Source organism: Tasmannia lanceolata, unplaced genomic scaffold (genome assembly GCF_043159265.1).
Source record: "Tasmannia lanceolata isolate RefF3 unplaced genomic scaffold, GAP_Taslan_0.1 ptg000005l, whole genome shotgun sequence".
In the NCBI taxonomy this organism is placed as follows: domain Eukaryota; kingdom Viridiplantae; phylum Streptophyta; class Magnoliopsida; order Canellales; family Winteraceae; genus Tasmannia; species Tasmannia lanceolata.
Window position 1 is genome coordinate 13,222,188 of NW_027518682.1, and position 70,737 is coordinate 13,292,924.

Here is a 70,737-nt window from a genome sequence, read left to right on the forward strand (position 1 = left end):
TCGATCGGATAGAGAGAGGAGGTTTACAATGGGAAACCAAAGGGCATCTAGTAGAATATCCTGTAGGGAAAGGACAAGCCGAAGTATTATGGTACGAGACATTTTCAAAGATATAATGTGTGGACCCACCCACCTCTGTTGTTGGTGAGTGGCAGAAGTACATGTGGGGCCCACTTTTTTTATTGATCCGAACCATTCATCCGTTGGGCCTTGCAATGGACCAATGGGGGTAGATTTTGGTGGATGGCGATCTGTAGATGAAGTGGGCCCATCCACACGAAAGCATAACGGTTTAACTTTGAAATCCACACGCAAACATAAGAGGAGCCTAGCGTTTAGACGCCTCCTTTGCCTCCTACTCAAGGACAGTAGAGAGTTCACTCTCTCTCTCTCACTCTCTCACCCACTTGAGAATAGCGTGTAGGTTACTGTGCTTTATCCATATCATCCATGTTACATACACGCTTCCTATGTGCATGCAAAGTCTCTTTGAAAATAGCAAGGAACCAAAACTACCAAACCTTCTTGTTAGACATTTTTGTATGACCCATAAAAAAAAAAAGACATCTTTGTGTGGGATGTGATATATTCGTTCCTTTTTCACCTGGGAAAGTCCCGTCTGGTGCAGTTATGACACTATTTTACACCAGATGGGGCTGTCCCAAGTTAAGAAAAGGGTGAATATTTCCCTTTTTTTTATGTTGGTTGCACCTCCATTTGTGGGCCTACTCTTATGATGTCAGCGTGAGATGAACCATTTATTAGACAATTCCTACCACATCATAGATGTCCATTGCCTAAAATTACAACCCTCTCGTTTGAATGGACTCTAAATGTCGGCATGAGGTGGTTGGATGGAGATTTTATGAGTTTTCTGACGAGAGAAATTATATGATGCCCGACTGTCAAGTCACGTGAAGGTGGTACTTCAAAAGCATGGTTTTAAATTTCGGCCGAAACCGAAATTTTGGATTTCGGTGGGCCCCACCGAAACTGAAACTTGGCGAAATTTCAAATTTCAGCCTTTACCGAATTTAGGCCGGAATTTCGGAATTTCAAGAATTTCGGTCCAAATTTTCGAAAAAATGCAATTTAAAAAAAAAAGAAGAAGTAATGTTACAAAATTTAGGCCTAAATTTTGAAATGAATTAAATAAGCTTTTTTAATTATTTTCAAAATTTAGAGGTCCAAAACTGATACCGAAACCGAAATTTTAAACCATATTCAAAAGTACCACCCTTAATATTTGATCCAGCAGCCTTTTAAAAAGTAGGCAGCTGTTGGATCAAATATCAAGGGGGTACCGTTTTGACAGTACTTGAAGGTCGGCCACCATATAAAAACTCCTTTGACGAAATCATGAACGGACTAGAGAGCCACTTAGTTCATTATCATCATATTAGGAGGTCGGCGAATGGAGACGCAGAGTCAAGAGGTCAGCAAATGGAGTTGGAATAGCGGAGTTAGAGATCTTCAACTATCTCCCAGACTATCTTGGCCGCTCATATTAATAAATTTTCACCCTTTCAAAGAAAAAGGACTCTCAGTTTTATTCTACCAAGCCAATCAGAACTCTTTTAACTTAGTTAGGTAAAAATAGCCCGAATCAAACTATTAGTAGTCCTAGTACTCCTTTTTTTTTTTACAGTGCCCAATTTTCGTCCAAGTGGTAGTTTGAAACACCAGTGAAACCAATGTAGGCGTTTAAAACATGAAAGCAAACACATCACAGGGATAAAAAAGTCTAGCTATTAGTTCAGGTTGCATGGTTAGAAACGGTCTTTGGAGGGTTTCACACTTTCACGTCTTTCCTTAACGTGTTTCATCATGGAGTTTAGACCAGGGACAATATTGCGTTGGAAAGTGATGCTTTAAAAGGGGGCATTTCTACCTTTTTTTATTTGTTCTGTTGGAGATAGTTGTCCATTTTCTATTTAAGACAAATTGATATGATGACATAATTTTAAGAAATTTAATTTGAAAATATGTATATCTTTTTTCTGGCCGACCTGATTTTTTTACGAGTCGATCAGATCCCTTTGTGATTTAACCCGATCACTTGGATTTTTTACCAAGTTCACCCGATCTTTTGCAAATGTGTAGTTTTTTTATTTTTTTACCAAGTTTACCTGATTTTTTTTACCAAGGTCATGCTTCATTTGTTTTCCTTTTAAGTACCCCAATTCATTTCCGAAGTAGAACACCATTTTTATTTGATCAGACAAATTACATGGAAGAAAAGATTTCGTTACCTATGCTTGCCTATTCATTTCCAAACATTGGAGGTGGTATATCGGCCCCTCTTCATTCCCAGGGCCACCTCTTTTACCTCCTCTAAGCATTTTTTTACCTGCTTATATGCTAACCAGTAATCCTAATCTAAAGTCATGAAATTACCAAAATAACCACATCCCATATTTGATCCCTTGCATATTCTATAGCCTTTAAAATGCGTTTGATTCCCCATGACGGATTTTGTGGCATTTTCATGAATCAGATATTCCTTCCTTTGTTCTGATTGTTGTGAGCCCATTGAGTCCAAGGAGTGTCTCTTCCATTGATAAGGTGCCAGAAGTGTTTTATTAGGGAGATTCTATTTAGATCAGCTAGTCTTCTAATTCCTAGACCTCCTTCCGTCATTGGCTGGCGTACATCTTCCCATGAAACTGGATGGTGCTTCCTCTTTACGTCACACCCTGACTATATAGAATCCTTAAAAAAAAAAAAATTCAATCTTTGACAGTACTCCTATTGGTAAGCTTAATGCTGTAAGGACAATTTTTACAGTTCCACTCGACCTGCCCTTGATAAGTAGTGGTTATTCCATATAGCTATTTAATCGCATTGAGTAGGACTTTAATTGTCATCGTGAAGCATAGGCCGACCTTAGGTTGGGCGGAATTAGTGCATAACCCCTTCTAATTCTGTAACCACAGAGCTTATCATATCTCAGGTGATGTATGTCAAAACTAGAGAGTCATAATGAGTTCCTAAATTTAGGTGACGAGTTAAATTGTTTACAACTCCAACTAGAATAGGGATTTTGGTGACTTTAGGAAGGCTTGACTACCTTCCAACAAGCTTTGTTACAAGTAATTCCTCTAAAATTTGCAATATAAGATCTTAGATTGCTTTCAGATCCTTATCATAATTGTATTTTGCAAGTAGAAACTTCATAAATTGCAAGGGAACATCACATAAGGCATTTCGTAGAACGGCTGTTGCATGAGAGTGCAGCCACATAGGCTCACTTTTCAATAGATTTTATCCTTATTCATGGGGTGGCCGTGCTCTCATGCAACAGCTGGTACGAGAAATGCCCTGTGAGATGGTCCCTAGCAAATCCCAAATTTGAATGTAAACTTTTATATAAGAACACATAAGACAGTGTGGGTAATCATTTGTCTCTAATGACGCATTATTCTTATAGTTCACACTTCACAACCGGTCACTATGGCGAAAGTTCTAATTTTCTTCGAGAAATGATTTCAACACAAACATGTTTTGATACAAGACGCTCATTTTTATTGTCTTTTATATTTAAAGAGACAAAAAGCACTTACCTGACAATAAATGATAAAAGACAAGAAACATGAATGTCTTATATCAAAACAAGTTTGTGCTGAAATCATTTCCCTTTTCTCCTTTGTTTTTGTTAAGTGCTAAGATAAGTCTAGGAGTGTCATTTTAATAAGGGAAATGATATCAGTAGAATCATGCTTTAATAATTGAATGGTCGTGGCTTATCTTTTCTTTTTTAAATGGCTTGTAAGAGCTTTTTGGGAACTGTAATAAACTTTTGTCAACCCTTTAAACACTAAGGGGCCGTTTGGATACGCAGATCTTAGAAACTAGGTTTTTAGTTTGAAACCAGTGTAAAAGAAGGTTCATGATCAGGCTGCTGTGTGCTGTCCTGGCAACATTTTTAGGCAAGAAAATCAAGTTTTAAAAATCTCTCCTGCAACCTGAGATTTCTAAAACCAGGAAAATGGGGGGATCTTCTACTCTCTTGCTGATGGAAAGAAGAGAAGTAAAAAATGACGGCTGGTCCTCTTCTTCTCTTGTATCTAACCCTCTTTTCTAACCCACTTTTACACTGTTTTCAAACTAAAAACCTGGTTTCTAAAATCCGCGTATCCAAACGGCCCTTAAAAGACAAAATGCATCAGCACAAATAACAAAATATGGTTGTGCTGATATCATTTCCCTTATAATAATAGGGAGGGAATATAGCACGGGGAATGCACAACCCCCTCCCTCGTGCACTCTCTCACACACAAACACAATGGCGTGCAAAATCCCTTTTACAGTAGTGATCCCTTGGCCTAAAAATTAGTGGCATAGCTAGTTTAGTGGCGATGGCCCCCGTTGACCAATGCAGTAAATCAGTCCCCCCCCCCCCCCCCCAAGTGTCAATTTCTGCCTCCGCCCCTGTTGATGATGAAAGTTAATTCTAGGAACTTTTGAGATTTTAAGAGCTAGGAGGAAAAATATATAGTTTTGGGCCCATTAGAGGTAGTGCTACCAAGACGCTGAAGGATGTCTACTCCAATTCTCTGTGCGCCATGTGTGTACAATATAAATTCACTGATTGGACGGTTTTGATCAATTGATACAAAGATATCAGTGACAATAGCTGATGTGTGATGAAACTCTTCAAAAGCCATTAAAAAAGGTCGATGATATTTTCAGCCCCGCTGCAGTACGCATTCGCCCCCCCTTTTAGTGTGATTTAAGTCATTTGACGTCGAGAAGCGTTAAAGTTGCCCACTGTTCACCCTATAAGGGGGACGATGATATATTTGTTTTATGCGCATGTGACGTAGCCCACTACTACATGGTGGGTCCCAACTTTAGCTAGATTAATAACGTCGAGTGTTTAGCGAACGGTGTGGATTGGCCAACGTAGAAAGGGAGGGGAAGGGCCAAAGGGCATTACTAAATTTTAAATACTGACAGTTACTCTCAATTAAATCTTGCCTCCACAGCGACAACAAAGTCTCCTCCTCTCCACCTTTTCTTGGGGAAGTAACGTGATACTTGCCCTCAGCTACCAATGTGGTGGCACCTCTCTCCATCTCACTAAAAGAGGAAATTCTCACTTCTACCCTCGAGATTTGAAAATTTGAAAATAATACCCTTTCTATCAGTGGCTGTTTGGATGTAGGAAAAAGGTTTGTGGAAATACTTTTTACCTGGGAAATGGATTTTATAGCATTTCGTAACCTCACTCCGCACAATTTTGGGTGATCTAAACTATTCCTTTGTTAGTCCTCAATGCAGATAGGCGCCGCCCTAACATATTTTCTATAAGATTATCCTAACTCTCAGTTTTAATATGGATGGCACAATATAGAAAAGGCAAATGATAAATGCCCCCCTTTTCATCACTTGGGACACCCAACTGCATTGTACGTGGCAATCAAGTCCATTCACTCCCTCTAATGTGAAGTACATCAGAGGAGTGAACGGTAGCTGGATGTCCCAAGTAATGAAAATCCTAAATTGACAGCTAATAATTATACTGTGGTGATGATTTATGAGGTATGACCTATGTAGGTTGGGCCCAACAAATGAATGGCGTGGATCACCTAATAATATAAGCAACACTGTTTTTTAACTGTATTTTAGGAGTGGTAAATCGACCCCATATTGGCCATATGAGGGTCGATGTATCCTTTGCCTGGGAAGGAACTGATAAGGGCACGACCATAATTTGATAATGAGAAGGTCCTTTATGTTTTACTATGTTTTTCAACCAGCTGTAAAATTCACTCTCTCTGAAAGGGCAGTGAAAGATACTGAGGGTAAAAGGGTAGCTGAGAGATTTCTCATGTTTTTAAAATCTCTCCCTCCTCTGTTCTCCCGGCTACCCATTCAGTATTCAATTAGAGGAGAACGGTGGATGAAAGTCAAAATCCAAAACAACAAATCCTGGTACGGGCTTCTCCTTATATTTCTCTCGGCCTAAAGAACTTCTCTGCTTCATTTTTTTACTTCTTTTTAATGGACAGAGGCAAGATATTGGATCTTCTTTTTCTCCTGTTTTTAGGTCAGATTATCTCACTCTTCCTTGCAGTCACGAGCTTCACCTCCTCTCTCCTCTCAAATCTCGGTAACATCCAAATCCCTTTCTTTTTCTTAGGGGTTTATGTTGCATTTTTATAGAATTTGGCAATTTAAAGATCTCTATAGTCGATCTGTGAGTCTGGAGGTGTTGAAATTCTTTCGAATTTAGAATTTTTGTATCATTTTTCCTTCTTCATCCATCGATTTCTTTGAATTTGGTGATTTTAGGGTTTTCAGTTTTTGATCTATCTTTTTACAGGCTATAGATACACTGAATTCGTCACAAGCTTGTGTTTTTTGTTCATTTTCCCATTCTCTATCCCTCTCTCTCTCTCTCTCTCTCTCTCTCTCTCAGTTTGGTGATTTGAGGGTTTCTTTGATTGAATTCTGTTTATATGAGACAAGGTGTTGAAATCCTTTCAAATTTAGACTTTATGTTTTCTTTTCGTTGAATTAGGGTTTCTTTGATCAAGATCGTGTTTGTCTTTTAGAGATAATTAAATATGATATGTAGATATAAAATCAACTAGGTTAGTTGGAAAAAAGCATTGATCAGACTCTCTAATTGATGACTTGATTAAATTAGGGGAAATGATATATTCGCCGATCTTTAAGAGGTAATTAAATACATTATATAGATATAAAATCAACTAGGTTGGTTGGAAAAAACTTTGTTCAGATTCTCTAATTGATGACTTGATTAAATTAGGGGAAATGATATATTCACCTTTTTTTTACTTGGGACAGCCCCCTCTAGTGTAAGAGAGTAGTCATAAATGCACTAGAGGCTGCTGTCCCAAGTAAAAAGAAGGGGAGATTATATCACTCCCCTTAAATTAGTATATCCCCCTTTAATTGATGACCTGGTGTACTATAGGTGTTGAAATCCTTTCAAATTTAGACATTATGTTTTCTTTTAGTGGAATTAGTGTTTCTTTGATCGAATTCTCTGTTTATAGGTGTCGACACGCCACTGACTCAATCTTTGTTCACATACTTGTCTTTGGCTTTGGTTTTCGGCAGCATCCTTTTGTATCGACGCCAGAAGCTACGGGTATTTTTTTGGTGTTTCTCAACCATTGTTGTACTTTGAGCAATCTTGGTCCTTTAATTACCATTTTTATGATAATAAAGCTTTTTGGCCAATTGTTAAAAATAAAATGAAGTTTGTCAGTATTACTATTGTAAGTTATTTGAAAAAAGAGAAATTAAATATTTGATGATTCCATTGTGGCCGAGGTTCAAAAACTTCTGGATAGGTTTCTGTCTCCGTCCTCATATTAAATGGATCACTTTCTAGTTAAAGAATCTCTTCCTTGTTGCTTTGGAAAAATTACTTGTTAGCATTCATAGGATTCAATCAGATACATGATGGAATTGTTATTAATTTTATTCTAAGTGCGAATGGAAAACATGAATAAATAATTTATGAGAATTTTAAATGGATATTCTTAAGTAACTGAACCCAAATATGTAATGTTTAATCTCTATATGATGAATCTGGAAAAGAGAGATCTAAAATTCTAAATACTGTTTGTATGAAAATGAAAACACAAATTAGAAGAGTAATATTAAGTAAGGAAGATGAAGTATTCATCAGCTTAGTGAGGCATGAGTTTGAACTCGCCATCAGTAAGGCAAATACCACCTCTCTCTCTCTCTCTCTCTCTCTCTCTCTCTCTCTCTCTCTCTCTCATTCTCTCTCTCTCTCTCACACACACACACACACACGCGCGCGCGATCTCTGTTTTACGTATGGGTTTTTTGACGATTGCCTCTAGGATCCAACAAGTTTGGCCCACCAAGAGAATGGGGCAATGATCCACACACACACACACACACACACACACACACACACACACGATCTCTGTTTTACGTATGGGTTTTTTGACGATTGCCTCTAGGATCCAACAAGTTTGCCCCACCAAGAGAATGGGGCAATGATCATAGATAGGATTAGGCAACGCTATGTGGCAAGTATTAGGGAATCAATCCAACCAAGATTCGCCCAACAGGAAACGATCTATCCTGCTACTGCTATTATTTCTTGACCAAGTGTATTTTGTCCCTAACTCCCTATTAGCAGAAGATCCACCAACTCGTTCCTGTTGATAAAGTTCGAGAATGCAGACATGCTTGAGGATATCTTGTAGCATCCCATAAGGTCATCGATGAATCTGGTAACGTTGTCACCTCCAATGCACCAAGGGTGTTGCCACCTTCCTCTGCCCACAAAGTATTCTGGTCCATGGTCACGAAAGGAATATATACTCTTGAAAAAACCCACTGAGAACCATCCGATATCATCTTTAGCTGCGCCTATACCAAGAAGGATCCTTTGACCTCATCCTCTAGGGCTAGCTGAGAGCCATCTCAGGCTAGAAAAATACCACCAGTAGTCGCGATAAAATTCAGACTGGTAAAATAGAAGTTTCACCCCAACTCTCTGACCAACGTCATCTTGCAATCAGTATGTTTGGTTTTTTGGAGACAGAAAATGTTAGGTTTGGTAATTCTTAGCATTTTCTTGGCATGGGCTGCCTTTTCTGGGGATCCCAAGCCCCCAATATTCCAACAAAGGATCTTCATAGGCAAACAACTATCTGTGATCCACCCTCTGTCCGCTTGCTTCCTCTAGTTCGAGCAGCAGTTCTTTTGTGAACGGATCCATTCTCGTAGTGTATGCTTGACTCAAGTCTGATCATCTCCCAGTCTTCTAGATCTCTCATTCCTCACTGGGTCAAAAGGGTTTTCCATTTTTGTGCCCTGAATTTCAACCTTGTACAAAAGAGTCCTTGCCCCATCTCTCTTTCTCTCTCTCTTGAATGGTTCCTTGCTCCATTTCTAAATCTACGAAAGAGAGTCTCAGTGCCCTGCTCGTAACCATGGTGTGGTTATCCACCAAGTTCCAAATCAACTTCTCCTTAATCCTCTTGTGCCCCGGTTAGCTTATCGACTGCCTCCCAGTGTAAAGGTTTATCTATGCCTTCAACGATCGGAATGATGTCCATCAAGTCCTATCCTTGGGTTACCTTAACTTACTTGGCGATCAAGAGGAAAGCTCTAATAGTATCCCCGCGGTCGCCTTCATACTTAACTCTGAATGGCTTTGCTCATTTACAGAGGAGCTTTGTAGATCCAAGCCATCTAAGATATTCTTAGTCAATTTTTCTACTGGTGCCTTCTGCCCTGCAACTACATAGAAACACTGAAATCACTTGGGTGGGCAAGAGGCAATCCCCCGCATCTTTCAGGTCTCCGGCTTTGAGCCGGAGTTTGCCACCTCGAAATTCTGTGATTGAGATCTTAAAGGGGAAGGGAAGCCCTGCCACCCTCATCCTCAAAAGGGGGTTTAGACTTAAGCAGAGGCTGACCACTTGATTCGGACTAGGCAGCTTACAAGGATTTCTTTATGGACTTATGCTCACCTTCAAAAAAGCCCGATTTCTGCTACATTGTGGAGACTGTCCTATCGCTATCGGCCACCTTGATAGACCCTGAGACATCTGCCTTCTGATGTTGTCAAAGAGCCCCTTCCTTCAGACTCTGATCTCCTCTAGCTGGATTCCTTCTCACCGCTTGGCTCGCTTAGCCACTTTTTTTTTTTTTTTTTAAAACGATAACAGTTTATTTAATTCATGGAAGGAAATTACACGAAGAAGGGACCAGATGTCCCTGTGTAATACAGTGAATTACAAGAGATTCGCTCCCGGAGCATTAAATACAACATTCGGAATCGATAATCCCACTCCCTCCTTCGCTAAACGATCGGCCAGAGTGTTAGCCGTACGCCTTAGCCACTTTAGGACCTGTCATCGGCCACGCCACGCTCCATTTGAAATCCAATGCATACCTGATGCAGGGTCGGCCACCTGATCCACTGACGGAACAACCATATCTTTTGGGCATGACTTAGCTTTAGACAAAGCTCCACAATTTCCATCTCCGATCAAAAGTTCCATCCTAGGGTCACGTCTTTCGGCCAGAACCGTCAACCAGTAGGTTGTGCCATAGATAATCATATCGATGCACGGGGCAGGAGAACAAAATTCCGTCACCACCGCATGGAGTCGATTGACTCCTCTTCACGACTGCTCAAAAGACATGACTTCTCCAAGGCAATCACCTATTCTTTTGAATCTTTCGATGGACCACACGTGGGCAGGGACCCACGGATTTCCCACCACCACCAAGCTAAAGAATCTGAAGAGCAAATGTTCTAATCATTTTGTCATGCTTTTCTTATAACCTAGAGATTTGTTCTTGGCTGGGTAAAAGATCTCCAGTTCTCTTTCTTGGGGATGCTTGCACCTATATGAAAAACTCGTGCGAAACCCTCTGACTGTGCACATCCACATGATGTCAGTATGATCCAGACATCCTGCGGAGTATGGACCCAACTGTAGTAATGCCATAGTTTAAAAATGCACTCAGCAGACAATCTTAGCCACTTAATCAGAGGGCTTGAGTGGATTTTTTCTCAATTTTTTTAACCATCCATCTGCAGGAAACACAGATTGCACAGTTACGACTACCTGACGAAATCAAATTTTATCCTATGGCATCTCAATTGTGGGACCCACTGATGGTTCAGCTCATGCTGCTGCCTGGCATCATGTGGGGTGCCCAATCACACTAACATCTCGCAAAGATGCTTCTCATAGTACGATTCTCCCATGTTCTCGGTCAAATTATAGATGCTTCACAAAGATGCTTATCATAGTTTAGACAGTGGTATTATTAACTTTGATTCAATTTGTGAGCTCAACTTTTTCTATTTGAACTGAAGCTGCTCAACAATACTGACATTTGTTATGAGATGTCTAAGGGGTTTCATTTGCAGAAGTGAGAAAGTTATCTGTGTAGTAAGATCTCTGTTTGTGTGGGCTTGCAGATTTCTTGGTATTGGTATGCTGTTTTGGCCTTTGTTGATGTTCAAGCGAATTACCTAGGTGAGTGATATGAAGGTTTTATCATTCTGCTTACGAGGTTGAGTCTTCTCAGTATCCTGGCTTTGTTTTGATTGTAAGGAAAGGTGAACAAATAGATTTTAGGTACACCCAATTAATCATGTTTCTCTGTCTGTTCGTGCAATATACAGCGAACATGTTCTTCTAGTCTTTCTATGATGATTTCAAGTCCCGTTTAAGACTTTGCTTACATTAGACAGTTGTCAACAATACTGGTACCTTGAAATAGCAACAAGGACTCTCTCTAAAGCTTAAATCGGGTATAACCGTATAACTCTATAGGTTAGTAACTCTATAAGTGTATATCTTTGCCAATATAGTATTGCTGTGGGCATATCATAATTTGACCAGGTTTTCTTATTTTCCTCTTTATTCTCCCATAGTCCCATGTTTGTTTACGGACTTGCTTTTTGTCTTGCTTCAAGCTTCTAGTGACTATAGTTAAGCATATTTGCATTAATTTCAAGTATGCTGCTTGCTTTATTTGTCACTTCTCCCTTCTTTGGTCTGTGTTGACAGATTTATTACTTAGGCAGTGTACTTTAAGGTTCTGAAATTGTGAATGGATGGATGCTGAAATGCAGTCATTAAGGCGTACCAATTCTCATCAATTACTAGTGTGACCCTACTGGATTGCTGGACTGTACCATGGGCCATAATTCTCACATGGATATTCATAGGGACCCGATATTCGCTATGGCAGCTTTTAGGAGCAGCCACATGTGTGGTAGGCCTTGGTTTGGTGCTCCTCTCCGATGCAGGGGTGTCTGGCGGAGGTAACTTTGTTTTCTTGAAAATGATTTTCAGTGTAATTCCGAAAGGGTGGCCTAGTAATTTCCTTTACTGTTGCCCTCTTGATTTGGGGTGTTCTTGTAATTCTTGTCTATTGAATGATTGTTTATATTTCAGTCTTTCTCTCTTTCTAGATTAGGGGCATTCTTGTAGTTCTTATTTTTTGTCAGACTAGGATTGGAGAAATGGTAGAAGATAAGTTCCTATTTGCTTCTATCTTTACAGACTTTCTCTTTGATGGTTCTAACTCAGAGGAGAGAGATCTAGATGTCAAATAATAGCTTTTTATTTTATTGGTCTGAATAACTATCAATTATGTCTTCCAGGTGGGAATAAACCTCTCTTGGGCGATTCTCTTGTTATTGCGGGGACATTTTTCTATGCAATCAGCAATGTTGGAGAGGTTAGTGAACCATATTTTACCATTTTATGCTTCCTTTTCTTTTATCATTCGAGACAAGCCACGCTGCCTCCTAGGGTACAGTTAGTGACTAATTGTCTTCATTCTCCACTTATTTCAAGTATTTTCACCTTTTAGTCAAGGATTTATGGCTTGCGTTTTTTATTCAGACTGTTGTGTGACTTATGTTATCCAATCTAAACTTCGTGCTTATTGAATTGGAAACCGTCATATAATCACTACGCTACTTAATCTATGTACTATTTTAGTCCTTTTATAAAAATAATATTAACTATCTTGTAGACTCTTAAAACTCAACTTATTAGTTGGCTAGTTGCATCTGATAGAGCTATTCTAGGAAGACAGGACCGCATTAGCACCCATCGTAACATAGAACTTGGTAAAGCCACGTGTCGAGATTGCTACTTGTAACTGGATGACAAGCAAAACAAATAATTTCCTTTTTATTTTAAATTCCAATATAAATCACAAAAAATTAAAATATATCAGAAGTGTCTCCAACCACCAGCTTAACGGCTGTGTCTTCTCTATGCTGTGCCGACTTAACAGCTGTGTCTTCTCTACACTGTGTTCACCACTTCACCATCTTCCGCAGGGAACTAGACTTTCACACCAGTGGTTTGCTACAACAAGAAAGGCTCTTGCCATCAAACAGAGGACTACCATGCAACCCATGTTGCATGGATTCTTCTAAATAGGCAAAGAATCCGTGTCGTACATGTCTCGGATTCCAATACTTCAGGCTTCTTTGAGATACTTCTAGATCTATTTTTTCCGTTTTTTTCTGCATGCCACTACCACAACTTTATAATTACCTCATGTTTTGAGTTTTACCCATCATACTAGTAAGTTTTATATATAGAAATAAAATATTATATCTACTTAACTGATTAAATTTTTTAATATATTTCTTGTTATAATCATATTATTTTTCAGTTGCAAAATTGGCTTACCGACAATAGCAGCAGCGAGTTTCATAACTGTTTCTGGCAACTCCGTCATCTAGCTTTGAAGGTGCCAGTTGAAGATTGATTGGTCAGTCCAAATGATTTTCATTTGGTTGTAAGAAAACAAAATTTGAAAATCAATTAAAATATTTTGGCGAATCAAAGATCGTTCCTTTTGAGGTTTGCTGAATCCGACACTCGATACCTGTGTCGGATTCCAACACTCATATCTGTACTGATGCAACATAGCATACGGCAAATCCCCCTAAGGGTCAGTTTGGTTGCAGGTAGTTTACCTCATAGCGTAGTGGTGAATTAAAACTAATGTAGTCAATGGGGAGGAAACAAGCCAAGTAAGTAGTATCCTCTTAGTTACCTCATTAGGTAGTCGTAAGTATTGTTCGGTTATCGACCTCGTAGAGTAGTCGTAGGGGTGTCATTACCAATACAGAGGGAGGGGAGAGAGAAAGAGAGCAAAGGTATCGATCCCAAGACTCTATTTGCAAAAAAGACCTTTTGTTGGGTTTTTCTTGCATTTTGCTGGTATGCTACATGGGCAAACTTAACAGTCCAAAGATTCTTCAATTTCTAGCTTTTTTTCTTTTCTCGATCACTTAGCTGTCATGCCCCTCTTTCACTCTCGGTTGCCTTCATGATGTGGAGCATCATTCACGAAAACCATCAAGGGAGGTGAATATGATTATGGGGCCCATCCTTAATGCTTTAGAGTTTTAATTGAGTCTTTTAAGTTAGTAGCGGTATACGTGTCTTTTGGTATTTAAACTTGAATGTAATTGAGACGTTTTAGTGTATTAGTTATGGTTTACTATTCACATGTCACTAATCACGTGGCACTATTCAGTGATTTTATTCACATCATTGTTCACCTCCCTGTTCTAGTTTTTTTGGTTGGGTGCCCTCGAACTTCTATCCTTGTTGTCTTCTATCTAAAGGCATTCTTCATCTCTTCTCTACTTCTTGCAGGAAACTTGAAATTCTTTCTGTTTTTTAAGACTCAAAGTTTCCATGGAATATTGTTTCGACTTCAAACGTGCTGAATATTCAAGTGACCAAAATTGATGTTGAACCGTCTTGATCAATTTCAATCATTGAATTTATAGATTGACTTGATCATATATCCAACAGATGGATCTAAGTGATTTTTTTCTTGGACTCAAGTGCTTGATATTATCTTTGAGCTCAATGTTAGATCCGAGTCTATTTGTATAAATACATTCAGAATCTTGACCGGTAGAATATTGTTGGATCTTCAAGTAGTTAAAATATTGAATCTTAGTTTTTCTATTAGTTCTGCATCAATTTGGTATCAAAGCTAGAAGAACTTGTTTTCTTCCCTATTGGTCAGTCACTGTTGTTGTCTTCTCACTACCATTGCCTTCATACGGTCACACCATGAAATATTAGACCGGCCAGGTGAGCATAACATCCACAACCTTTGCATGAATAATTCAATTTTTGCATGGTTTATTTTGTTTTTCTTTCTTTCCTTGGTGGTGGGGTGTGATTGCTTGGAATCTTGGGTGTCTTTGTAGTCCTTGAAAAATATCCTCCCTTCAAAACTGTTGTTTCTGTTGTTTTTTCTGGTAAATATCCAAATTAGTCTATGGTTTTCTACGATATAAAATAACCTCATCAGAACTCAGACCAGCCACCGACCATTGGCTGGAATTCACTTTGGGACCATTTTCAGTCTGGCAATCAACTTCCAATAATGTACGCTAGGACAGATTTGGAAGTTGTCATAGTCTCTCAGTCTCTCTCTCCCCCCATCTATGTATATAATATATACTAAATGTGAGTTTTTCCTTTTGTCATCTATTTTTTTTCTATGAAAATGTTTATTGAAAATTTACAGAAATTGTTTTTCAAACTATTTTTTTCCTATTTTCAAAGGAAATTGTAAGCCTAATAGACCTTAGATTTTTTTCATATAATATTATTTTCTATGGAATTTTTTTATGCCTCATACATTACATGGGTGGTACCCACCATTTTACATCTTATGTTTTAATGGGTTCTCCACCCAAACATGCATAGGGTAGGGTCCACCATTTTACACCTCAAATTTATGGGGTGGATCCCCCCATCTCCAGACATACTCATGCTTTAGGGTTGGGGCCCACCATTTTGCACCTCGTTTTTTGAGGGGTGTGGCCCCCCATTTTAATCCCATGCCTAGCATGGGTGGGGCCCACCATTCCACACCTCATGTTTTGATGGGTGGGCCCCACCATCTCCAGCCAAACCCATGCATAGGGTGGGGCCCACCATTTTACACCCATGCATACCATGGGCCAGGAATTCTAGTGTATATATATATATATATATATATATATATATATATATATAGAGAGAGAGAGAGAGAGAGAGAGAGAGAGAGAGAGAGAAGTGTAGCTACACATACGTGTAGCTAACTTAGTTACACCAACGGCTTAAAATACAGTGGGCCCCACATTGTTTGGGTGATGCAAACCATTCATTTGATGGGCCCTCACATAGATAGGGTGTGCCCAAAAAATCAGCTCCATAGGATCATCCCAACCCTACGATTTGTGGAGGCAAAATTGGACGTGTAAAAACCTTCACAAATCTATCAATTTTTGCCTTCACAGTTTGAAGGGTTGGGATGATCCTATGGAGCTGTTTTTTTGGGTACACCCTATCAATGTATCAAATGAATGGTTTGGATCACCCAAATAATGTGGGCCCACTGTATTTTAAGCCGTCGGTGTAGTTAAGTTAGCTACACGTATGTGTAGCTTCACTTAACATATATATATATATATATATATATATATATATATATATATATATATGAGAAAACGGTTCCTACACATATGTGTAGACAGTTCTCTACACACTAGCTTAAAATATAGTGGGGGCCCACATTGTTTGGGTGATCCAAGCCATCCATTTTAAAGGCCCTCACATAGATAGGGTGTGTACAAAAAATCAGATCCATAGGATCATCCCAACCCTACGATTTGTGGAGGTAAAATGGATGTCTTTAAACCTTCACAAATTAGTCCATTTTTTGCTTCCACAGTTCGAATGGTTAGGATGATCCTATGGATCTGATTTTTATGGACACCCTATCTATGTGAGGGCCTTAAAAATGAATGGTTTGGATCACCCAAATAATGTGGCCCCCACTGTATTTTAAGCTAGTGTGTAGATAACTTATCTACACATATGTGTAGGAACCGTTCTCTCTCTCTCTCTTTATATATATATATATATATATATGAGAAAACGGTTCCTACACATATGTGTAGAGAGTTCTCTACACACTAGCTTAAAATACAGTGGGGGCCCACATTATTTGGGTGATCCAAGCCATTCATTTTTAAGGCCCTCACATAGATAGGGTGTCCACAAAAAATCAGATCCATAGGATCATCCTAACCATTCGAACTGTTGAGGCAAAAAATGGACTAATTTGTAAAGGTTTAAAGACATCCATTTTACCTCCACAAATCGTAGGGTTGGGATGATCCTATGGATCTGATTTTTTGTAGACACCCTATCTATGTGAGGGCCTTTAAAATGAATGGCTTGGATCACCCAAACAATGTGGGCCCCCACTGTATTTTAAGCTAGTGTGTAGAGAACTCCCTACACATATGTGTAGGAACCGTTCTCTCTCTCTCTCTCTCTCTCTATATATATATATATATATATATATATATATATGATTGGGCGCTTAAGCTCACCAACACTTTAAATTATTAGTTTTTGTTTTACAAGCATCTTATCAGGAGAGTTGGGCATCCGGTAGCCACAGCTAACAACCTGGACACCTAGCCTAACCTGAAGTGTGTTGCCTTTAAGGGAAACACTGGCATGTCTTCAAATCATATCTTCATCTGTTATGTTATCATGTATATGTTTCTAAATGCAGGAATATTGTGTTAAGAAGAAAGACCGAGTTGAAGTTGTTGCAATGCTTGGTATTTTCGGAGTGATAGTTAGTGTATGCCAGATGTATCCTTTCTATGCATACCGGAACTATAAATGGAATATATTTTCTTGTGTGTATTTGTTATTAAGATCGCTTATTTGCAATTTTCTCGTGCTGCTACAGCTTAATGAACCTGTTAATGGGAAGCCTTTAATAGAGAATTTGCAAGAATTCTGTCTATTATGAAGGTTTCCACAAACGATTTATGTAAAAGCTATAGGATGCTGATTTCTCATGTTTCACTGTGCTTAGATTCAAACTATTACTTAAATATTTTGAAAAACATGAAACTGTTAGTAGATTGAGGAAAAAAGCATTTGATTATTCATTCTCACACATTTGCCTCCATTATGTTATACAGTAATTTAGTTTGTCGTGTATAAATGAGGGTTTGGGATATCTCACCCCTCAAATACGAGGGTTTGGGATATGTCACCCCATTTGTATGGGTTGATTCCCTCAGATTAAGCAGCTTCTAGTTATGTTTGAGAAAACATACTGATGTAGGACCGTGAAGGGAAATTTGACGAAAGGGGATACAATTAGAAGAATATCAATAGGGGAAGAAGAGAAGAAAATAACCTGAAGAAGAGACGAATTTAGGGAGAAGTAGAAGAAGAAAAGAAGAATAGACGAATTTAGAGAGAGAAGAGAAGAAATCAGAAGAGGGAAGAAGAAAAACAGAATTAGAGGGAGAAGAATCTTTATTCAATATCAATCCAAGTTACAAAACAAATTGTAAATAGGCCTATATATAGGCAAATAAACAACCTAAAAGATAGAAACCTACTAAAATAAGAATTCATAAAAATAACATGGAAAATAAAATCATAGAAACTAATAACATGGAAATAAAAATACTAGAAACTAAATAATGCGAAAATAAATCCTAATATCTGCATCATTCTCCCCCGGTTGAAAAAGAACTAGTCCTCGAGTTCTAGTCCACCTGGGTCAAAGATGTAAACAATCCGCTGAAGTAATAGAACATGTAATCCGGCGGAAGCAATCATCATGTCCAACACTCGAGACAATCGAGAGAAGCATCTGTAAGGTTGGCGAAAGAAGAGGAAAGAAATGGGCCATGTAGACTCATGCGAACAAAATCTGCGCTGGAGAAGTAAACTAGCTGGGAAGATCGTAACGTACTCCTCCTGGATCGGTGGGATCGGCATAACAGCAATGGGCAGTACCAATCCATAACTAGCCTCAACAAGGTCATCATCTACGGGTATCATATCGGGCGCAATGGAATCAACAACAAAATCATCTGCTAGAATTGTATCCAGTATAGTGATGTCAGACGGGCAATCCTCCTGATCAATCTGCATAACAAGTACCTCTGTGTCAGCGCAAATCTCGACAATCTGCTCAACTGGCTCAAAGATAGTGCAATCCTCCGTAATATATTCTCGATCATCTGTCTCAAGTAATGGCTCGTCAAGCAAGGCACTCGCCTCTGACTCATGGTGGTGCTCGGTCGACTCTGTCAATGGATCAACCTCATGCGGCTCTGCCAAAATATTTGTCTCGACTGTAGAAGTGGCAAAATCTCTCTCCAGATGCTCGGCAATCGGTGCGGTAGAAATCTCAGAAGCATCATGTCCAACGATGTCGATATCAGCAATCAACTGAGTCCTTAACTCTGGATCGTCCATCTCAGAGCCTGAATCTGAAGCTGATGGAATCAAAGGCTCAACGTCGATGATCTCATCAATATTAGCATCATGCTCCGTAAGAATAGCAGCAACTTTAGGTGGGATGGATGAAGTAGTGAAGCGGCTCTGCAAATATGACTCGCGCATGCAACGCTAGAAATATCGGTTTTCAACTGCAATTTCAACGTCTCGTGCACGACGTGCTGCGGCTTGTCGTTCACGGCGAGCTGCTTCTTCTCGTCGAGCGGCTTTTTTCATGCATCAATCTTTGGTCATACGCTGCTCGCTCACGTTTCAATCTCTGTTGATTTTGATAGTGGTATGTAAACTCATAACGAACATCCTCCCATCGACGAAATGGAGGTTTACAAAACTCACTACGCTCGTTAACGAAGAAATTCCATCTCTACCTGGCTTTGTGGCACACTGTATCCGTAACTTTGCGAATTGTGATTTGATGATCATAACCACAGTACCTATGGTATGCATTAAGTGCCTGGATCCAATCTAGACACGTATTCTCAACATCTCCATAGGGATAGGTGCAATCATCATAACCATAGAAATATGGAACCTGTGGTGCAGAAGAATATCGAGGATCATGTCTATCAAAGTATGGAGCAGCTAGAGGAGCCATAGGGATCGGAGTAAAAAAACTGAAATCAACCGTTTGATTTGTGTGTTATGTCGAAAGGAACACAACGTCTATCACGAATCTGAAATCGGATGAGTGAAAGCTGATGATCGGAAGAAGGAGTGCGATCAACGGTTGAGATGGCTCCTGAAACTATGCTGAAGACTATTGTCCGCTGCTGAAAATAGGCGAGATACGCTGTAAAAGTTGTCACGAACAACTTTTGTGTTGAAATCGAGGGCCATTTTCCAGCGGAAATGGCTCGAATGAAGAGAGGGAAAAGTAGAGAGAGAAAGAATGGAAGAGGGGAGAGAAAAAGAAAATTCTATCTCTTTTTTTTTCTGATTTTTTTTGAGTGGGTGTCGAAAGGTAAAAAGAGTGGGGATAAATTAAACCTAAATAATATAAAAAAAGGGAGCCTAAGGGTAAAAGATTAGGGGGTTCATTAGTCTTTCCTAATGGCAGGAGGGTGTCCAAGGGAATAAAGGGGTGGATATAAAGTGAACTTATGGTATTTTTTTTCCCACTCAATGACACCTACAACACTTTGGTGGCATGAAAATAGGCAACATGCACTTAGCTTCCACAGGAAGGAATTGACTTCCTCTCTTTTATATGACACCGTACTATGCAAGTTACGTACTTTGATATGACAAGTTATTGTGGGCTACAGATAAGGCAAGTCATTGTGGGCAACAAGGTGTCAAACAAAAGTAAGTGTGGGTGCCACCTGTCACTTGCCTCCTTTTTTTTTTCTCTTTTTTTTTTGTTAACAACTTTATAGAAAGAAAGAGGGTCACGTGACTTACTTGAGATAACCCAGCCGTACTACTCAGTTGCCTTTTTTTGTATTTTTTTTTTCTTGTTACCTACAACTGTAGGTTTACCATACAGCTTAGTAGGTAACTTTCCTAGTTACCAAATCACTAGTAACTATGGTAAACGTGAAGTGCAAGTAGCCCAACTTGCCTCTCTCAGTTGCCTAACCGCAGAAAACTCCAGGACGGTTGAAGGTTGCCTTCTTCCTCACGAACATTGGCCGGAATAAAAGAATATGTGGCCGGTTATTTCAGGACGCTCGGCACTTCTAGCGGCTGCAACTCCTGTGTGAAGATAATACATGCATTGAATTGGTTTGAGGTTGAAGATGGAGTCAACCGGGTTTCCAAGACCGAGTTAACACGGGAATAATGGAAAAATCTGATTTGAGAGGACGGATTTCGGCTGAATTTTCTTGGGGTTTAGAGGATGAAACAAGGTGAAATAAAGGGCCAAGGGACTCTTTGCTGTTGGAATATAAAAGCGGGTTAGTGGACTAAGCAAGGTGGCTGGTTTTGGATGAAAGATGGATGCAAGTTACTGATTTTAGGGCAGACTGGCAGAGGACAGAAGCTTTTGTGTGAGAAAGATGGCTGCTAATCGTTGGTAAGGGAACTGTTTTGGGTGCAGGGAGATATGGGAATAGAGGCTGTTTTGGGTGTTGTTGCTTACAAGGGGTTTTGATGATATATTAGGATCGGTTGATGGGGTAAAATCAAAGGGAAGTTGGAAATTGGATTTGGGTTTTTGGGTTTTGGGGTGTTGATGGGTTGGGAATGGTGGGTTTGGGCTTAAAACAGGGACTGGTTTTGGGTTGATAATCGGTTGATTAACAGGGCAGCAAGATGGGTACTTGGGTGGCTCAAAATTTCGAAGTTTCTTGGCAGATCTGTAAGGTATAGGATCGGTTACAGGAGAAGGGTCACATAATTTTTTTTTTCCAGGTTTGGTTCACGGATTTCTAGCGCGAAATTTCCAACGATTAGCGGCTTGATCTTTCGGAGTTGAAAACCAGAGATTGTCGAAATTGTCTTTAACCGCGAAGAACGCTTGGATCTTTGGCTCTGATTTCGCTGAAATTCTTGGATCTTTCGCTTTGATACCAAATTGATGTAGGACCGTGAAGGGAAATTTGATGAAAGGGGAGAGAAATAGACGAAAGGGGATAGAATTAGAAGAATAGGGGAAGAAGAGACGAAAATAACCTGAAGAAGAGACGAATTTAGGGAGAAGTAGAAGAAGAAAAGAAGAATAGACGAATTTAGAGAGAGAAGAGAAGAAATCAGAAGAGGGAAGAAGAAAACCAGAATTAGAGGGAGAAGAATCTTTATTCAATATCAATCCAAGTTACAAAATAAATTGTAAATAAGCTTATATATAGGCAAATAAACAACCTAAAAGATAGAAACCTACTAAAATAAGAATTCATAAAAATAACATGGAAAATAAAATCCTAGAAACTAATAACATGAAAATAAAAATACTAGAAACTAAATAATGTGGAAATAAATCCTAATCTCTGCATCACATACTAGGTAAAATGTGTTATGTTTGAGAAGTCCATTGCTAATCTGTCATATGCCTGTTGCTGTATTTCTTATAGTAATTTTTTGGAGGGCTGTCCCCCTGAGTAACTGAGAAGAAAATGAGCTGCAGTGAAATGCATTACCATATGCTTGGCTTAAAATATTGGTTTTATTTCCTGTTTGTAGGGTTCTCGATCTGTTTAAAATTATTCTGTAGGAATAATGTCTGCTCTCATCAGTGCCTTCTATTTTTGCTGAAAATATATGCATGTCATAGGAGTGTTCCAACTTGTACTCTCTCAGGCCTTCATTAATGGCAATCGTGAAATTTTGAGATGCATTACTTTAACAATTCACAAGTTGATCAATTTATATTTAATAAAAACATGAGGGCATCAGCAAAGAAGTCCCTAAAATGCTAAACAAAGTGAAGGCCATTTTGGTTGCCTGGTTGTATCATCAATTGGAAGTGACATAGGTTATTAGTTATTACCATATATTTTCTTCGAATACTAAATAATTCCATTTTATCCTTGAGTTTCTCTGCATTTATTATAACATGAAATGAAGCAATGTTTGGATGTAGAAGGATGCTCTCAGTGGCTTTTTGATGCCTTTTTATGGCCCAAATTTTCTTTTCTTTATTGTATCCATCTCATTTCATAGCCCATTGTTTTAATTTAAGTCTATTTGTCCTTTCAGAAAGCGTAACAAAATTGATATTCTTCATTCCTTAATGCGCTCCTAGATTTATATTTGAGAAGAAGGATCTTGAAGCAGTCAAGTGGTCTGCAGAAATTGTAAGTAATCTGTTGCTGTGGTATAAATTTGCATTGATGCTTTGTACACTTTGGCACCTAACCTATTGCTTGTTCTTTCTTCCGTGGGGAATTTAAATTTTCAAGTTTCATACAACTTAATTTGCCAATTTTCTCTGGAAGCTTGACTTTGTTAATGCAAGTTGTATTTTTTTTTATTGTAAAAAATGAACCTTATGTCAATACAAGTTTAATCTTAAAACAGAAAGTACGATTGTATTTCCCTTCCCAAGTGATTTATATGCATAGGATAATGTATGTTTCCAACCTTTCAAAAAAAAAAAAAAATGTTTCCATAGTTGACACGATCAATATCTTACCTGCTCAAAGTTTGCTACTGGTATTGGTTTGTTAATCGTCTTTCAATTTATTATCTCTTCGGTCTTGAGTCTTGACATATCAAAGTTTGGCACTGGCATCTGTCTTGTGTGCATTCCTTTTGCCCTAACAATCACACTTGCATCTATTCAAGTGTTATGTAGGAGAGCACTTCACTTTATTATCAGAATTGTGCTTGTGATTTTTTATTGAACAGATCAAAGTACATGCAATTTTACTTGGTATTTGAGCCGCATGATTAGAAGGAATGAGACAATTGCAGGGCAAGTACTATGTTAAAGTATAAAAGATAAATAACGCCTTTCTCCAACAGCTTAAGCTTTTGGAGAGGTTGTTAAGTTAACATACTAAAAGACTGTTCAATGGAACTGAGGTTTTGGATTAGGATTTGGTGTAGCCAGAGCCTGGTTATTGTATTTTTATATTCTTAATACGTTAGACCAAGGAATTAAACTTTGGTTTTGGTTCCAGATTTCAGTCCTCACAGAAGTGGAAGTACTCTGGAAGTTTATGGAAACCCATAGAAATCTTATAGACATCATATAAGTTTATGGAAGTCTAGAAATGATGAACATTTAAAATGTAACTTCAAGAAATGCTAGAATAAGCATGAATACCATCACATAACCAAGAGTCCAAGACAACCATCTATAATAGTTTAACAAGATCAAACATCTAGTAACAAGCATTGCCGCTCATATATTGAATAGTAAATTTCATTGTAAATTTAGATACTGATGATCGTGCCATTTCTTTTATTTTTCAAATTACTCATCTTATTAATGTAATGGGCATTAATATTTTCTTGATCTTTGGCATCTTTTGATTAGGTGGGTTCATGCAAGGAATCCACTTCAGACTTCAATCCCTTACCAAAATCAACACGTCGGTTGAAATCGACACATGTCGGTGGAAGTTTAGAACTATGATTTAGACGCATGAATTGACATCAAGTATGTATATATATAATATAATATAAATTAAAATAATTGGCTTTCACAAGGCACACTAAAGAGTGGTTTTAAAACCCTGTTAGACTATCAATCAGGAAACTCGATCATTTAGCTATTGTACCTATTAGTTGGAGCCTTGAATTAGCAACTTCACAATTGCAATTATAACTTGGTGAAGAGAGGGTAGAAGGGCTTACTTGTAATCTAAATTGGCTAGAGAGGGGATCTACCATCTTATTAGATAAGACTAAAGGTTTTCTTACTAGAATTGTAGAGATAATTATATATAGTCTTGGAATATATAGAGACAATTATATATAGTCATAAAGGATGTATTGGTGGACAAGTCTTGGAATTGTGGATCTTTTAAGATTGAAGCTAGGAGAAAGGCTGAGCGGTGTAGGAAGCTTGCTGATCAAGCGTGTGACTGTTCTCCTTTTATGAAATCCGCCTCTTATTCCGTGCTTTCTCTTATTTGAAATTCACTAAGGCACACTGAAGAGTGTGGTTTTAAAACCCTGTTTGACTATCAATAAGGAAACTCGATCATTTAGCTATTGTACCTATCAGTTGGAGCCTTGAATTAGCAACTTCTCAATTGCAATTATAACTTGGTCAAGAGAGGGGAGAAGGGTTTACTTGTAATCTAAATTGGCTAGAGAGGGGATCTACCGTCTCTTTTTTCCTTTTTTTGAATGGTCACCATTTCATTGATAAGAAGACTGAGATGGTCAAGGTACACTAAGAAAAAAGACACCCAATGGGCTAAAAAACAAACAATAGAAAGGATTCAGGGAGGAAGAGAGTCAAACAAAGGAAGAGACTCTTTCTGCACTCCTTCCCTAGCAAGACGATCAGCCACCTCATTGGCCGTTTGACTAACATGCATGAATACTCGACCAATCTAACATCTCACAAAGAGCCTATCGAATCTCCACGGATGGCTTTGATTCCTTTTTAGCCACTTGATAACATTGAGAGAAGCCTCTATACTGCCGCCTTTTCAATTTTGTTCTCCACCATAAGTTTAAGTCCCTGATAAGCCGCACGAACCTCCGCTTCAGTGGCATCTGCGTCCCCAATGGGACCCGAAAATGCCCGTACTACATCCCCTCGAGCATTTCTTACCACACCTCCTATTCCTGCCGGGCCCGGATTCCCCAAACTCTATCCGTTAAAGTTTAACTTAAGGAAGCCGGGAGGAGGTTCCCATTTCTGAACTTCTTTTTGTTTACTCTCCATGCTCCAACATACTTCCCTTCATCCTTCCCAAAGATCATAAGCCGATACGAATCTAAAGGAAGAGATTTCACCCAATAGATCATGAGGGCTATCACTTTGATAAATAAGAAAGCGGGGCCCTTGAGTGCCCTTTGAACACCCTTGCATTTCTTTCCTTCCAAAGAACCCAGATAGATGCCAAGAAGGAGACATTCCACAAGATTCTTCCTCTCTTTTTCCATGGTGATGCCGACCAAGCTTGTAGGAGGTCCATGAGGTTTTCATTAAAAACCCAATGAATGCCGAATCAATAAAGAAGCTTACTCCACACCTCCCTAGCCATTTTGCAGTGGATGAGGAGGTGGCTAGCTGTTTCTCCCGCTTCGATGAGACTAAAGGTTTACTTACTAGAATTGTAGAGAGAATTATATGTAGTCTTGGAATATATAGAAACAATTATATGTAGTCATAAAGGAAGTATTGTTAGACAAGTCTTGGAATTGTGGATCTTTTAAGATTGAAGCTAGAAGAAAAGCTGAGCGTGTGGAGGAAGCTTGCTGATCAAGCGTGTGACTGTTCTCCTTTTGTGAAATCCGCCTCTTATTCCGTGCTTTCTCTTATTTGAAATTCAATAGAGGTATTTTATTGCTTCACTAGTGTATTGAACTTTGATCTCTTCTTTCTTTAGGTTGAAGGCTATATCACAATTACTTTTATATTTTTGTAGTAAAATATACTATTGCCACCCTTTTATTTTGGAAGAAGAAGATACCAGACCTTTTCCTAAGAGCACATTAACTTATGAATTTCAGTCCAAACACAAATGATTTTTTTCTTATAAATTATAATCCAAAGATAAATCATCAAATTGGGCTTTGCAGTAGTATTTTATCAGAATTTAAATATATCCTTGGTTATAATCTAATCATGGTCACTGTTTAACTGTAAAGCCCCTTAATGATGAACATGAGTAATGATGGTTGATATTAGACTTTCTCAACCCTCCTTGCTCTTTATTGTTTGTTTCTCTCCATTAAATGCTAATTGTGTTAGATTCCATAGAAGTGGGTAGAGCAGGGAACTGTAGTTTTGTTCTTCAATCAATTCTTACTCATGTACCAACAAAAATATAAAATATTAATTGAGTTCATATTAGTGCAAAACACCGATCTCTTTCAACAACCCTTTTACACACTTACTGCTCTCCTTTTAACAGTGTAAAATTAACATATTTTTACTTTTTTTTAATGATGTTAACATATGTCTACATTCTAGTGAATCCAAAAGCCTTGGTTAAGTTCATTTGGAAATTAAATTAGATGTCTTTCTGTTAACCTTTTTAAAAGAAATCATATTACATATAATTCATAAGTTTGCTAAATGGTGCTTCCTGCTTTGAATTTTCAGATCTCTCTCTTTGTTGGCTTTGCAATGTCGACATTTCTGTTCTATACTATTGCTCCTTTTGTTCTGAAGGTCAGTTTCCTTGTTGTATGCACTAGTTAGCTTGGTTTTCCCTTTGGATGTGAGAAGATTTGTGTTTTACATCTGATGCTTGACCTCTGCCATAATTTACATAAACTTAAAAACCCAGGAATATGGAAGCATTATGCAAAAGCAAAACCTTCACATTAAGCAACATGGTCATCGTAACCAATGGTGAAAAACTTGCTGGTCATCTTGAAACTAGCTGGGTAAACTTATTTGGCCATTCTATGCAGAGTCCAACTCCGATTTTGTAGAAAAATCCATGAGGTTTTCATTGACTCAGCCAAGTCAAAATTTCGATTTTGAGAACCGACTGCGAGTCCAAAACTGTTTAATTTTAGTCCGATAATCAGTTTTGGACTCGTAGTCGGTTCTCAAAATCCAAAAAAAACTGGACCTTAGCATTTTTCATAACAGACTATGAAAATTCAATGTTTGACAGTATTTCTGACATGAAACCTTTTTGATTATTTGGTGTGCAGATGGGTGGAGCCACTATATTTAATCTTTCCCTTCTCACGTCTGATATGTGGGTAGTTCTCATTCGCATCTTCTTTTATGGACAGCAGGTTTGTATTTTTCAATCTGATACTAAAATCTCCATCTATTTTAAAAAAACATAAAATAAAATCTCCGTCCAGTTCAGTACGAATCTTGCACCAATTCTTTTTTAACCATGTCCATGGCCCAGTGCAGGTTGACTGGTTATACTATTTTTCGTTTGTCGTTGTGGCTCTTGGATTGATCATTTATTCGCTAACGTATGTTCAACTGCTACCTTCAATTCTAGTTCTCTTTTGCTCTCTCAACCATGTATGTACACCATGCACACACTTTACATAGAGAGAGATACATACAACCCTGCATATGCTAACATCATGGTTTTAAATTTTGGCCGAAATACTGAAATTTCGGATTTTGGTTGAGACCGAAACCGAAATCCACAAAACCCGAAATTTCGGAAAAATGATTTTTTTTTGCAATTTTACTTTTAACCCAAATTTCAGATAAAAAATGAAATTCATTTTTTTTTCCGAAACCGAAACTGAAAGTTAAACCCATGGCTAACTTCAACTTAAACTTTTTGTCAATTTCTGTAATAACGAGAACAGAAGTTCTAATCCTGCAACGGCTGTTGGGGATGAGGAAGTAAATGGCTGTTACGAACAACTCAATGAGGAAAATGCTGAATCCAGAAATGAGGTACAGACTACCGAAAGAGGAACCAGTGAGAGTTAGAAACTCTGGCACTCAGAAAACTCGGACTAGATTCGACAAAAGCTGCAAACTTCATGAATTATTTCAATTTGAAGACTCATATTGAGACTTTGATTAACATATTACAAGACATTTCCTTCACACAAAGGGTTGATCTCAAACTCACCTTTGGTTACGAAGCGTGTAATGTTGTATATTAGAACTGCTCCAACTCAAGAGTATTAGAATGTCATGCCTATAATGCTTGGAGATTACTTCTAAGGTTTTGCGTGATTTCATGTCCAATTCATTGGACGGTTATGTAAATTGTTCGAAATGAGCTCTACAGTAAAGGTTTATATTTGACCATTTTCCTATTATTATTTTCCTACCTTGAAATTCTGGGATCGCGGAGTAGCTGCATTAGTTATTGGAAAATGTCCTTTCTATTACACCTTTGGAGCCTGAGTAACTTATTGTGAGTTTGAATATCTCGTTCAAGTCTGTTTGCTTGCCCTCCATTGATGTGTCTCCATATAAAACTATGACCAATATACCAAGTTTCTTGACCTGGTGCTAGGAGTATGCTTACAAGTTACAATACAAGATCAAATCCTCACACCTTTGGAGGCAACAACGGCTGTAATTGAAAGCACAGGTAATGTCTCTAGCTGGTAGTGAACAGCTATTCTTCACAACCTCAAATAGAACTATGATTTATGGACACGGACACGTCACATGTTGACACGGACATGAAGTGTCAAGACATGGTAAACTCCTAAAATTTAGAAACGGGGATACAACTAAAATAGAGTACATATAATCATGATTTGTAGACACGGATTCACGTGCCAAGTTTCGACACGAATATGAGGTTTCTGACATGATGATTCCCAAAATTCTAGAAATTGTGTCACACTCCTACACATACATGCATGAGTCACTGACACCTATAGTAGTACATTTAAAAGTATCTATAGGAGTGTTGACACGTGTGGATATGGGTGTCATGTGTCAGCAATAAATTCAGTGTCGTTGTCGGCTAAATCATAGAAATAGAGTTTCCATGGCTCACTTGCTTTGCAGATAATCGATAACCTGCTCAACAATCTCCAAAAGCCCCTCATAGCCATTCAAATTTATGTTTTCAAAGAGAGCTTGGAGTCTGTATCTCACGAGGCTGGCCTTGAGAGGCTCCAAAAACATTTCCGGGGACACAGTGTATTCTAGAATACCAATCAAGCCCAATCTTTCACAATGTTTTAACAACGCCCAAATCAACTCCATAGCAGTTCGTCTCAGGTGTGTACAGATCCACTCTGTACTCTGCCAACACGCGGAAATTGTTTAGTTCCCTCAAGTTGATAAATCTTGACATGAAAGAAAATGGATAGAAATTGGATGTTTCACATGGTATAAGAGCTATTGCCTCATGTTCAAAGCCCAACAACTCCATGATATTAAAAATTTACGTGTATAGTCTATCCAAAAGAGCGGCTAATCCAAAAGAGTTGCCATGTGGGACACGTGACCCAAATAAAGTGGGGAGGTGGGAGAGGGAGTGTTGAAGTATGAATGATCAAATAACACCAACTCTAACGCTTAAGCTGTTGGAGTAATTGGTTGTTTTTACAAGTGCAACAAAGAGTACCTGTACTGTAAGTTTTGTACAACTATAATTGAACAGCATTTGAAGAAAAAATGCAGAACCTAGGGGGGCTATGCTTTATGGTTATTGACTCTGCTCCAAAGGTGCGGATAAGAGTCTTGAAATCTGACACCAGTGCTGTGTCGGATTCAGCAGACCTATGAAAAAGAACTTGCAGTGATACATTCAAATCAATTTTAAACTTTAATTGTTTTTGTTGGACGGTGATGCATATTCAATAGACCTGGCAAAAAGTGACCCGGACCCGCGGGGTCAGCCCGGCCCACCCGTAAATTACGGGTCCGGGTCACCAATCCGTGACCCGTTTGAAATTGACCCGCGGGTCCACCCGGCCGGGCGAGGTGGAGCCGTGGGCGCCCGTAGAGAAGTGCAAGGTTTTATTTTGGCACTTTTTTTCCGTAATTGTTATAACTTTAACTTTTTCTATGTATTTTTTTCCTGTCATTGTCATAACTTTGAATTTTTCCATATATTTTTTCCGTAATTGTCATATTTTAAAACATTCTTTCGGTTTTTTCCCCTTAATTTTTCTACTTTGGTCCCATTTTTCCCGTAATTTCTCATTTAAAACTCAGTACCCCATGATTATTATTTATTGCTAGCCACCTTTTTCACACATCGTACTTCTGCTAATCTTTGCAGTTTGCACCACGCGACAATTAGACAAATATCTCAAACAGTCAACATAAAAGGTTGGCGAAGGTGGCTAGCAAATCCCTACACAAATAAAAAAATTCTTAAAAAATATGTCAAAAAATCCGAGTGACCCGCGGGTCCGAGTCCAAGCTTAGTGACCCGTAGAATTTTGCAGGTCATTTTGACCCAGCCCGTTTGACCCGGACCAGTACGGGCCAGGTCAAAACCGGCCCGGCCCGCCCGTTTGCCAGGTCTAATATTCAACATTCTCTTTTTTGGTGTGGGCCCTACTTTGATAACTTAAGATTTAAGTGGGATGTTTTCCTCTATTTCAAACATTTTTGGGTGAGGGCATGTATGAGGGGTTTTGAAAAGAAAAAGTGGTTGAGAGAGAGAGAGAGAGAGAGAGAGAGAGAGAGGCTTTAGAGGAGAAAATGTAGGGTAATGTAAAGAAAATGTATGGTAAGAAGAGTGGTTTTTACTTTTCACTAGGGCCTCTAGGAGGGGCTTTTGTGGTGAAGCAAAAGCAAGTGTCTCCTTCTCGGTTAATCAAGGTTCTTTTACTCAAAGATGAGAAGAAAAGTTTAGAGTAAAACGAGGGGTTTTTTCTTGGGGCACTTGGGGTGCTTTTGTGGTGACGCAAAAGCAAAGTTTTTCTTGAAGACAAAGAAGAGAAGAGAATTAGGACAAGAAAGGGAGGTTTCTCTTGGTGCTCTTGGAAACCTTTTGTGGTGAAGCAAAAGCAAAGCTTTTCTTCTTCTACTCAAGGTCTGATCTTCTTTTATACTTCTTCTCTATTAATTTTTTCTTTGCAAGCCAACCATTGTATTGGAGGGTTTTCAAAGGGATTTTTTCCCATACTCAGTAAAGAGAAGAGAGGGTTGCTCTGAAGTTGCATAGAAGGTTAGAGGGAAGGGTTTAATCAGTGTTTTTTACCGGTGTGAGGTAACATTGTACTATTTGTGTGTTTCCTTATCCGTGGATTAGCCTATTGTTGTGAACTACATATATTCTTGTCTTCTTATCGTTGTTTGTTTTGCTTCCCTTTGGTGCTGATGGTTTATTGGTATATATATGGTGCGTATGGTTTATTGAATCTTTCCGTGTGTTCACCAGTAGTGGATTGACCGGTGTTATTGGCGGTGGGTTTCGGCCCACTACAGTTTAACATAATGATATGATTATAACAAGTAATGTATCAAATTTTTTGATGGCAGAGTCAATAATATATAATATTTTATTTCCATATAAAAAACTTACTATGAAGATGGATAAAGCTCAAAACAAAAGGTATTAGATCGATTTACCATTGGCCATTAGACAACCTTTCAGCGGATTTTACTCCGATGGCGTACTGACCGGGCGGAGAGATCGTGATTTGTGTTTGTTGTGTGCAATGGCAGGTGACAGATTTATTTGGCGGGTCATTTGTTTGGAAAATTAACCCTTAACGAAGGTATTTTTGTCATTTACCATTGCAGTTTTATTTTCAGGAGAAATTATATGATGAGGGGCCGTGTAAACCCTTGATTTTTAAAAAGTATGGTACGGCCCACTCCATACAATGATCCAAACCGTCCGTTTGTTGGACCACTATATAAATAGGCTGTGCTTGCAGTGCCTCTTTAGATCGGAGGGTTAGGATCATCCTATGGAAATTATTTTTAGGGCACAGCCTATTTACGTTGTGGCCGAACAAATGGACGGTTTGGATCATCATATGGAGTGGGCCATACCCTACTTTTTAAAAATCAAGGGTTCGCACGGCACGCCCATCATATAATTTCTCTATTTTTAGAAGTGTTTTCATCCTTTGTTTTCATTTCCAAACTCTTGAAAAAAAAATAAAAAAATGGAGAAACCTTTCCTCTCTATAAATAAGCGTGAAAGCAACAAGGAGTCACAGCTTTGCTTCTCTTCCCCTTAAATGGATTCCACAGAAACAACACCACAACCAGCAGAATCTATTCAAACACCAACACCTCCTCCTTCTTCTTCAAACCCTGAAATCCCAACTTCATCCTCTCCTTCCCCAAACCCTAACCCTAACCCTAATCAAAACCCACAACCCACAATTCCTCTTCAACACCACACTTTCCAACAGTCCCAACAGAAACCTCCTCTGATCAGGAACAGACCACAACCCCCTTACCCCCATTTCTCACATCTCGCTTCATTGCCTTCTTCTTCTTCTTCTTCTCCTTCTTCATCTGCTTCGTCGAGAGGTGGGGTTGCGCTTGGAGTCCCAGCTCATCATGGAAGGCCTCAACAGCAGCCTGGGTCTTTCTCTAATTTTGGGTCCTCATCTTTCAATCAACAATTTAGTGGGTTGGCTCGGAGTTCTGTCAACATGCCTGATCAGATTTCCAATTCCAATACTACCCAGGTGTGATTTTCTTCTTTTGTTTCTGTTTTTTTGTCTGTGGGCATGGTTTTGGGCTTGGGTTTATACTATTTTCTTTAAATCACCGTCTCATTATTCATCAACAGTTATACACATTCTGATCCGCATCGCTGATTTTGAATTAGGGTAGGAATTTGGATTTTGGGTTTTGTTGTTGAGTTGGTAGAAATTCCAATGTGTTATAATGTGATTTTCTTCTTTTCTTTGTATTTTCTATATGGGCATGGTTTTGGGCTTGGGTTTATACTTTATACTATATTTCTTGGAATTACTGTCTCATTATTCATCAACAGTCGCATCACTGATTTTTGAATACGGGTAAAAATTGTGATTTTGGGTTTTGTTGCTGAGTTGTTATAATGTGGTTATATTCAATAAATATGGTCGGAACTTAAAGATTTTGGAATTTGGGGTCTGGACTGGATTGCTTGTAGTTAAAAATAACATTGGAATGTAGTTCATTTAAAAAAAAAAAACATTGGAATGTAGTAATCTTCTCTGGGTGTACCTGGATTGTGGCTGAATTGTGACCTCATACGATCATGTGGGGTGAGCAACAGCCACTTTGTCACAGCACTTAATTATGGGCTAACGGGTCACATTTTGGCCGAGTATACCAAATATGTGTCACTGATTTTGGATTTGGGGTTTTGTTGTTGGGTTGGTAGAAATTCGAATGTGTTTTGTTGTTGAGTTGCTATAATGTGGTCATATACAATCATATGGCTGGGGGTTAAAGATTTTTGGAATTTGGGGTGTCATTTGCTTGTAGTTAAAAATAATATTGGAAATCAGTAATCTTCTTTGGGTGTGCATGGAATTTGTGATGTGTTTTTTTCGCATTGTTGTTGAGTGGTTAGAAATGTAGCCGCATTGCTATTCAAAAAAGAAAAAAAGAAAGAAATGTAGCCACATTCTATGTATGCGGCTAGGTTAAATACATTTGAGTTTGCGACATGGCTTTCTCTTATTGTGGCGTTTGCTGCAGCATTTTAATGATAGTTTCCAAGGATGTGGGGGTGTTAGGGTTTCTTTTAATGTCTGCATTTGGTGGCTGGAGATATAGAAATTCACAATTTAGAGGATTGCTATTCTTCTGTAAACTTTGGACACACTTAATTTGAAGATTCCCGGACCGTGGGATAATGCATTTTTTTTTTTTTTTTACTTTTTACTTTTTTGATGGTTATATATAGCAGTGACATGAATGCCGGCATGGGGGTTTCTTTTTATGGTAGTTAACGTGGCAACACGCAGTTTGCCATACCGGGCATGTCACGCCCCAACCCCACTGTGTAAATATTGCCCGGTTATGGGTTTTCCCACCTCTCCCGGGTTTTGTTTTCCAGTAGCACTAACCGTGCTCAACCCACTCCGCAGGGCCCGTCCCTTGGAGATGCTGAAAACACGTCTACAAGGAGAAGGAGAGCACATATATAGCCCATGAAGTTTCTCTCACTTTTTGATGTGGGATCTTATAGGGCGTGTCTAGATATGCTTTGGGGGAGAATGGAACAGTATATCCTGGACCCATTGGGATTGTGAACCTTAATAATTAGAGGTGAGAGAAATCCTTAGCGGGCTTTGAATCTTTAAGAATAAACTGTCCGGAACTCCTTGTGTGGTTGGAAACTGCCCACTGTGATATATATGGTTTAGAGATCTACTCTGGGCCCATGGAGATTGGCAGTTACATTCAGACAACATTGAACTCTGTAGGGAAATGTTGATGTTCTTCAAACACATCCCACCGAGTGTCAATGAGGTGTCCGACTCCCTAGCAAGAGAAAGAGTAGATTGGTTTGAGCCCTGAATAGGGGACAATGCCCCATTTGTAAAGTTTCTGTTCTACCTTTCTTACTTCACGGGACATCTTGTCCTCTCCTATGATGCAGTATCTTTTTTTCTGTAATAAATTATCTGTTGATGTTGCTAAAAAAAAGGAAAAAAGATACGGGTTTATGTTGTTTTTGTATTAACCTTCAAGGTGATTGAATATGAGGAGAACAACAAAATCCTTACTGTACACTTAATGTACAGTTAATGTATCCTGTCAATATTTTTTCCCACATCCTTACTGCTCTTATAATTATTATTTTCAGTTAAGACCGCCTGTTCAAGGAATTCAGAATATAGGCATGATGAGTTCTCTTGGTTCTGGCTCTCAGATGCGTCCAAGTGGGGTTCCTGGACATCAGCAGCAGAGGCCTGTTCAGCCACCACTGAGATCACAACCTTCATCAAATAACCAGTCTTTATCTACTCAAGTCAGTAGTTATAAGCTTTATTTTCAGATTTTCTCTTTATTTTTAATATGCCTTCAATCCTTAGCAGCTTCTATCAATTATGACATTCCATTTTTATGCAAAAGCTTCTTTAGGGATCTAATCGTCATCATCTATTTATTATCTTCATGTTCTGTAAAGTATTAATTCACAATTAAAAAATGTTCCATGGGTGATGAATGCACGATGGCTGAAGTGCATCTAATGTTGGTGGCGTTTGCATATTTTAACCTACGTCACATATTTTTCTACTTACTGGTTTCAAGTTTTTAGATTTGATTTTTGAAGGGCAGGGTGAGATCAGACTAGCACCAATGCTCTAGACCCCATCATAAATCCACAGTTAAGCGTGCCTGGGCATGAGTAGTACCATGATGGGTGACCCCCTTGGAAGTCCTTGCGTTGCACCCCTTAAAAGCGTAGTCCCCCACTGAAACTCTGTTTTCTATCAATATCAGTCATCTTTTTATTTTTAAAGGCTTGTCTCCTTCATAAGGATGGAATTGTGCTAACTTATTTTCTTCGTATCCAAACGGATGTCTCCTAAAATTAGATTTTAGTGTGACTTTCCGATAATATAGACTTATAGCTATCCAAACTATAGTTTGATGCTCAAGGTTAAAATCTGATATTATTTTTAAGCTCTCGATAATTGGCCAAAGAGAATTAGTAAAAGTGAAGTTGTGAAAACTCTATGGTGTATTGTCTTGTATAGTAGTATTCTTAGATGAACTCAGTTGTATTTTTAGTCTTGAAGATGATCCTTCTGATCTTACAACAAACATTTTTGGTTCAATATGTCGACAGGATAAAACACAACGTTGTTTAGAAAATTAACATAATCACATGCATCACCACTCAAAAAAATAAAAAATAAAAAAAATAAAAAAATCACATACTTGCGAAGGCATTTGCATTCCCTTTTTACTTTTACTCATTCCTAGGGAGTTGACGTGTATCAACAGCATAAGTAGCCTGGGAGTTTGTCCTATAGGGCTATCATGAGGCATGATTGTTCGTCGTTTGTTAAATATTGGTTATGTTTCTACACCTAATTGCCTGCATCTCTTGATCTCTGATCATTTGCTTTTCATTTTGGTTGTGTCAAGTAACTAAGTGAATACTACTTGATTTCCATCCTAATGACCTTCCCTTCTTCTCATGTAGTAGGTTTGTGAGGGTTTCAATGTTAGTTCTAGTGTGATACTTTATATGTATCAGTTTTTATATGTTTTCTTTGTGTCCTTCCCCTTGGAGGCTTTGTGAATGTGGTAGAGATTCACATTATGTAAATACGTACGAGTTTGTACATGTTTTCTTTGCATTCTTTCTACAAAATTAGGAGTTTTAAGACCACTATTGTTTTGGGGGATTTATGTCTTATGTTACGGTTCTCTTATTTTAACTTGTTATTGGTTTTCTTTTCATGATATTGTGTATACTTAAAAAAAATGTTATTTTACAATTTTCGTGCAACTTCCATTACATGTGTCTGAAAATTTGGTTTGTAATTGCCTTTCTTTTTCATTTTATGCAGAAATTTCAAGGCCATGGTATGTTAAGAGTCCCATCAATGGGTTCTCCTAATTCTCCATCACCTAATACACCACAAGGTTCGCAATCTCATCAGCAGCCATGGATGTCAACCCAAGGGAAACAAATGCACCCATCATCTTTATCATCATCCCCGTCATACAGGCCACAATTGAAATCCCAAAGCTTACAACAAAGATCACATTATACTCAACAATATCCGCACCCCTCGCCAATGACAACTCAGCAGCAACAAATGGCATCTGTCCATCAGCAGCAACAACAACCACAATCATCACAATCACATCAAACGCAAGAAAACTATGGTCAACAGTATCCACCCACAAGGGTTCAACAACCTTTTCCACATCAACCTCAGGCTACACGAACTCCTTTATCGGCTAGTCAGAAGTCTCTCGCACTTGCGGCTGTCCAGCCTGGCATGGTTCAGTCAGGGCCTCTGATCCCAGTGGGTAGTATAGATGTTGCCGAAGGTGGTAATAAGATTCTGAGCAAGAGAAGCATTCAGGAGTTAGTCACCCAGGTAAGCTATGGGTTCGTTACTTATTCTTTTCTACTGAAGGTGCTTCTATGTCCATTTTTATGTCAGCATTTGTTATGCATTTTAGGAACTAGGGTTTTGTAATATTGGTCACTCATACCAGCTTGTCATTGTCATAAGACTCATGATCTTATATGGGCCTCAAATTTCTAATTTAGATCACTTGGCTTCTTGAATGGTTATTTTTTTGTATTTCTTCTAGTCAAGTGATATTTCTGTAATGTAGTGGTGACCTCGTGGAGTTCTGAACTTCTGATTCCCTTGTTCAGGATGGAAGCTTGCTTAATTTCTCCCTTTAAACTTTAAAGAGTTAGCTCCATCCCTTTATTTTTCATATTACAAAGAATTTGTTGATATTACTTTTTGGACAGATCGATCCATCTGAGAGGTTGGATCCTGAAGTTGAAGATGTTCTTGCGGAGATTGCTGATGATTTTGTTGAATCTGTGAGTTTTTCATCCTACAATTAAGGATTATCCTTGTATGAAATTTCAGCTTTTGATTATTTATCGACAATTTCATCACACTGATGATCTTACGAAAAATCCATTTATTTTATTCTCTTATTTTGATAGTACTATTTGCTTTATATATTCTCTTTTTATGATATTTATACCATCTATCCCTTATTTTGAGTTGAGTTCGAGATTTTGAGGGCTTCCGTTGCACTCTTATGTTATTCACTTATTGCCAACCGTTGGTATGCGCCGATTCACTAAATTCAAGTATCCTTTATACAAGATTTTAAATTTTGGTTTCAGTTTTGAGTTCAGTCACCACAGAAACGAAAACTTTTCAGTTTTGGTTGGAAATTTTGGTGGAAATCCTGTAAAATTATAAAAACCTATGAAAAGTTGAAAACATATGCAAATGATATAATTTTAAGATGAAACTTCATGAAATGCTAGAATACACATAAAGACACAAATAGAAACCATCACATAAACAAGACAACCGTCCGTAATGGTTTAACAATATCAAACACCTAGTCACATGTACTATTGCGCATATCTGATAATTCAGTACTTACATTTTACACGTAATTCATATAAATATTTATACATGATACATACACTACATTTCACATGCAATTCATATAAATATAATTATGTAAAATATGTTGGGCCACCAAGAAGCAGAATGTGCATATGATGAGTGTAGCGGAGATGCGAATGCTTAGATGGATGTGTGGTCACACAAGGTTAGATAGAATTAAAAATGAAGACATCCGTAAAAGGTGGGGGTGGCACCAATTGAGGAGAAGATGAGAGAGCACTGCTTAAGATGGTTTGGGTGTATCCAACGTAGGCCTTTGGATGCTCCAGTGAGAAGTGACTCGTGCCAAGTTGATGGAGTAAAAAGAGAGGTAGGGGCAGACCGAAGACAACTTGGGTAGAAACAGTGAGAAAACTATTAGTAGCGGATCACAAATAATTCATTTTCTTTGGCAATTTGCCGGATCCCAAAGGGGCTCAACATCTTTTGCTCATCCAATCTGAATCCACTGGGGTTTTCAAGTCTTGCTGATTTTCCTTGTTCCTCTGACGAACATTTTTTAAAAGGGTTGGAGTAGTATTTGCTGGAGTAGGATCTGATAGAGAGGCCACAACACAAGATATCCCTTAAGTGTTGCAAAACTCCTAAGTCAATCATCAATTTGCCAGAGTTGACTGTCCTGAGTTATGATTGTGTCAACCAAGTATTTGGTCATTGCATCAGCTAAGTATTCAATCTCCTCGCGCCAAATTGACTAGGGTTTGCTTTGGACGCATTTTGACCAGCATCTGCATTTTAATACACTGATCTCCCCCTTAATCTCACAGCTGACATTTGGTGGTTCATAAATGTTAAACTACCAGTTTACTCTAAAAGCTTAAGCTGTTGGAGAAAGGCGTTATTTATCTTTTATACGTTAACACTCCCCCGCACGTGTGGCCCACTTGGCAAACACGTGGCACATGTGGTCCCACTTTGGGCCGACCATCACATATGGATTTTTGCTATCGGGAGGTTTTAACTTGAGATCTTTGGCTCTGATACCATGTTAAGCTACCAGTTTACTCCAAAAGCTTAAGCTGTTGGAGAAAGGCGTTATTTATCTTTTATACTTTAACAATAAAAATGAGGCTCATCGAAGGAAACATGCCCTGAGATTTAGGATCTTGCGTGAAGATAGTAACACCACCACACACAAGAAAGCAAGTAACACGTTTGGGGGAGATTTCTATCTGGTGGAAGAAGGCACATTCTCTTAACAAATACACCCCCATGATCTAAGCAAGGTTTTGAATTTCGGTTTCAGTTTCGGTCACCATGGCAACATAAATGTTTGGGTTTTGGTTGGGAATTTTGTTGAAAATCTAGCAAAATCACGGAAACGTATGGAAACATGCAAACGATATAATTATAAGATGAAACTTCATGAAACCATTTAAAAAAGAAAAAAAATATATGAAACTTTAGGAAATACTAGAATAAGAACAAATACACAAAGAAACCATCACATAAGTATGATAACCATCCTTAATGGTTTAATAATATCGAACATCTAGTAGCATGCCCATGTCTGATAGTTCAGTACATTCCACATTTCACATGTAATTCATATAAATATTTATACATAATACATACACCACATTTCACATGAAATTAATAGAAATATAATTATCTAATACATACTGATCTAGTATGCTGTTAATGCACTTGCAATTTTGGTGTCGGTATTGCTTCTGTGGGAATGGAAACAGAACATTTCGGTTGTTTCATATCGGTATCCGTGGAAATTTAAAGTTGTACCTTTTAGCCATTTCCTCTGTTTTTATTTTTTTTATGCTATATTGGAGTGTTCCTTTAGCCAGTTGGGTCATCTATGTGATTTTTCAATGGTACCCTGTTTCTTTTGTAAATAGTTTTTATATTTATGTACTGCATGTGTATACTATAATCGACATTACATATTCTTATATTCTGTTGTTGAGCAGATAACAACAGTTGCCTGCTCATTGGCCAAGCATCGAAAATCAACTACATTGGAAGCAAAGGACATACTTCTACATTTAGGTCAGCCGCCTTGGAATGATCTCCCTTCTAATTTGTATTAGGTTTGCAACTCATTTTAGCTGGGTTTGCAAAGTATCACTGTTATATATTCTTTCTTTCCATGCAGAGAGAAATTGGAGTGTGACACTTCCCGGCTTCGGTGGAGATGAGATTAAAAACTACAAGAAGCTGGTAAGAATCTCTGTTACCACACCGAATCATTACACTAAAGGAAGTGGGGATTGGGAAGAGAACATTAGTCTACTTATTGAGGGGACGTAGTTTTATGCAGGATACTAGTTGTTCTTTGCTTCGGAATAAAAAGCTTTCTACTCTCTGATTACTTGCCTTGCTTGCTTGCTTTGGGAGACCTGCAGTTGGCTAATGATATTCACAAGGAACGGCTCACAGCGGTATGTCTCTCTTTCTTCATGAATTCGATTATTCCCTTACTGTTTTGGGTCGTATTATATCCCTTGTTTTGATAATGGCACTCCTCCACCATGTTACACTTTTTTAGTTAGCTTTTAAAGGATGTTGCTACTCCCAAAAGCCATTAACAGTCAATAAAAGAAGAGATTAGTTAACAGCCTTTTGGAAGTTGTAACAGCCTTTTAAAGCTAATAAAAAGTGTGTAACATGAAGGGAGAACCGGAGAACCATCCTTATCAAAACAAGGCAGTGCATATACCTCATGCTATTATAAGAGATCCAAATCACCTAAAATTTGAAATGGAAGGTTCAAATACTTCGTAAACTGCCCAGTAATTCTCTTCCATATGCATGTACACACTTGCAGGTACATACAGTCACATTTGTATATAATACAGACACATACAAATACATATGCATAAATACATGTGCGCGCGCACACACATGCTCAAACATAAATGTATATGTATGCTGATGCATTTTTCGCCATTTTTCATTCCTAGATCAAAAAGTCAATTGTAGGGGTTGAGGCCGGAAATACAAAGAGTTCCGGCGGACAAGCTGTCGGAAATGCGAAAGGTCATATGACAAAGGCACCTGTTATCGGCTCTCCCAAATAGCCCGAATGGCGCTGAGGCTAGTAGCTAGTCTTGCTGGTGAAGGTGGGTGCAGTTCTAGCTTTTTCATTACTTTTCAAGGTTCTTTTGGAAATCTTTATGAAAACCTCTAGCTGATATTTCCACCCCCAAGATTGGCCATGCCACCCCCTTTTGTTTGTCGACCGCTATAAAACTGTCACATGCTGATATTCTTTATTACTAATTTTCATCATCCAAATATCCGATCCACTCAGAATGTAACAAGAAAAGATCTACCAAACCCCAAATCAATGCAAAAACACATCTTTCTGTTTTTTGAATGTATAAAGATTTTTGATTTTCACCTTCCAAACTGGTTGCAGAGAAGGGGTGGCATGGCGAATTTGGGGGTTGAAATATCAGCACTATATTTATTTTTTGGGGCTCTTGCCTATCCATAGTTGGGGCCTTGCAGATGGATGGTCGCCCCCACCTGTACTTTTTTATCCCCTACTGAAATGTTTTGTAGAGACACCTTATAATGGTGAAAATTTAAATGTTTTTGCTAACATTTGAATAATTGGTGCATCTCTATCTATGAGTTGACATGAGATGGAATACCCGTTTTGGAAGTGTTTTCCTTGGAAGTACTCCTGAAAATTCAAAATCTTGTAACGGTACTCTCTTTCAAAGTAAAATTCCAAAAATAACCTTCCAGCTCCTTTTGTTTCTCAAAATAACCTTAACTTTTAAAAAATTCCAGTCATATCCCATTTGGGTTTTTACTTGAAAACACAAGGTAGCTTCAAGGAAAAATACAAAAGAATCTCCTGAAAAGAATTAAAAAAATAAAAAAATAAAAAATTAGAAAACGATAAAAAATGTGATTATATTCAAAGCTTCTTGTCGCAATCTTGTGTCGTGAATATGGACTGTTGATCACTTCTGTTCCAATGGCTCACAGTCTTTGTTAAGGAAAATACAATTTTATCCTCAAAATCGCCCACGGCCAACAACCCAAATTAAATGAAGACAGGCTTGAATTTTCAATTTTAGCCTAATTATGCATGGATGAAATTGTAAAATAGGGTTGAATTAGGGTGATGTTAGCTGACATCCACCCTGATTAGCTATAGAAAATCTCAGCCATTGATCAATGACAATTTTTCCTATAGGATTGGTCAATTCCAATGCATAGATTTTCAAAGTAGAACAAAATTTGCACGACTTGATTTTCAATAAAAAAAAAAAATTCTTAGTATGGGCTTGCATCTCTTAGATTACAGGGTTGAATTTTGACTATTGATAAATGAACGAAATCCACATGGAAAATGTTCATTTTGACCTTGAATGATGCCCTCCAATCTTCCCATCTTGTTATATTACCCCTTGAATTGATATTGGCACCTTTTTGTCCCTATTTCTATACATCCATAGTTCTAGTCCAAAGCTTGATGATCATATCCAGCTGGTTAAAGTGAATAGGAGACCTTACAGCCCAAGGGTTGTACTGTTAGTAGTCTTGTTTTTCAAAGTGTCTATTGGTGTAAAATTCATCAGGCTGTATTTTTGCTTGAAAATCAATTTAAAAGGCCCCTCTTTTGCTCTATTTAGTTGATGGTATCCCTAATCAGACCATAGAAGAGAGTCGTGGGCATTTTTTTCTCTGTTCACTTACATTCAATGAGAAAGTGTTTCTTGGTCAGATAGTTAGATTATTCAACAAGGGGAGTTTTTTTAGTTAGGCACGCATAGGCAATATAAACACGTGGGTTTGACTATCTTGACCATTTAGTTGGTGGATGACGTAAGAAGAACCTATGAGAGGAGTCTAAATCTGATAAGCAGAAGTGCAATGACAAGTTGCATGCCCTTTATTCCTTATGAAAATTATGTTGGAGGAAAGTCCGGCCAGTGGTGGAAAATCTTTGGCTGGCCGGACTTTTCTCCAATGTGTTAGATACGTAACCAGCACATCAAAAGCCTCAGGGCTGATGGGTCATGTTAGGCTAAGCCTTTCAAACATGTACCGTACCAGTTTGAGTCTCTCCTGGAGCCATACTTAGGCAACCACATCTGCAGTTCTTAGCTGCCTATGCTATGGCAGATTTTACCGTGATGTTTTATACTTTCCAAGTAGTGAGGTAGTCCTTTTCAAGTGGTACTCTGCACAGGTCTCTTGCTCTGATATCAAATGTTAGGTACCCAGCCAATACGGCAAAGCCCTAGGTGTGATGGAATGCATGAGGCTATTAAGCCCTTTAAATCTGTCAAATACCAAGCTCGGTAATGGGCATCAGCTAGTCCCATACCTAGGAGTAGGCAAGCCCTGCTGCTTAGGGCTTTAAGTGTCAATGGAGGAATGCTTTTTGTAAGGGAAATGATAAATTCGCCCGATTTTTCACTTGGGGTAGACCCTTGTAGTGTAAAAGAGTCGTCATAAATGTACTAGAGTCGGCTGTCCCAAGTACAAGAAAGGGGCGTATATATCACTTCCCTTTATAAAGGAAGTACATAATGAGAAGGGATTTAGAAGTTAGAAACCCTTGGTACAACAAAAGAGGTTGAATCTCTAGGTTGAAAGTGCACTAACTTTCGATGTTAACTTGAATATACCAGCATACTAGCGTTGTGCCCATGCTATGCATGCTTAGTAAATTTTTTGCAGCACTAAAATTGTTTACAGAATTATGATTTTGCTAATCAAAGAATCAATTTTCAAAAGAATGTGAATATGGTTATACTAGTCACTAGTCTACTAGTGGAGCTAAAATGGTGGGCCCAACGAAAAAAAACAATTGGCCCACATTTAGTAATATGTTAATATTAGTGGGGCCCGCATAGAAGAGCTAATGACTAGAAATAATAAACCCGGCATGTATAGTAGCTAATTATCTTCTAGTGGGACAAAGATGGAAGGCCTAACAAAGGAAAACCCGGGGTCCACATATATAGTAATGAGTCAGATTTTAAGCTTATATGGAGGGCTTAGCGGCTAAATCTAATGGGTCCACATGCAAGTAGTGAGTTATATATTAGTGAGGACCACATGGAGCCCTAACGGCAAAAAAAAATAAAAAAAATCAATGGACCCACATTACATTAATCTAAGATTGAGGGTCCAAAGCCCATTTGTAAACAATACTTGTGGACATGTGCATAGTAATCGCTTTTTTTTTTTTCCTGAATGGTGGATATATAGTAATCTCTTATTCAAGTCAACTCAACTCAACTAAGCCTTTTTCCCGAACTAGCTGGAGCCGGCTAATATTGCTTATTTGCTACACAAAATAAAAAATAGGGGCCATTAGATGATCCTAAATCTCTTAAATAAGGACTTTTCATTATCATACCATCCTAAAACTGGGGCCATGAATAAAAGGGCTCAGATCACCTAACGGCCCTGATTTTGGGGCGCAACATTATAAATGATGAGCCCAAAAAAAATAGGGAAATGATATATTCACCCTTTTTTTACTTGGGACACCCCCTCTAGTGTAAGAGAGTAGTCATAAATACACTAGAGGGAGCTGTCCCAAGTAAACGGGGGCAAATGTATCACTTCCAAAAAAATTAGGGAGTGATATTTTCCCCCGGGCAGTGATAAATCGACCCTCCGAAATTAGGGCTGCAACTCGGGTCGGGTCGGATTTTTTTCCGGAAAACCCACGATTCCCAAACCTGGCCCTACCCATGATAAATCTTGGGTCGGGTCGGGTTTTTTCACGTTGACGCAAATTTTTAAGGAAGATTCTTGTTTGGCAAGGCAACTTAACTCATAGAAGTAGAAATTACACTCACAGTACACTTGAATCAAACAATGATGTAATTACACTCACATTACACTTGAATCAAACAATGATGTAATTACACTCACATTACACTTGAATCAAACAATGCTGTAATCAAACAATGTTGTAATTACAATCAAACAATGCTGAATCAAACACTTGAATCAACACAACTCATAGAAGCAGAAATTACACTCACATACAATAACAGTGGGTGCGTGGGTTTTCACTTTTAACTTTTAACTAACAATAGAAAAAAATGTACATACTATAACTTATGTAACTCGGGTCGGGTCGGGTCGGGCCCCTTCAAACCCGGCTCGACCCGAGATTCATGCGGGCTTTTGAATGCTCAACCCGGCTCGACCCGAAACCCATGAAACCTGAACCCAACCCAGGTTATTTTCGGGTCGGGTCGATGCGGGTCGGGTAAAACCCGGCTCGAGTTGCAGCCCTATCCGAAATGATAAATCGACTCCTCATGTGTCTATCTCCCTCCTCTTTCTCTCTCTAACCCAGAGGAGAGAGAGACACACGGGGAGTCGATTTATCACTCCCCTTTCCCCCGTCTGATGGATATCACTTCCAAGACATCCGGCCCGCCCCACCCTACCCTATTCACATCCATTCACGACGATGACATAGGCCACGAATGCTAGTAACGTGGAATACAAGGAAAAAAAAAATATATAATAACACATTATCTATAGAAAAATAAAATAAAATATTAATATCATATGATAAAGAGAATGAATAATTACTCTCCTCCTTATATGATAGTGACAAAGCTATAATGAATAATTAATAATATATTATTAAGCGGAATGATTTAGGTACCATCATATTTTTATAATAGCACTACTCACTTTGTTTTAGACCCTTTTATGGGGCGATGATATTTTCACTCCCCCTCCCGTACGCATTCGTCCTGTCCCTATTGACGTGATTTGACATAAAGTTACCCTTGTATGATGTGAGATTTGATAGTGTGGATGGTCGTGCATACACGTGTAGCCCCAAAAAGTTGGGGCCTAGATTGTTTTTGTGATCCAAACCATTCATTTGTTGGGCCCTGACATACATAAGGGGTGCCCAGAAATTCTTCTCCACAGGGTGATCTTAAAACTCCGATCCATGGATATTTTTATAATGTGCCATCCATTTTAAACCTCCACAAATCGGAGGGTTAGGATTATCCTAAGGAGAAGATTTTCTAGGCACACCCTATTTACGTCAGGGCCTAACAAATGAACGGTCTGTATAACCGGAATAATGTGGGCCCCACTGTATGATATATTGTCTTGTGTGTTGTGAAGGATATGCAAAGTCAATTTAAAAGTAGGGATTTACTAAGGACCATTGCAGAAAAGCATTTCATGTGCCACATCATATTAATTAATTGAATAAGACAAGTTCTGTTAGGAAGTAAGCCTATGTGGGCTGCTCTCTAATGCAACAGCCGGCCCGTGAAATGTCTTCTGGGATGGTGCCTAGCAAATCCCTTATATGTGTAAACATAGTAAGGTGGCGACATTATCAATCCAGGGCGTGTTTTGATTAAAAAGACGGGAGGCCTTTATCGTGACACGCGCACAAAAAACAAAGGAAATGCGCACGAATCCTCACCAAATCAAGAAAATCAGGTGAAAATGGCAACTTCCGTCTTTATTTACTGAGAGAGAACTCCGTTTACTTAAACCGGTTCTCCAATAGTCAAATCAAATCCATTCACGTGTCTAACGGCGATTGCGGACGCCTGTCTTTGGCCGTTAATGTTAAGCTAGGCATCCTCTAAATGAGGAAAAATTATTTCGTATCCTAGGTAATCCTCAAGGACAAAGAAGAAGAACGAGGAGAGAGAGAGAGACATCTCTCTCTCTTTATAACGTTCTCCGTTTCTCTTCTTCTTCTTCTACCAAACCCTAAACCTTTTTTTTTCTTTCTTTTTTCCTTGTTGTGTAAAAAGGAAGAGAAAATGGCGGACTGTAACCAGAATTCTTTGCTTAAAGTGGAAAAGATTATCATTGATACAGATCCTGGAATCGGTAATTCTCTCTCTCTCTCTCTCTCTCTCTCTCTCTCTGTTTTTTTTCCAAATCTGGCCTTCTTTTTTGATGCAAAAATTTCCGGTTTGAAGAATTTATTTATTTTTGTTTCTACTGTTGTAAAATGTGTGGATTTTGATAGGTTAGGAATGTGGAGGTTTACTTGTTGTGCGTTTTCCTTTTCCGTAATGCTCTTTGTTTGTGTTTGTGAGATCGGATGATTCTTGATGTACGGTTAAGATCCTTTTGTAGTGGATTGGGAATTTTTTGGAGTGTGTTGGATGTTTTGGAAGTCAAAGTGAATTTGAATTCTTTACTGCCTTATTTTCTGATTTCGGTAATATTTGTATGATTTGGTGGGTTTTGATGATATTGTACTTAGCACGCATTGCCAGAGACTCTGGTTACTTTTAAAGATTAGGAGTTTTATATGGAGTTAAGGTTGATTCTCATCATGTGTTTGTAGATTTTTCTTGATGTTTGGTATAGGGGCAAAAAAAAGAAAAAAAGGTTAAACCATGACTGATCAGAACGAGATTCAGTTGGTTGAGATGTGTATCGAATCGTACCTTGACTCGAATTCGCATAGAAAAAGAATCTTTTCGATGACTTGTTGATCTCCTTGAAACACAAAACACTGCCATAATATGAACCTATTATCATGGCTCTTGGGCAGGTATGCCCCTATCATCTAGTGGTCCATGAATCTCATGATTTTGTATTGATTAACATGTGTTGCTAGGGCTATGGTTCTTTAGTGATTGAGAATTGTGCAGGGGTTTGTGTTGAGAATCAAAGTCCATTCTCATTCATGTGCTTCATGGATTTTCATAATGCAAATGGCACGGAAGATTTGTTTGACTTGAGGGGTTTTGAGTTAGGATGTTCTTTCCCTTAGCACACATTACTAGGGACTCTGGTTGATAAAGATCGAGAATTTTGGAAAGGTTGGTATTGAATATAAAATCAGTTTCTCACTTTTGTTCGTGGTGTTTTTTTATTTTATTACTATTATAATTTTAGATGTGGCAAGGAGTTTGTTTGATTTGTTTGATCTGCTTGATCATGCTGCTATTGAAATTGTCACCATGTTGCCATGGGATCGACGTTTTTTTTTGGTAGGTAAGTTGGGGTAAGGCAGACCCCTACCAGTTCATTTGATAGAAAATGGGATCTACTTAATATAGAGATAATCTGTTGTTTTTGTTGAGCTCTTTTTTTTCTTGGATTGTATATGGTTAAAATCACCACTATTTCTTAGTAAAGCATTTGGCCCTGTAAATTGGGGTTTGAGGATAATAATGAAAATACCGTAACTACAAAAACCTTGAGGTTTCTTATTAAAGCAATGGTGAAATCGAGAAATTCTTATTAAATTTAATGTAATATGCAGTTCATGGTATATGGAAAGTTCAGGATTTTTGGATGTATGTCTTGGTGAGTACAAGATAAATCGAATTCTGGGTATAGTGTTTATCGGTGATCTAATATTTCCATTTATTATGTTGTTACAAGCCGACCCCAACTAGTTTGGGACAAAGGCTTTGTTGAGTTGAGATTATGTTGTTACTTTTTACTTTTTGGGGCCGTTTGGATACGCGGGTTTTAGAATCTTGGATTTTGAGCCTCAAAATCCAGGTTGAGAGATGAGACAAGGAGACCGTCTGTCGTTTTCTGATTTCTCGCCCTTCTTTCCGTCGAGTAAGAGAGTAGGTGATAGTCCTGTGTTTCCAGGTTTTAGAAATCTCAGGATGGGGGAGAGATTTCTAAAACCTGGATTTCTTACTTAAAATCCAGGATTTACAGAAATTGTAAAATCCAGAAATTTACACCGCTTTCAATCTAAAACATGGATTCTAAAATCTACATATCCAAACAGCCCCTTTGTGTCTCTGCTTCTTTCTTTTGAACTCGTGGGTTTAAGATTGAACCAAATGTTTGGTAGTTTTTTATTGGCCACTAATATTTTTTCCATCATTTTCTTTGTGGGCATTTTTCTTGTTGATCACAAGTTGGCATTATATGCACAAATATTTAAATATATTTATGTTGGTGTTTCCCTTGTTGTTTAGTAGTATGAGTAATGTCTGTTAAAGATAAAAGCAAAATCAGCATTTTTTCTTCTCTTTGGGAACTAAAAGATCTCTTTCATTTTGTGATTTATTGTTTATTATGCCTTTGGTTTGATATACAGAAGCTAGTATTTTACCCAAAAAAAAATCATTTGCTGTCGTTTACTTCTTGCTTAAATTAAAGTTATTTGTAGACTTTTTAATCAAAACATTTTCGTGGAGATGCTTTCCTTTTGTTGTTTAGTAGTATATGTATGGAGTATGGTGTGCACATCGGTATGTACAAATGTAAAGAGAGCCTAATTTTTCCAATTCTGTTCCTTCCCCTTTTATTTTATCTCTTTTGATTATCCAAGTGTAGATAGGTCCTTTTCTTTTATCTGAATACAAAGTGAGATAGTGTAGAATCATGTTTTCTCTCCTGCCTTGACTTGCAGATGATAGTATGGCTATCTTGATGGCTTTTCAAACACCTGAGTTGGAGGTCTTAGGTTTGACAACAATATTTGGTAATGTTTCTACCACAGATGCTACTCGCAATGCATTGCTTCTGGTGAGCATGTCCACTTGTCTTGCTATGCTGCTAGTGGTTTTGTTTTTATTTACAATCACCTTTTTTAACAATACAAAAGCTTAAATTTCTTAGTTTCATTTTGATGTTCTAGAAGCATGTTCATCACTAATTACCGTTTTAATGTGTGAAAGGATAGTGTGAGATCGCAGGCTGTCCTGAAATTCCAGTGGCAGAGGGCAGCCATGAGCCTCTAAAGGTAACCAATAGTCAATATATCTCTTTTTTTTAAAATGGCAGTAAATATATGATATCTGCCGACCCCAACTAGTTTGGGACAAAGGCTTTGTTGAGTTGAGTAAATATATGATATCTCTGCTCAAACTATGCATACTCCGTTGAGATTGCATTGTTAGATTTGTATGGGTCTTTACTCTTTACAGCAAGGTACTTTATTTGTTGGTTCATTTAGCAGTATTGGTTTTACCTCTTATCGTTGCTGGAGCTTAGGTTGGCAACTGATTTCTGACAACCATGTAACATCATGGTGTTCTGGAGTGTAGATGCTGATAATATAGTTTTCTTTCTAGGAGATGCAAAGAATTTGGCTTGTAAGAACAAACCCTGAAATTCTTTTTCTTTCTTTGTTATGCGTGTGCAAATCTAGATTTCAATTATTTTCCATAGTAGATGGTTCATTAATCTATATTTGCATGATTAATGACAGTGTCTTGGTATATCATAATTGAATTCGGCGATCTTCTAGTATGAAGTCCTTCACAGCTTGAATTGTTGCTGATTGTAATTGGTTTCAAAATGTTCTGGCAAATTATCTTTATGAATGGAAGAAATTTTTGGTTTGGTCCTTTTGTTAGTCTGATAGTATTGACATGGTTGTCAAAAAAAAGCAATTCTTTGCAAGTGGGGATTCTTTCAGTATTTACTTTCCAGGATTCGCCTTCATGTTAATGCTAGAGGAGACCGAAATTCCCTTTTTGTTATATGATCAATTACTGTCCCCTAACTGGTAGTGGGACTCCTCTCTGTGAGCCAAAGTGAGTGAGGACTAGGTGTTAATGTCGGTTGGGTTGATACTGCTGTAGGTTCTTTGTGGGATGTCTTGTCACCATTGCTTGCATTATGGCTGCTTTTCAATAATATAATCTGCTTTTCACGATTCTTTAAGCATTTCATAACTTGTATCATGTTTTATATTCTAAACCATGCATGGGTGCTAGGTTTCCTTTGTGCGTTATGTTTGACACCTTGTGACCATGCCAAAGTTACATGGTATTTTCTATTCTAAGATTTTATCAACTTAATGGCAACACGTAATGATCCTCAATGCACTAATGATGATTACAGACAGGTTCCTGAATGCTTTGTAGTTATCCATGAGCATGCCTTAGCTTTTCTACGTGCTTGCTTTTATTCTTTCATAAAACTTGCAGGGAAATTTGCATTCTTCACTTGAAAGAGTAGTTTCTCTATAGTGAAAACCATAATTTGTCACTTTTCATCGAGTGCTTCTGAATTCGATTCTCACTATTTTACTTTCAACTGACCATGCTGTATTTTGGAATAGGGAGGATTGCCTCGCATCGCTGACTTTGTTCATGGTTCGGATGGATTGGGGAACATATTTCTACCACTCCCTAAGGGAAACAAAATTGACAAAAATGCATCTGAATTCTTAGTTGACAAGGTTTCTGAATTTCCCGGTGTAGTATCCATACTTGCACTAGGCCCACTGACGAATTTGGCACTGGTAATTAGTGACCTGTTTTTTTTTTTTTAATAATAGCACAGGAAATACAAATTGAGGACAAGATGTCCAAAAAAAAACAAGAAAAAAATAACAGATTAACCGATTGGGAATCGATTAATTCCTTTCATCATTTCCATCCAATCATCCGTTATAAATATATTGGTGTACATTTCCTACTTCGTCAGTTTTTTGGTTCTTCAGAATAAACTCCATTAGTTTGAGGGTATTAATCATTCACCCTAATTTAATCCAAGAAACCATTGGAGCTTTGTGCCATTCTGTGTCTCTGTGACGTGCTCTGAGGTTGTGCCTGGTTTGTGTGATATTTTGTTCAGGCAATCAAAAGGGATTCAACATTCGCAAGCAAGGTGAAGAGGGTGGTTATACTTGGTGGGGCTTTCTTTGCATCTGGAAACGTCACACCTGCTGCTGAAGCAAATGTAAATATCTGTTTTCTTACTCTCCCTTTGAGTACGCTTGATGAAAGTAATGATATTTCAATATTTTATTTGAATTTTCTGTGACATTCCATTGAACATCAATTCTTTCGGTGTTCCAAGATCAATCTAGAAGACAACAATTGATATATGGGACTTCATACATCTGATTTTCAAATTTCTCTTTGAAATCCAAGAAGTACTCATGTTTTCTGTGATATATCACACTCAATATTTATTGTTCAACGGTAGCGTATTGACTATTTTGGTAAAAGTCGACGGCTTGAGTTTAGATTCAACTGCCCATCTTGGTTCCTACTCAAACATAAGTAGAATGAACCTACAGTTACACGCCCAGCTGTGGTAAACGGGAAACTTTGACAACTATATCAGTCATTTTCCTTGTTTGGTACCTCCCTCTTCGGAGGAACTACACCAAGCCTAGTAACGTTTTGGGTTGACTTACAAAAGTAATGCTGCCAACAGACTGCAACTAGGAGAGAGAGAGAGAGGGGGGGGGGGGGGGGGTGTACCAGAGATCTTAACCATGAAATCCACTGATGCCTTTCCTCTCCATTAGAGACATGCATATGCCCTGAATTAGTGTAACCACCTGAACCTGTGATGAAAAAAATTATTATTCAAGGGTAACTTTTTTATCTTTTAAGCAATCTCTTCATCGACTATTTGGAAGCTATTCTACTGTTTTATAAAGCTTCAGCTTGAAATAATTCACTGATAAAGATACCCATCCTATCTTGCAGATCTATGGGGACCCCGAAGCAGCTGACATTGTGTTTACTAGTGGGGCAAATATTGATGTTGTTGGCATAAACATCACCACCCAAGTCACACTAAAAGGTTTCAACTACTGCTTTTGTTTCTTTTCATGGATGTTATTACTTGTCCAGTTGTCCTAGTTATTTGCATAAAATTAGTTCTAAGCCATTCATCTTTGTGAATACTTCCAATGTCTTCAGACTCAGACCTATCTGAATTGAGGGCATCAAAGGGAAGACATGCACAATTCTTAAGTGACAGTATCCGATTCTACAGAGACTGGCATGTGCAATCTGATGGCGTTTATGGTAAGCTTTTTCCTTTTCCTATGGTTGCACAAACGCTTGGCATTCATTGGAATTTCAAATGCCAATGAATGATGGTTCCTTGTTTGGTTGCCAAGATTGCATTGAAGTTCCATTTGACTCCCCAACATGTTCAAAACATCATTATTGCTTTTTTGCATCTGTGGCACCCATGTGACACTAATGTCCCTTCTACTCATCTTCCAACCAAATTCTACTAGGAAGTTAAATTTTTGGTAGAAGAATAGTGAAAAAGGTCTTGTCTTTTCTATCTCTCTCTCTTTATCTTTCGTCCCCCTCTCTCTCTTCACTCTTTTTTTGGGTAATGACACCCCTACTTTTTCCATTACTCTTCGAGAGTAGTGCCGCGCAACCAAAAACTACTTACCACTATTCGACTATTCTTCTAGACAAATGAAATGCTTGTTTCCTCCCCTTTGGCTTCTTGTTCTACTACTCTCTGAACCACCCCTGTGCAACCAAACATAGCCTTAAATGCTAATCCAACCCACAAGCCATTAAAAAAAATAATCCAAATCCACCATACAATACTCAAATCTACTTCAATTTCTTTTCTTTTGATGCCATTTGCAGTGATACTTCAAATGGTGTATCTAACTCAATTTACCTAATTCAGGGATTTTCCTCCATGACCCAGTCAGTTTCGTGGCACTGGTCCGGCCTGATCTTTTCACATTCAAGAAAGGGGTCGTGAGAGTTGAAACGCAGGGCATCTGTGTGGGGCATACATTGATGGACCAAGGGCTGAAAAGGTATAACTGAATTTCCTTCCCCCTATTGTTTCCTAGCTTTCTATTCATTGATTAATTTTGATAACTTCTACTACAGATGGAATTCCAGCAACCCCTGGTCAGAATATTCACCTGTCTCAGTTGCGTGGACCGTCGATGTACCTGGAATTATTGCATTTGTCAAAGGTCTGCTAATGAAGCCGTGAAAGCTTGATTGCTTACCATACCCACATGATAACGGATGAATAAAGTGGAAAATGAAGGTGCTAGCTTGTTAGTTTAGATACCATTGGTTGTCAAGTCTCTCTCTCTCTCTCTCTCTCTCTCTCTCTCTCTCTCTCTCTCTCTCTCTTGTTGATAAGAACCCAATATTTGATGTGAAAGGTTTTGCCTCATTGACTCACATTGCTGCTCAAATTGTGGTGATCAGTATAGTTCAGTACATTTCATTCTTATTTGTAGATGTGTTCAACAGATGATTCACAAACCATTAATCATTCGTTCATCTTTTTCCTCCCTTTTTTCCCTTTTCACGAGCGATAACATAATTTGTTAAGGGAGCAAAAATGCAAGATACAGGAAGAAAGGGAATGCTAATGATCCCAAAAGATAGAAAAAAGGGAACCCCAAAAGTGGAAAATGCACATTGTAAATACAACAGTTGCCTGGAAGGCTTCTGCCCCAGCTTGAGTCCTCTCAACCCCTTCATGGGCTGGCTCATTGGCACTTTGAGAACTATGTATAAGGGAAGAGGGGAGAGGATCTTGCAAATGTCAACCATCTCTTGGACATTTGAGTCCAATAATCAGTTTTGGGCTTACAATCGGTTCTCAAAATCCAAAACAAACAGGGCCCAATATGACCACATGATCATATTAGCCTTTCACTTGCTCCTTGAAATCTTAAGAGCTCCATCCACTATGTCTGTGACCGGACCCGTGTTACTGCGAGAGCTTCTGCCAAAATTTACGCTGAGATTTATCTGTGAATTATGATTCATGGAAATACCTTTCTATTAATGAGGTATATCCCACACAGAAATACCCCAAAAGCACTTTTCTTGCACTTGCCTAGTGAACAACGGACAAATTAATATCCAAGGAGATTCTTCCCAAGGAGAGGCATCAGGCTTGATTGAGAATGTAGAGTGACTCCCAAATTCTCCTCATTTGTCTCATTGACCTATGATTCTCTTCATTCATCTTCCAATAAAGTATTTTTTTTGAAAAGAAAAATACAGAATAAATACAAGTGTGGTGTTACATTGTCAACTGATCTTTCTTTGTAAAATTCTTTAGTTTGATGTAGGCTGAAACCTGAAATCCAACTGACCAGAAGCTTGGATTTGAACAAAGCAGGCAGTGAACTGGAAGAATTGGACACAGGCTCTCCATTCCCTTGAATGCAGTTTCAGAAATCAACTGAGATTTTGACTGAAGATACATGACCGAATTGGCAACGTATCTTCTCGAGACGAGGCCAGAGTGCAGCTCAATCCCTTGACCAAACCACCATATTCTTCGTAGTCTTCTGTTGAAACCATATTCTTATGTAACTGGAAAATTAATATCCCAATGTCTCACACAGCCATGAAAAATCCAAAAAAAAAAAAACATTATTGGTCATCTGTTGGTAGAAATGTATTGCTCTTTTGTTCCTGGACATGTTTAAATGCTCATGTCTGCAAATCATTTCCCCCCTCTTTAATCAGAGGGTCACCAATAATCCCCACAAGAACAAGAACCTCCCTTGAAGTGATGGAAGCGATTTGAATCCCTCACGACAATGTCTCTTCCCTCGATCTTCGATAATAATTTGATAACCGTGTGGCAGTCACCACACACCCTAAGGTTCTTCACAATCTGAAGGGGAGTTCCAACAGGTGTTGTTATCAATCCAAAAGCTATGGCCAGCCTCTCACTGTGTTGGGAAAGAATGGCTTCTTTGTGCTCTTCTTCTACATCATGAAGCACAAAATTTGTATCTGGGCGATACCCAGCATCTTTCAGTTGGCTACTCAAATCTTCAAGTTTAATAAATATACGATCCGATAAGGGATGCGATCTATCACAGGCTAAAAACGAATGGGTCTTGTTCTTCACCTCAATCCAGCTATACCCAGCTTCTTTTTTGACTTTGCGATCGTCCATTGATTTTCTCACTTTGGCTCTCTCTTCCCACTTTCCTGCTGCTGCATAAATATTTGATAGCAGCACATAAGCAGCAGAGTCATGTGGCTCAAGTGATATGAGCTTGTCCGCTGCCAACTTTCCTAGCTCTAAATTGAGGTGAACCCTACAAGCTCCCAAAAGCGTTCTCCATACAGTTGCACCAGCTTGAAATGGCATCCCATTGATGAGATCCATGGTTTCTTTGAGTTTACCAGCTCGGCTATAAAGATCAACCATGCAAGCATAGTGTTCCATAGTTGGATTGATGTGGTGATCCTTGGTCATTGAATCAAAATATCTCCGGCCTTCATCTACTAGACCCGCATGAGTACAAGCAGAAATTACACCAATGAAGGATATCCCATCCATTTCTAACCCCTGTCTTTGCATTTCTCCAAAGATCTCGAGAGCCTTCTTACCATAACCATGTTGTGCGTAGCCCGAGACCATTGAATTCCATGCCACTAAGTCTCTCTCTATTTGTCTGCCAAAAACTTTATGTGCACTTTCTATGCTCCCCCTTTTCGCGTACATGGTGACTAGAGCACTGCCTACACAGATTGCATTTTCAAATCCATACTTGATTGAGCTCCCATGAAGCTGTTTACCCTGTCCCACTGCCGCCATTGGACTACTACAGGCATTAATAACACTAGAAAAGGTGAACTCATTTGGTTTAACTCCTCCTTTAAGAATCTCGCAGAAAAGCGTAACAGCTCCCTCAGAATCTCCTATTTGGGCATACCCCGCAAGCATTGCAGACCACGCAACAATGTCCTTCTCGTTGATTAGTCTAAAAACAGAGCTAGCTTCATTAGTGTTGCCAAGATTAACATAGGCTACTAAGAGAGCAGTTCCAACTGATGCCGAGGTTTCGTAGTTAGTTTTGATGACTTGAGCATGGATTTGGAAGGGTGAAATCGTAGGGGTCGCTGTAAGGATAGTAGAGTACGTGAAATCGTTTGGTCGAACATTTTCTCTACACATTTGGCAAAATAAAACCGCTGCTTTCTCTGTGGCACCATTTTGTAAGTATCCCCCAATCATCGCAGTCCAAGAAACCACATTTTGAGCTCTAGACATTGTAGAGAACAAATCAAAGGCATAATCCATTTCATCGCACTTACTATAAGCAACCATAAGTGCTGTCCTAATATTGATATCAAACTCAAACCCGTTTTTCATCACATAACAATGGAGTTGTCTAGCAAAATTCAATTCTCTAAGATTTGCACATAATTTGATAACAGTAGCAAAAATCAATTGGGTTAGTGTCATACCTGCAGCTCTCATTCGATAAAACACTTCCAATCCCTCCAAGTCAAATCCATTTGATACAAACCCGGTAATCATCGTGTTCCAAGAAACGGCGTCTCTGTTCTCCATACTCTCAAACATTGTTATAGCATCTCTAATTAACCCAGACTTAGAATACATATTCATCAATGAATTGCACACGAACACGGTCGAGTCAAACCCGAATTTAATAACCTGTCCATGAGCTTGAATTCCTTTCTCAACTGTCCCTTGAGCGGCACAAGCTGAAAGTACGCTCGCAAAAGTAAATGGGTTAGGCTTAACACCCTCCATTTGCATCTTAAAAAAGAGTTCCAACACGAGTTCGGAGAGCCCATTTCGAGTGTAACCTGAGAACAACGAAGTCCATGAAACTACATTTCTCTCAGGCATTTTATCAAACACTTTTTCTCCATCCTGAATGTTATCACACTTCATGTACATGTCAACCAAAGAAGTCCCTACACTAGTGTCTGTTTCCCACCCATATTTGATGCAGTGACAGTGTATCTGTTTACCGAGAATTCGATCGGATAAACAGCCACAGACCTTCAGAATAGAGGAGAAAGTAGACCCATCAACGGATATATCTGACCGGTGAGTTTCTGAGAAGAGACTAAGAGCTTCTAGATTGAGATTGTTCCGGGAGTAATCAAAAAGCAAGTTGTTATACGCGGAGAGGTCTGGTTGAGAACTTTTGTCGAACAGTTGGCTTACTGGGTTAAAAGCAACGGCGTGAAGGCCTTGTAACGTTTGAATGTCAAATGAAAGACGGATTTTTTTAAAGGTTCCGAGTACTTCTACTGAGGATTCTCTGGCTCTGGAAACATGTCTTAGAATCATGGCTAGTTCTGCCCAATAATGAGTTTTTTTTTTTTCAACTTTCTTGGGTTCTCTGGAGCCCCAAATTTAGCTCAATGATTCTAATATAAGAAATGCTAAACTTAAGGGGGACTTTGCAAAAACCTAGCCGCAAGGGCGCCTCATAGTGTCAGGTTTTATTGAAAGTAGAAAGCGAAAAATACAGTTAGACCCCCACTGGTTTCTGAAAGACTGAAACATTCAACTTAACCCCTAATGTTTAAAAAGTTACAAATAAACCCCCTTAGTTAATGAGGCCCACACTACCACAAACACAGTGGGCCCACATTGTTTGGATGATCCAAAGCGTTCATTTGATAAGCCGACATAGATAGGGGGTGCCCAAAAAATCAGCTCCATAGGATCATCCTTACCCTTCAATCTGTGGACAAGGTCTACCTTACACAAACTGAAACCACATGGGGTCTATTTATAACTTTTTAAACATTAGGGGTTAAATTGAATGTGTCAGAAACCACAGGGGTCTAAGTGTATTTTTCCCAAGTAGAAAACTTAGAGGAAAAAACAATACGAAGAATCAATTGCTAGCTTTCGAATTGTTGTTGTTGGGGCGATCCAAATGAATTTTTGGATCTTCGAATAAGGTGGGCCCGAGTCTACACTTTGAAAAAAATGCGCCAAGCATCATCTAAAAAGTTTGGCGGAATAGCTGTTGCATGAGAGAGCAGCCACATAGGATAAATTAAATGAATAAGACAAAATGTAAGCCTATGTGGCTGCTCTCTCATGAAACACCCGGTCAGCAAAATGCCTTCTGGGGTGGTCCCTAGCAAATCACAAAGTGGAAACTCATCCAAAATATCCCCCTTATTTATTGGGCGATGATAAATTCTTACCCCACTGATGATGATCCGCACCACTGTAACGTTACGTAAATTATGGGGCAGACTTTTAACGCTTTTCTACGTCAATTCACATTGCAGGGGTGCGAATTTATTATCGCCCTATTATTTTTTGTTTTATTGGGAGGGAGAAGAAAGTGGGGCCCACGTTATTGTATTATCTAAGCCCTTCGTTTGTTGGGCAGAACATTAATATGCCTTGCCTGAATTGGATGATTTCTCACTCTCCAATATGTGGAGGTTTCTAGGGAAGTGATATATCTGCCCCTTTTGATTACTTACTGCAGAGGGGCTGATTTACTTCACGTCAGAAGGATTCAATGGGGCGGATTGCCACGTACACTGCTGCTGGGTGTCCCTAGTAATCAAAAGCGGTGGATTTATCACTTCCCGGTTTCTATACTGTATCATCCATTGAAAACCTCCATTGATTGGAGGGTTAAGATCAACGTATGGATAAGATTTTTGGCGCACTGTCTTTCTACACTGGGGGCCCAACAAATGAATGGCTAAGATCACCTAATAATAATGTGAGCCCTTTATACCTTTTTGCTATTCGTGTGCTACATAAAAACTCTTTGGCGCATGGTCTTTCTCATTTTCCCACCTCGCTACTCCTTTACAACTACTCGTATAAACTAAAATTCTAAGGGAAAATATTCACGGTTGCCAAACATGGCGTTAGTTTCTTTGTTTATTTGCGTTTCAATCATATCATAGATAGACGTTTTCACAAGAAGTAGAAATAATAGAAGATATGGGTACCCCTTCCAAGACAAATTTTAGAGGGGTTGAGCCTCTAGCTCAATTCATACCGACTATGTTCTTCAACCCTGAGGTTGGAGGTTCAATCCCAGCTTCCCTTCCAAAAAAAGAAGAAGACAAATACTCCTTTTTTTTTAAAGGAACATACCATTGTTACTTGTTGAATATTACAAAATTTAAAGCGAGGCCGAAGGCCTACTTGGGGTAGGCTTTCAAAAAGTTGGTTGACCAAATTGATACTGTATACATTATTCTAGAACCCTTAGCTATCATATTTTTTAATGTCTATGTATACTATAGATTTAATAGCAAAACTTGGGCTGCCATGGCAAGTTTCCTATGTTATTTAAAGGGAAATGATATCTGCGCCAAGGTGTTTCAATAAACAAGCGCTCCACTTGTTAGTCGTGTAGTATTTAAAGGGATTTCAGTGGATATTACGGTTCTAAAAAAGCTCTTTAAACCCTTTAAATACTACATGACAAACAAGTGGAAAGCATGTTTATTGAAACACTTGGCGCAGATATCATTTCCCTATTTAAATCTCTATAAATGTGTATTTTCTAATCAACTCATAAATTTAGGCCGTGGTATTCTTATTGTTTCTGTTTTTTTTTTTTTTTTTGGCATGGATCATGTGTTTCGCGCATACATGCTGTTTTCTTTTCAACGATAATGATAAATTAAATAATTTTTTTTATTATCTTTCCAAACTTTAAAAATCACTTAACCCATCTTCTCAATTCAAATAAATCTACAAAATCCTAAAGTCATCCCAAGAAAAAAATATTTGAGTAATCCAATGAAACATAAGTTAGATAGGAAATCTTGCAAGTGTGTTGTTGTTGTTGTTGGACCAAGAACGCCACATTTATAAAATAATGTTTTCAGATCAACACCGCGTGGGTTTGGTTTGATTTTTATTATCTCTTCAACAAAATCTATTGAGGGACCCTACCGCAGGGACCCTTTCCTGGGCCCACTCATATGATGCGAGCATGATTGAAAAGTCGTGATGAAGAAAAAATGGTCAATGGTCTACATTCAAGTCCTTGCAAATGTTTAGAAAATTTCAATCAAAGTGACTTCTTGTCTTAAGATGAATGGTTAGGATCATGCTTGATGTCATTTACGTGGGCCCTCATTAGGGGTCTTAAGAGTTTTTCATAGTAACCGCGTCCTATATATAGTATCATTCCTCGGACCTTTTGTGCCACTATTGTACCAGGACTCATTCACATCGCCGCCTTCTTCCTATTCAAAGAGAGCATGATAAGGATTAAATCAAAAGACAATTTCAAAGTTCAAACTCATCTCATTTTGTTCTTAAATACATCAAAATGTAGTTAATTAAAGTCATTTTGAATTCAGAAAAGGTGGGCGGCTCATCTAATCTCGTGCGACTCTCCGATGTACTCCATCTAATGGTGTACACACGCATGATCGGGCCATTCGAGTGGTGGGCCACGCTATACATAGTCAGGCCATGACTGTAAAATTTCCCCTCTTAGACGATCCTATCCGTTCGATTAATGTTACAGATTATTTTCATCTTAATCATCGAGTTGCATGCCTCTAGTCGAGAAATTGGCACTGTTCAATTACTGTATATTTCATCTTGACCATCAAACAACTTCTCGACGGACTCATGTCGCCCATCTTTCCAATTGCTTTGCAAGGGAGCCCATCATGCATGAAGAGCCGTAATTCACTTTGGTTCCACGTCATTAAGTGTAACCGAATTCACTTTTTCAATTGATTTTCATCTTTTTATGTTATTATGATTAGAATTAACTCAAATGATTTCCAAATAACCATATTTTGATAACAGGGCGAACTTACCTTGTTTTAAATTATTTAATCAATTGGCGAAGGCTATTGATATTCCCAATAAACTAAGCGAGTTCACCCCATTATCAAAATGTTACTGTCCTAAGTGGGGCTCCGCCTAGGTAGGCCACTAGGTAGGACCCTGCCTGGCAGGGGCGGAGGCACATATAGCATGAGGGGGGCCATGGCCCCCCAATGACTCGCAAGGTGAGAACCACTTAATACAATTGTTTTGGGCTACGGCATCTTCCCACAAGATGACCAATCTGTATCATGCTGACACTGTCGTTCAAGTGGGCCCAATCAAGATAAGTACATCTCACAATATCGTTTCCCTTAATTAAGACACAAAATTAGAATACATCTGCTTACGTAGGTACTAAGTATATTAGAAAGCAAGTAGAGCCAAATACAAATGGCAACAATTAACAAATAATTTCTAGTCTAATTTTCTTCTCTTCAGGTTTGACATGTACCAACCCCAGTGACGGGCCTATTTCAACCGCCTCAAAAAACTACACCCACTCCAACGACCAAGACCTCTCACACTTTTCTTCATAAATCCTCCTCTTTCTCATCTTACAACCCCCTTGGAAAGCTTCAACGTACCTCAATCAAGACCTTTATAAGAAAGCCCATACAACCAATACAAGTATTAGAATTCTTCAACAATATTCATGGCTAGCTTTTCTTCATCATTAGCGGGAGCTTCAATGGCAGAGAGGATCTCGTGGTACTGCACTTTATCGTTGGTTATGTTGATCTTGTTGGGTTGTTGTGATTACGGTGAGACGGATTCGGCTATTGGGATGTTTCGGAAGATGCAGAATCGGCCTTGCGACGAGATATATGTGGTAGAGGAAGGAGAGACTCTGAACACGATTAGTGAGAAATGTGGGGACCCTTTCATTGTTGAAGAGAATCCTCACATTCAAGACCCAGATGATGTTTACCCTGGTTTAGTTATCAAGATCACCCCTTTGAATTTTAGGCAGTTCTAAGTTTTTCTAATATTTTTGAATGGTTAGTGATACAATTTTAGCTTACATGTACATTTTATGTTGAAAGCTTCATAATTAAGGCATACATCCTTAGTTTGTAAAGGAAGCCCCTCCTCACGGTGGCTCAATAAACGAGACAGATATACCTTTGTTATTTTTTCAGTGATTGAAGAATGCATTTAAGAGTTGATTGAAAAATGTAAACTTCATGTATTAGCTAGCTTATATGTACAATTAAACACTTGTCGAAATAAAATAAAATTAAGCATAAACCATTAAAAGTAAACCCAAGAATTAATGTGCCGCATGTAAGGCAGATTCATGCCATATAAATTAATCTAGATGCTTGTTTTACTAGGAAAACTCGTCCTTTTTTTGAAAGACAGCAGCAGGGAAGACATTCTTGTGAGGGATGTCCCTAACTGCTCTCTCTCTCTCTCTCTCTCTCTCTCTCTCTCTCTCTCTCTTGTGCCATGTGTTCAATGATACATCATATATTAATAGCCAATTGTTTATGATAAGAAAATCCTTATGCCTTTTATGAAATGACAAACATGCATACCACTATCTTTGTAAATGCAACCATATTGGGCTGTTTGGGACGAACAGAGATTGGCATGTCTTCGTATCATTTTCCGTGTTTTATAAGGAAGTCTTCAAGTATTACATGTGGAAGGATGAGACTCCATAGCCATACCAGTGATTTGGAGGAGATCATTAAGCTGCTCATTCCAAATATATTTTAATCTTGAATAAAACTTCATTTTTTGATTTATTTCATCTATTCCATGATAGGACAAAAGGCTATATGTGTATACCACAATTTTGAATCGAAAAGAGATTTCAAGAAATGACATCGAGAAAATACAGGAAGAAAAGAGGGAAAGGTGGAACTTTTTTGTTTGTTTTTGAAATGATAAGATCGGTATTAAAAGGTAGGGAAGGTAGAAGTTTTCAAATGAGAGAAAAGCCAGGTATGGCTATGCTAGCGTAGATATGGATCTTATGGAAGGAGAGAAATGCTAAGTTATTCAAAAATGGATCTTATGGAAGGAGAGAAATGCCAAGTTATTCAAGAATGGATCTTATGGAAGGAGAGAAATGCCAAGTTGTTCAAGAATCGTTCTTAAAGCCTTATTTTTGCATTCACAAAGATCATTTCTATGGTTTCTTCTTGGGTGAGCATCCTCACTCCTTCAAGTTCTACTCAAGCTCTGATCTCGACAGACGCTGGCAGAAGATTTGTTTTAAGACAGTATGAGAGGATCGATCAATCCTAGATGGGAGCCGCCCGGAACTAGATGGCTCCAGTTAAATTTTGAAGAGTCTAGTATAGAAAAAGCCTTCTTGAGGATTATAATTAAATGGGCATTCTAAGGCCCATTGGGGTAAAGGATGGCAATGAGGCAGAGGGTACCACAATTCTTTAGGGCATGAGGATTGCAGATGACTGTTTGATAGATTGATAGTTGACGTTGATTCTCTTGACGCCATTAGATAAGTAGATGGCAGCATACAGTACCCGTGGAAATTTGTAGTTTTGATCGACGAGATCCGTGACCGCGAGGTCTGCCGGCCAGCCAATAGTGAAGCCGATTGTTTAGCTAGGGATGGAGTTAATCGGGCGGCTTTGGAAATCTTTGATTTCCTTTCCGGCCGCGTGATTAGTCTTTTGTTTTTCCTTGTTTAATCTCTTTTGTCTTCTACCACTCCTTAGACCCGCTCGTTCTTTTGGTTTATTTTCTCTTATTTGTGTATCTATCACCATTTCAGAAAAAAAAAAAAAAAAGGTGGAAGTTTTCTTCCAACTTCCCAATTGATCTTTTTAAAACTTTCATATTTGCCTCGAGACTTTACCCCGAGGTAGTCACAAGTTGGTTTTATTTGATATTACTCAATAAAGAACGTCAATGGGCCATATCCATGTCAATCCTTTTCCTTATCTGGCCCATACAACAGGGTAAATCTTCAATGTTTGTGGGCCATTGACACCCCTATGGTGGTATTTAGTTATGTGGTAAAAGTTGAGAAGCTTAATAAAATCAACTGTAAATTAATTGTGGAAAAGGCTGACAGTCAGTAGAACTTCAAATTGTATCGATGGGCCCTTTAGGGATGGTCCACTGTCCAAATATGACATCACTTGTATAAATGTTCCTTTTCTGTTGAACGTGGGCCTTCTCCTCCTTCATTTTATTGTTCATCTCCAGGCCACTAAACTACTAGATCCACCAATGAGTGATATTTTCTACTGTAGCAGACACACAAGCTACCCCATAACACATGCCCCAGTCACCATAAATTATGCCATTGTGTTTGGTGGAGATTGTGTCCAAGTAGCAATACGTTGGGCCTTTAAATTTAAACGAGTTGTCATACTAGGATGCAAATGGGCCTGTTTCCTTGGTTGGTGGAGTTTGAAAGCCGAGTAATATTGATTGGGCCTTGAAAATGAAACCTTAAGTTTTCATACGTGGGCCTATATGTTGGAGGCAAAACTAACTCAGGTTGAATACGGAAGGCCGTGAGCCAATCTAGACCTTATAATATTAAATGGTGCCCCGAAACTCCCATATTAAATGGTGCCCCGAAACTCCCGGCAGATGACCAGTGACTAAGGGTGTCAATTTTGGCTCGGGCTCGGAGGCTCGCTCGAGCTCGGCTCGAATCCTTAACGAGCCGAGCCGAGCCGGCTCACCAGGCTCGTTAAGCTTAACGAGCCGAGCCTAATTTAGGCCAGGCTCGGCTCGGCTCGGCTCAGCTCGTTTAGGCTCGTTAAGAATTTAATATAGTTAAATATATATATTATATATTAATTTATACATTAAAAGGGTTGTCCAGAGAGTGAAAGGGGGGGCAAAATATGTCACTTCATTTTTGGAACCCCATTTGTTACTAGGACCACCCCCCATAGTGTAAAAAAAGTAGTCAAATTACACTAGTAGGGCTGTCCAGGGAAGATGAGGGGTGTGAACATAATATAACCCGAGCTCGGTAAGGCTCGCAAGCCTGACCGAGCCTGGTTCGAGCCCGAGCCGAGCTGAGCTTTTGAGCTTAACGAGCCAAGCCGAGCCTGGCCAAGCTCGACTCGGCTCGGTTCGTTTACACCCCTACCAGTGACCCAAGGAAACGAAAGAATCGGTTACATTTTTCATATGCACTCCTCTTATAGATAGGACAAACAAAATAAATTGAACAGAGTTTTCTTTATTGTGTGGGGGGGGGGGGGGGGGGGATGGCCAAGCTCCGGCGCATGCTAGCCAGTCAGCGTCACCGTTAGCCGTTCTCCTGACATGATGATAATTGACTGATTGACCCTCCACCGAGTCGAAGATCTCGTACACATATTGAGAAAATCTCCATGGGTGAGTAGACCTCCCATCTAGCCATCTGATAACATTGAGGGAGGAGTCTCTCTCCACCAAGTTCAGATCTCTTCCCTCCATCAATCTAATATCCTGAAGGATCGGTCTAAATTCTGCCTCATTGGAGTCCTTGATACCGATTGGTCCAAAGAACGTCCATTTGTTTAAACCGTTTTCATCTATGTAGGGAATTTAACGGGGTAGAACTCACTCCTAAAAGCTAGCTGTTAGAGGGTGGGTGCCCATTCCCTTATAATCCATCCACATCCATTTCACTTGTCCGATGTGGGACTATTGCTTTTGCGTGGAACCTCAACAATCTCTCCCTCCACGCGGAAGCAACGTGGACCACCTCGCCCCTCCACGCGGTGGCAACGTGGCAACGTGGACCAGCTCCGGTGCATGCTAGCCAGTCAGCGTCACCGTTAGCCGTTCTCCTGACATGATGATAATTGACTGATTGACCCTCCACCGAGTCGAAGATCTCGTACACATATTGAGAAAATCTCCATGGGTGAGTAGACCTCCCATCTAGCCATCTGATAACATTGAGGGAGGAGTCTCTCTCCACCAAGTTCAGATCTCTTCCCTCCATCAATCTAATATCCTGAAGGATCGGTCTAAATTCTGCCTCATTGGAGTCCTTGATACCGATTGGTCCAAAGAACGTCCATTTGTTTAAACCGTTTTCATCTATGTAGGGAATTTAACGGGGTAGAACTCACTCCTAAAAGCTAGCTGTTAGAGGGTGGGTGCCCATTCCCTTATAATCCATCCACATCCATTTCACTTGTCCGATGTGGGACTATTGCTTTTGCGTGGAACCTCAACAATCTCTCCCTCCACGCGGAAGCAACGTGGACCACCTCGCCCCTCCACGCGGTGGCAACGTGGCAACGTGGACCAGCTCCGGTGCATGCTAGCCAGTCAGCGTCACCGTTAGCCGTTCTCCTGACATGATGATAATTGACTGATTGACCCTCCACCGAGTCGAAGATCTCGTACACATATTGAGAAAATCTCCATGGGTGAGTAGACCTCCCATCTAGCCATCTGATAACATTGAGGGAGGAGTCTCTCTCCACCAAGTTCAGATCTCTTCCCTCCATCAATCTAATATCCTGAAGGATCGGTCTAAATTCTGCCTCATTGGAGTCCTTGATACCGATTGGTCCAAAGAACGTCCATTTGTTTAAACCGTTTTCATCTATGTAGGGAATTTAACGGGGTAGAACTCACTCCTAAAAGCTAGCTGTTAGAGGGTGGGTGCCCATTCCCTTATAATCCATCCACATCCATTTCACTTGTCCGATGTGGGACTATTGCTTTTGCGTGGAACCTCAACAATCTCTCCCTCCACGTGGAAGCAACGTGGACCACCTCGCCCCTCCACGCGGTGGCAACGTGGGAACCACAAGATCTTCTCCGAGGGAATTCCACCGTCCTCGGAGGCACACAGGGCTTACCGAGATCTTCTCGGGAGTTACCATGCCCCAGCTCTGATACCATTTGTAGGGGCAACGTGGGAATCACAAGATCTTCTCCGAGGGAATTCCACCGTCCTCGGAGGCACACCTGGGTTACCGAGATCTTCTCGGGAGTTACCACGCCCCAGCTGTGATACCATTTATAGGGAATTTAACCGGGTGGAACTCACCCCTAGAAGCTAGTTGTTAGAGGGAGGGTGCCCATTCTCTTATAACCCATCCACATCCATTTCACATGTCCGATGTGGGACTATTGCTTTTGCGTGGAACCCCAACAATCTAACATGCATAATTATTTTCTCTTCTCTCCAAAATACATTAAAATCAGTTAGGCCTCGTTCGTTTTAGATTGTGACAGCCCATTGTGGGGCCCAAAATGATTTTTGGACTCAAAATTACGTTTAATTATGAGTCCAATAACAGATTTGTGCCTTAGTTTAATTGAATAATTGTGATATTTCATGACCATAATCGTGTGCCACATGTACGGTGGAGATTTGAGTCAAAATGTTTTGAGGGCCCCACTTAACTGATAGGTTGTGACTTAAGGCCTATTGCATGAATCGATGTAAAAGTCATTTGATTCATCCTCTGGCTAATGCAAAAGTGATATTGTCAAGGTCCATTCAGTGATTAACAGATTAAAAAGTCACTAACTCTCCAGAAGCCCGCTTTATACGCTATGCTTCTTGGACACGCATACATAGGCTACTGATATTGGCACTACTAATAATTGCACAAAGTCAGCCTGTATTTTTTAATTGGCCTTTGTGAATTTTTTGCCAACAGTAATAACCTTTGCCAGCTGTTTAATAAAAGACAAGATGAGTTAGTGCAATAATCGAAACAGAGTAGTGCCAATATCATTAGCCGACATATATTGTTGAATAATTCTAGGTCTTAATAATAAAATGTACACGTAAGAAAATATTATTAGAGAAGCAGTCGGACTACGTGCATTGTGTTCCAAGCACATGGTGCTAAGCATATAAAATGGGACCGCACGCGGGGGTGCAATTTGGGATGGGTCGGGTCAAGCTTTTGCTTAAAAAATGAATTAGAATCAACCTGCGCCCAACCCAATTTTATGGTAAAAGCTCAACCCAAACTCCAAAAAATTGTACTGAATTGCTCCCGTAACCAGCGTAGAGAGTGGTCGAAGGTTTTCTCGTGTCCATAATAGCATGCTTTCATCTGGCGAGGGAGACGTCCTGAATACATTTTTAAAGAGCTGTGAATTATCTTACTCCAAGTCTTCAATAGATCTCCTTAAAATAAGGTATGCTTCTTGGTAAACCAATTTGGGTTTGAATTATTACTAATATGCAATGGGAGAACTTTGATGCCTCCGTTGTTATTTAAAACTTCTGAATCAATATCTACTAATTATAATGGGAAAACTTGGGTGGCGCTAGGTAACATGGAACCTTGTAAATATAAATTAAGTTCCATTTAACTATTAAATACATTGGGATTTGCTAGGGGCCATCGCTCGTATGGCTGTTGCACGAGATATCAGCCACATAGAATGAATTAAATGAATAAAACAGTCGGTTCGAGAAATGCCTTCTGTGATGGTCCCTATCAAATCCCTAAATACTTTATTAATGTAGATTTCTCTGTAGTTTTTAAATATATTATACAAATAAATTTCTCAATACCTATGCTGCTATGTATTAAATAACTTATGGGCGTAAACTTTTTCTTAGGTATTTAGTTATTAACTACCTTCCATTTTTAAGCTCTCGCGCTATTTTTAACTCTTGATAGGACTTTTTTTAAATTTCCGCGTAAATAATGTTCACGCATAAGAGTGCAGTACTGTATCATTTATTTTAATTTTTTTTAAGAAAGATAAAATTTATTAAATTGATCCAATCTTTTGAGACTTCCATAGATGATTAATCAATTAAAGCCATCGGTATTGACTTTAAGGTTAACTTCTGTCAAACTTTGAGGAACATGTTAGTTTAAGATTATGCCAACCGATTTGAAGAACCATGTGGCCAAACAACCCATCGGACGTTCAAGATCCGCGGATGATGGATAAATGCAGGCAATAAATCCTCACCCTTGGATAGAAATTAGCATGCATGCATTTATGGATATATACACACCGTGTTTCATTTTTTGGGATAATTACATTTACACCCCCTCTAGTTTCTGACACATCCACTTCCACCCCTATAGTTTAAAACATGACAAATACACCCCTATAGTTTCAATTTGTTTAAGGTTTGCCCCCTCAGCTGAAGGTTCGTCCATAGATTGAAGGGTTAGGATGATCTGATGGAGCTGATTGGGTTATTTTATAACCACTTGCCACCTCACTTATTATGGATGTTGTGGCTCCTACAAAATAGAGACGTGGGATATTGGCATTAAATATGCAATTCGTCCATAATACAACCCATGCTAAAAAGGATTCTTGTGAAGAGGGAAAACCAGATTATCCATAATTAATGCTCGCTACTATTTCTCTCTGCCAAAACGTTTTCTACTGACTGGATATTATATTTTAATTATTCATTTTTTTTAATGTTCAAAGGAAACACACGGCGTATTGAAGGCGAGATCGATTGACGACGGGCGGAAGATCTAACTAGTGCGGGTTTGATTGAAGACGATCCAACCGTAGGTTCAACTCTTTTCTCGTGTAAACACGATTGAGTCTAAAATAATTATTGGACTCAAATTTATGTTTAATTTTGACTCCGATAATTGGTTTTGGACTTGCAATTGTTTGGCATAAACTTAAACAAACATGGCTTTAGTGAGAGAAGGTAGAACTCGGTTGATCGTCGTATGAGTTTCACTAACTATCACGAATGAAGGTTAAGCTATTAGAGATGGTGTTATTTATTCATTTATACACCGCCTTCAATACGCCGTGTGTTTCCTTTCGGAATAAATAACACCATCTCCAAAAGGTTAAGCTATTAGAGATGGTGTTATTTATTCATTTATACTTCAATTTCAACAGATATCTCCAAGGGACAGTTGAACGAGCGACTCAAAAATGCTGCAAGGCTGGATGAGCCAATGACTCGATTGTATGATTTTCAAAGTATTTGGGCTTCTAATGTAAATTAACGCCAAGCTATGAGGGTGACAGAGATGTGGAATTGACCAAATTGATCGATAAACCAAATTTAGTTACCATTAGTCGAGTGCAATCCCATGTAAACTAGAGATAGTTATTTTGGGTTATCTAAACCATTTATGTTTTTGCGCCCCCATGCACTGTCCCAAAAATCCTCTTCAAAGGATTATCCTAACCATGATCCGTTCTGGGAAAGGTTTATTTACCATGCCGGTTATTTTAAATCTTCTTTTATACGTCATAGGGTTTGGATCATTCTATGAAAAAGATTTTTGAACCACTGCCTATCTAGACATGGACATATGTTGCAGAAATGAGAGGCAGGTAGCTTGCATTTTCTTTTGTCCTTTGTCCTTTGTCCTTCGAACCTATATATACGACGAGGAATTCTTGTTTTTTCTTGTGTGACCTACTATGCGAGGATAGCTTGTTGTCCTTTGTGTTTGTCCCGTCAGGATTCACCCACGTTTGGTTAGTGGGCCCAAAATAATAACAAAAAATAAGCTTGCAGAAGATTTTTTTTTCTTTCCAACAGTTCAAGCAACCATTTTTTCCACCATAG

At 38.8% G+C, this 70,737-nt stretch overlaps 5 protein-coding genes and 1 pseudogene across 15 annotated transcripts; 5 read left to right on the forward strand and 1 right to left on the reverse strand.

Moving 5' to 3' along the window:
- The first annotated feature begins 5,831 nt into the window (after window positions 1-5,831).
- LOC143877562 (uncharacterized) lies at window positions 5,832-28,203 on the forward strand. Of its 5 annotated transcripts, XM_077379693.1 has the most exons (12): window positions 5,842-5,937; window positions 6,053-6,115; window positions 7,093-7,123; window positions 10,964-11,021; window positions 11,624-11,815; window positions 12,158-12,234; window positions 17,122-17,204; window positions 22,567-22,618; window positions 26,557-26,625; window positions 27,120-27,206; window positions 27,334-27,398; window positions 27,750-28,203. In XM_077379693.1, the coding sequence occupies exons 1-12, from the start codon at window positions 5,906-5,908 to the stop codon at window positions 27,874-27,876; spliced, it is 936 nt and encodes a 311-aa protein (XP_077235808.1). In that variant the 5' UTR covers window positions 5,842-5,905; the 3' UTR covers window positions 27,877-28,203. The 5 variants fall into 5 exon arrangements, with proteins under 5 accessions (XP_077235807.1, XP_077235808.1, XP_077235810.1 ...); XM_077379692.1 differs by lacking the exon at window positions 10,964-11,021 and having other exon boundaries at window positions 5,832-5,937; window positions 7,029-7,123; XM_077379691.1 differs by lacking the exon at window positions 5,842-5,937 and having other exon boundaries at window positions 5,950-6,115; window positions 7,029-7,123.
- A 3,765-nt stretch (window positions 28,204-31,968) lies between these two features.
- Window positions 31,969-41,583, forward strand: TAF12 (TBP-associated factor 12). 5 transcript variants are annotated; one of them, XM_077379698.1, is made up of 9 exons: window positions 31,969-32,525; window positions 34,646-34,810; window positions 36,366-36,905; window positions 37,295-37,369; window positions 39,905-39,983; window positions 40,090-40,154; window positions 40,340-40,375; window positions 40,898-41,056; window positions 41,356-41,583. In XM_077379698.1, the coding sequence occupies exons 1-8, from the start codon at window positions 32,067-32,069 to the stop codon at window positions 41,012-41,014; spliced, it is 1,536 nt and encodes a 511-aa protein (XP_077235813.1). In that variant the 5' UTR covers window positions 31,969-32,066; the 3' UTR covers window positions 41,015-41,056; window positions 41,356-41,583. The 5 variants fall into 5 exon arrangements, 3 of the variants coding, with proteins under 3 accessions (XP_077235813.1, XP_077235812.1, XP_077235814.1); XR_013250666.1 differs by lacking the exon at window positions 41,356-41,583 and having other exon boundaries at window positions 40,255-40,375; window positions 40,898-41,010; XR_013250667.1 differs by lacking the exon at window positions 41,356-41,583 and having other exon boundaries at window positions 40,245-40,375; window positions 40,898-40,925.
- LOC143878044 (5S ribosomal RNA) lies at window positions 35,121-35,239 on the forward strand (annotated as a pseudogene).
- Window positions 41,584-46,572: 4,989 nt separating the features above from the next.
- URH1 (uridine-ribohydrolase 1) lies at window positions 46,573-53,949 on the forward strand. 3 transcript variants are annotated; one of them, XR_013250668.1, is made up of 10 exons: window positions 46,573-46,808; window positions 49,318-49,433; window positions 49,591-49,650; window positions 50,977-51,159; window positions 51,495-51,599; window positions 52,361-52,457; window positions 52,577-52,684; window positions 53,319-53,454; window positions 53,531-53,734; window positions 53,769-53,949. XR_013250668.1 is itself a non-coding variant. In XM_077379702.1 (9 exons), the coding sequence occupies exons 1-9, from the start codon at window positions 46,739-46,741 to the stop codon at window positions 53,637-53,639; spliced, it is 984 nt and encodes a 327-aa protein (XP_077235817.1). In that variant the 5' UTR covers window positions 46,573-46,738; the 3' UTR covers window positions 53,640-53,838. The 3 variants fall into 3 exon arrangements, 1 of the variants encoding a protein (XP_077235817.1); XR_013250669.1 differs by lacking the exon at window positions 46,573-46,808 and adding an exon at window positions 47,573-47,755; XM_077379702.1 differs by having other exon boundaries at window positions 53,531-53,838.
- Window positions 53,784-58,125, reverse strand: LOC143877565 (pentatricopeptide repeat-containing protein At2g27610-like). Its single transcript, XM_077379700.1, has one exon. It carries the CDS (start codon window positions 57,741-57,743, stop codon window positions 55,149-55,151), a length of 2,595 nt encoding a protein of 864 aa, XP_077235815.1. The 5' UTR covers window positions 57,744-58,125; the 3' UTR covers window positions 53,784-55,148.
- A 3,771-nt stretch (window positions 58,126-61,896) lies between these two features.
- On the forward strand, window positions 61,897-62,220 carry LOC143876367 (uncharacterized). The gene has a single exon (XM_077378077.1). It carries the CDS (start codon window positions 61,897-61,899, stop codon window positions 62,218-62,220), a length of 324 nt encoding a protein of 107 aa, XP_077234192.1.
- Window positions 62,221-70,737: the final 8,517 nt, after the last annotated feature.

Coding starts and splice junctions, on each gene's coding strand:
- LOC143877562 (XM_077379692.1), top strand. CDS start 5,834: ATGTTTTTAAAATCTCTCCCTCCTCTGTTCTCCCGGCTACCCATTCAG. Junction 22,619..26,556: donor TCAAGTGGTCTGCAGAAATT/GTAAGTAATCTG, acceptor TTGAATTTTCAG/ATCTCTCTCTTTGTTGGCTT. Junction 26,626..27,119: donor TTGCTCCTTTTGTTCTGAAG/GTCAGTTTCCTT, acceptor TTTGGTGTGCAG/ATGGGTGGAGCCACTATATT.
- TAF12 (XM_077379697.1), top strand. CDS start 32,067: ATGGATTCCACAGAAACAACACCACAACCAGCAGAATCTATTCAAACA. Junction 39,984..40,089: donor GGACATACTTCTACATTTAG/GTCAGCCGCCTT, acceptor CTTTCCATGCAG/AGAGAAATTGGAGTGTGACA. Junction 40,155..40,339: donor TTAAAAACTACAAGAAGCTG/GTAAGAATCTCT, acceptor GGAGACCTGCAG/TTGGCTAATGATATTCACAA.
- URH1 (XM_077379702.1), top strand. CDS start 46,739: ATGGCGGACTGTAACCAGAATTCTTTGCTTAAAGTGGAAAAGATTATC. Junction 49,434..49,590: donor CTCGCAATGCATTGCTTCTG/GTGAGCATGTCC, acceptor GTGAAAGGATAG/TGTGAGATCGCAGGCTGTCC. Junction 51,600..52,360: donor CACCTGCTGCTGAAGCAAAT/GTAAATATCTGT, acceptor CCTATCTTGCAG/ATCTATGGGGACCCCGAAGC.
- LOC143877565 (XM_077379700.1), bottom strand. CDS start 57,743: ATGATTCTAAGACATGTTTCCAGAGCCAGAGAATCCTCAGTAGAAGTA.
- LOC143876367 (XM_077378077.1), top strand. CDS start 61,897: ATGGCTAGCTTTTCTTCATCATTAGCGGGAGCTTCAATGGCAGAGAGG.